We start from the raw sequence: 72089 nt of genomic DNA on the forward strand, positions 1-72089 counted from the left end.
CCCGCCACCATGTGATGTTTTTCTCCCTGTGTCCATGTGTACTCATTGTTCAACTCGCACTTGAAAATGAGAACATGTGGTGTTTGGTTTTCTTTTTTTCTGATAGATTGCTGAGAATGATGTTTGCCAGCTTCTTTCATGTCCCTGCAAAAGACATGAACTCATCCACTTTTACGGCTGCATACTATCCCATGGTGTATATGTGTCACCTTTTCTTTATTCAGTCTATTATTGATGTACATTTGGGTTGGTTCCAAGTATTTGCTACTGTGAATAGTGCTGCGATAAATATACGTGTGCATGTGTCTTTATAGTAGAATGATTTATAGTCCTTTGGTTATACGCGCAGTAAGGGGATTGCTGGGTCAAACGGTATTTCTTGTCTTCCACAAGATCCTAGTCTTCCACAAGGGTTAAATTATTAACAATCCCACCAACACTGTAAAAGCATTTCTATTTCTCCACATCCTCTGCAGCATCTGCAGTTTTCTGATATTTTAATGATCGCCATTCTAACTGGTTTGAGAGGGTATCTCACTGTGGTTTGGATTTGTATTTCTCTAATAACGAGTGATAAATTAATGAGCATTTTTTCATATGTTTCTTGGCGGCATCAAAGTCTTCTTTTGTGGAGTGTCTGTTCATATCCTTTGCCCACTGTTTGATGAGGTTGTTTGTTTATTTCTTGTAAACTTGTTTAAGTTCCCTGTAGATTCCTGATATTAGCCTTGTCTCAGATAGATAGATTGCAAGATTTTTCACCCATTCTGTAGGTTGTCTGTTCACGTTGTTGATAGTTTATTTTGCTGTGCAGAAGCTCTTTAGTTTAATTAGATCCCATCTGTCAATTTTGGCTTTTATTGCCATCGCTCTTGGTGTTTAAACATGAAGACTTTGCACATGCCTATGTCCTGAATGGTATTGCCTAGGTTTTCTTCTAGGTATTTTATGGTTTTAATCCTTACGTTTAATTCTTTAATCCATCTTGAGTTCATTTTTGCATAAGGTATAAGGAAGTGGTCCAGTTTCAGTTTTCTGAATAGCTAGCCAGTTTTTTCAACGTCATTCATTAAAGGGAAAATATTTCCCCCATTGCTTGCTTGTTTCAGGTTTGTCAAAGATCAGATGGTAGTAGATGTGTCGTATTATTTCTGAGGCCACTATGCTGTTCCATTAGTCTATATATCTATTTTGGTACAAGTACCGTGCTGTTTTGGTTACTGTAGCCTTGTAATATAGTTTGAAGTCAGGTAGTGTGATGCCTCCAGCTTTGTTCTTTTTGCTTAAGATTGTCTTGGCTGTGCAGGCTCTTTTTTGGTTCCATATGAATTTTAAGGTTTTTTCCAATTCTGTGAAGAAAGTGATTGGTAGCTTGATGGGGATAGCACTGAATCTATAAATTACTTTGGGTAGTATGGCCATTTTTACAATATTGATCTGCCTATCCATGAGCATGGAAGGTTTTTTCATTTCTTTATGCCCTCTATTATTTCCTTGAGCATTGGTTTGAAGTTCTCCTTGAATAGTTTCTTCACATCCCCTGTAAGTTGTATTCCTAGGCATTTTATTCACTTAGTAGCAACTGTGAATGGGAGTTTACCCATAATTTCACTGTCTGTTTCTCTGTTATTGTGTGTAGGAATGCTTGTGATTTTTGCACATTGATTTTGAATCCTGAGGCTTATCTGAAGTTGCTTACCAGCTCAAGGTGATTTTGTGCTGAGATGGCGGGTTTTCTAAGTATATAATAATGACCTCTGCAAACAGAGACGATTTGACTTCCTCTCTTCCGATTTGAATACCCTTTATTTATTTCTTCCTCTTGCCTGATTGCCCTGGCCAGAAGTTTCAATACAATTTTGAATAAGAGTGAAAACAGAGTGTATCCTTGCATCGTACAGGTTTCCAACGGGAATGCTTCCAATTTTTGCCCATTCGGTATGATATTGGCGGTGGCTTTGCCATAAGTAGGTCTTATTATTTTGAGATACCTTCCATCCTTACCTAGTTGACTGAGAGATTTTACATAAAGGGGTGTTGAATTTTGATGAAGTCCTTTTCTGCATCTATGAAGATAATCATGTGGTTTTTGTCATTTGTTCTGTTTATGTGATGTGTTACATTTACTGATATGCGTATGTTGAACTAGCCTTGTATCCCAGGGATAAAGCTGACATAATCGTGGTGGATAAGCTTTATGATGTGCTGCTGGATTCAGTTTGCCAGTATTTTATTGAGGATTTTCACAGCAATGTTCATGAGGGATATTGGCCTGAAATTTTCTTTTTTGGTGAGCCTCTGCCAGGTTTTTAGCATCAGAATAATGCTGGCCTCATAAAATTATTTAAGGAGGATTTCCTTTTTTTATTGTTTGTAATAATATCAGAAGGAATGGTACCAGTTCCTCTTTGTATCTCTGGTAGAATTCGGCTATGAATCTGTCTGGTACTGGATTTTCTTGGTTGGTAGGCTATCAGTTACTGCCTCAGTTTCAGAACTTGTTAATGGTCTATTCATGAATTTAACATCTTCCTGGTGTAGACATGGGAGGGTGTATACGTCAAGGCATTTATCCATTTCTTTTAGATTATCTAGTTTATTTGCCGAGAGCTGTTTATAGTATTATCTGATGGTAGTTTCTATTTCTGTGGGATCAGTGGTGATATTCCCTATATCAGTTTTTGTTGCATCTATTTTATTTTTCTCTCTTTTCTTCTTTATTATTTTGGCTAGTGGTCTATCTATTTTGTTGATATTCTCAAAAAACCAGCGCGTGGATTTATTGATTTTTGAAAGTTTTTTTTGAACTATCTCCTTTAGTTCTTCTCTGATGTTAGTTATTTCTTGTCTTCTGCTAGCTTTTGAATTGGTTTGCTGTTACTTCACTATTTCTTTTCATTTTAATGTTAGCGTGTCTATTTTAGATCTTTCCTGCTTTATCTTGTGGGCATTTAATGCTATCAATTTTTCTCTACACACTGCTTTAAATGTGCCCCAGAGATGGTGATACGTTGTGTCTTCATTATCATTGGTATCAAAGAACATCTTTATTTCTGCCTTATTTTGTTATTTACTCATCAGTGATTTAGGAACAGGTTGTTCAATTTCTATGTTGTTGTGTGGTTTTGAGTGAGTTTCTTAATCTGGGTTCTAATTTGATTGCACTATGGTCTGGAAGGCTCTTTGTTATAATTTGCATTCTTTGGCATTTGTTGAGGAGTGTTTTACTTCCAATTATGTGGTCAATTTTTGAATACATGTTATGTGACACCGAGAAGAATGTATATTCTGTTGATTGGGGGTGGATAGTTCTGCAGATGTCTATTAGGTTTACTTAGTCCACAGCTGATTTCAGGTCCTGCAAATCCTTGTTAATTTTCTGCCTCATTGATTGCTGCCTGTTCTTTTCTCTGGAAGCTTCATCCCCAAGGGGCACCTTCAGATTCCAGCCAGTGCTCTCCTGTATGAGGTGTCTCCCAGTCAGGATACACAGAGGCCATGGATCCACTTGAGAAGGCAGTCTGACCATTAGCAGAGCTCAAACGCTGTGATGGGAGGTCTGCTGCTCTCTTCACAGCCATCAGGCAGTTATGTTGAAGTCTGTGATGCTGCATCCATGGCTGCCCCTTCCCCCAGATGTTCTGTCCCAGGGAGACCGGGGTTTTATTTATAAGCCCCTGACTGGGGATTCTGTCATTTTTTCAGAAAAGTCTTGCATAGAGAGGAGAAATCTGGCAGCCTAGCCACATCAGCCTTGCTGAGCTGCAGTTGGCTCCAACCAATTCAAACTTCCCTGTGGTTTTATTTACACTACAAAGGTAAAATGGCCTACTCAAGGCTCAGCAATGGCGGATGACCCTCCCCCTAGACAAGCTCGAGTATTTCAGGTCGATCTCAGACTGCTGCTGTGCTGGCAGAGAGAATTTCAAGCCAGTGAACCTTAGTTTGTTTGCCTCTGTAGGGGGTGTCACTCCCCAAGCCAGACCACTTGGCTCCTTGGCCTCATCACCTCTCTCCAGGGGAGTGAACGGTTCTGTCTCCTTAACATGCCAGGCACAATTGAGGTATGAAAACAAACAAACAAAAAAAAAATTCTTTCAGCTAGTTCAGTGTTTGCTCTAACAGCTGCCCAGTTTTGTGCTTGAAACCCACGGCCTTCATGGGGTAGGCACCAAAGGGAATATCCTGGTCTGTAGGTTGTGAAGACCATGGGAGAAGCGCATATCTGGAATAGGGCCCTTGGTTTCTCAGGCTTCCCCGGTGAGGTGATGCCTCACCCTGCTTCATCTCACACTCCATGGACTGCACCCACTGCCCAACCATTCCCAGTGAGATGAACAGTGTACCTCAGGTGGAAATGCAGGAATCACTCACCTTCTGCATTGATCTCTCTGGGAGCTGCAATCTGGAGCTGTTTTTATTCAGCAATCTTGCCAGCAATTCCCCCTCATTTTTTTTTTTTTTTTTTAATGGTGAAGGAGCCATTAACTGGAAATGTAAAACTATGCAAATTCTAGAAGAAAGCACAGACATAAATGTATGTGATCTTGGATTTGGCCACAAGTTTTAACAAATGACAACAAAGCCGATCAGCAACGGTAAAAAAAAAATTAATAATTTAAGGTTTCTCATATTAAAAGCTTATACTCTGAGTAAAATCTTGTTCAGGAAATAGAAAGATAAGCAACAGACTGAAAATAAATATCTGCAAAATACAGATCGGGGTAAAAACTTGCACTGAAAATACGCAAATCTTGAAACTCAACAATAAAACAGACTACCCAATTGACAATGTGTAAAAAGCTGAGCTCACCAATGAAAATACAAAGATGGCAAGCAAACAAAAAGATGCTCAAACTCATATATCTTTAAGTGACTGAAAATTACAACGAGTTAGCATGGCCCATCTATATTTGTTGGAATGGCTAAACCATTTTTAAAACATGACAACTGATTTGCTGCAGGAAAAACAACAATTCATTCATTGCTTGTGGAATGCATGATGGCACAGAAAGAAAAAGAACTCTTTCAAACTCTCATGTTAACCTGAAAGCCTGTTTCTGTCCTCTACCATACACACAAGGTGCTATCTGGTCTACCTTTTGGTGACAGACTCGAGATCCAATATAATCTGTGCATCTGTAAGAAGCAGCTGGGATCCAGACAGAAGGCAGATGGTCCCCACAGTCAAAGTCATCTAAGAACTTTTTAATAAAGAGGGACTTATTCAGGGTATCTACAAAAGATAGTGGAGTTCCCTGGGATAGTAACAGGACCATAGTCTTTGTACTCCTTGGTAATGGAGAATTAGGGGAGAGATAAATTCTCAGCACTGGAGAGACAGAGATGGTTCAGAGCACTTGAAAGATGTCATCACAGGCACTATGACCTCTCTGGGACTTGATATGAAGCAGCCAGTCTAGGGCCACTGTATGTGGAGGCTGGTGTCCCCACTAGCCAAACCCAATCAGCAGGCAGAGAGTAAAAAAAATGCCTTGACACCACCTAGAGGCAGGTTAGCAGAGTTTAATCCAGAAATCATAATTTTATAAATCTTTCCAATTTAAGCCTCCTTTACAAGTATAAAACATAGTTTTATACTGACTTAGTATGAATCACTAATACATGCAAGCCATGCACAGTGGCTCATGTCTGTAATCCTGGCTATTTGTGAGGCCCAGACTAGTGGAACATTTTGGTCAAAAGATTGAGACCAGCCTGGCCAACACGGTGAAACCCTGTCTCTATTAAGCATATAAAAATTAGCTGTGTGTGTGTGGAGCGGGTGGGGGGGGGGGGCGGTAAATTCCTGTAGTCTTACCTACTTGAGAGGCAGAGGCAGGAGAATTTCTTGAACATAGGAGGTGGACATATGGTTTAAGAGATGCATGTTTTTATTTTTATTCTCTTCCAGTTTTTCTTCCTTTAGTAGTAAATAGTCACTTATCTCTTGAACACTTTCATTCACAATATATTTGTTTTGTTATTGCCAAAGACTGTGCTTTGACAGACATTAACTCAATCTGAAAGTTAACAAGGAAAATTTGCATTTGAATGATGACTTTACAGTGCTGCAAAAGTAAAAGCTGGCAGGCTCCTTTTAGCATAGCGTCACAATTTAACTGAGGTCACTGAACCGATGTCTGAATCTCTGCAATAAGATGCAAACTACAGTAACAAAAATTGTCTTCTGCCCTGCAGTTGGGGCAGAGGAAGTTTTATGGACAACATCCCATGAAGCAAGTCCTTCTAAGTAAGATTATAACCCCATTTTGCATAGGCATTGAAGAACTTAAAACAGTCACTCATCATACCAATATAGGTTTGTTTTAAATATGAAAAGATAAGGTAAAAATGGCCAGGCATGGTGGCTCCCGCCTGTAACTCCAGCACTTTGGGAGGCCAACATGAGAGGATAGCTTGAGCTCAGAATTTCCAGACTACCTTGGGCAACAAGGAAAATCCCGGTCTCTACTAAAAGTACAGCCAGACACTGGCTCAAGCCTGTAATCCCAGCACACTGGGAGACCATCATGGGCAGATCACTTGAGGTAAAAAATTTGCCAACTCCAGCCAACATGGTGAAACCCAATCTCTACTAAAACTATAAATATTAGCCAGGCATGGTAGCAGGTGTCTGTAATCCCCGCTACCCAGGAGGTTGAAACAGGAAAAATCACTTGAAAACAAAGGCAGTGGTAGCAGTGAGCCCAGTTTGCATCATTACACTCAAGCCTGGACAACAGAATGAGACTCCATCTTAAAAAATTAAAAAGTAAAAAAGTAAAAAACAAAAACAAAACAAAAACACATAATTTTCTTGGTGTGGTGGGGTATGGCTATAATCCGAGCTTCTCGGGAGGTGGAGACACAAGAATTGCTTTACCCTGGGAGGTGATGATTGTAGTGAGCCGATATAACACTAGTGCACTCCACACTGAATGACATAATGAGGCTCAGTCTCAAAAAAAAAAAAAGTAACATTTTGCGTAGAGCTTTTCTTTTCTTAGTATACTGTATGCCATATTTGAATAAGAAGGCATACAAAGTTCTCACAAAAGTTCAACTTGCAAAAATGTTTTAAGTGCCTAAAATTCCAGCTTCATCTTCAGACAGCAAGCATAAAAATAAACAGAAAATTAAACAAGCAATGGCAGGTGGTAAATGCACTGCATTTAGTTTTAATATGTGAGATAACACTATAATGTCAAAAATTCTAGCTGCTGCTGATGAAAGGAAAGAACAGGTTAATGTAGAAACAGAACAATAATAATATTGGCCACCTGCTATGAACTAGGCTCATACGTTAACTCACTGAATTCCCTCAACAACCCTATAATGTGGAAAACATCCTAGAGTTTACAGCTGAGGAATCTGCAATCAAAGGACCTGCCCAGAGGCACACAAGAAATTGGGCCACAGATAGGATTCAAGGAGGACTCTAAGACCCAAAGCACTGTCTACACTTTCATATATGATGTTGGTTGAAATTAAGAACTGTTGAGTTAACTTTAGTCATCCCCCTCTTTGCCGTAGAAATGGCAGTTTAAACATCTCGAGAGAAAGACTTTGGATAAATTATACATGACTAAAATTTTATATATTCATTAAAATGTATTTCAAAAAATATGCTAAAAAATTCTTGGAGTTCTTACATAAAACTTACAGATTGATTGAGTTCCTCCTTTTTTGGATTACTAACTGTGAGCTCCTCTTGCAAGTAAACAGCTTTTCCTGAAATAAATAGCCCTTTAAACATCATAATGTTTTCCTTGTGAATACAAAAGCTATTTAATATTTATGGCCAGTCTGTCAGACCTAATGACCATTATTTTATAATATGAAATAGCCTGTGTAGGGAATAAAATTTTCACAGGCAAGTAAGAAATAAGCCCTGTTAGTTAACAGGTGACGTGAAGCTATAACTGTCATCTATGTGGTGAAATTCCACCATCTACACCTGCTAACCAGAGAGGTTTTAAGTTCCTTGAAGAAGAAGATCTGTCTGTTACTATATTGTAAAAGACAATATTGTTATTGTATTGTAGGTATTACTTTGTCATTTTCATTTTATCTAACTTGAATCTATGTAGATATAATATCAAGGCAAAATTTGTTACATAGATGATGGTACTAATTTATAAAAGAAGTGTTAGTCTCCACAAGATAGTAGTAAAAGGGGAAGCCACACACTGGGTGTCTGGACAACATCAAATAACTACTTTGGTATACTCCCAAGAATCTATTTGAATATTCCACCAAAACTTCACTTCTCATTACAGGCAATTTCCTAAAAATATATTGAAATATAAAATATCTGAAGATTGAGACATTACTCATCTTCCAGTCTCAAGGGCAATATACACAAGAATTCAGGAGGTTATATGTAAAGTAAAAATATTATAAATAAAAAAAAATATGAGAAGGCAACAAAATAAGAAGCTATGTCACAGGAAACAGAGAAGTTAAAATTTTTCCATAAGTGAAAAAGAACGTATCTCATGGCTAAAAGTAATAGGCACCAGAGGCAATAAGTTGCTGCCAGCTTCTTGATAATTGCAGATTTATCAAAATATGTTGAAATAAAGTTTAATAAAATATCCAGAAAAAAATCTCTGGGCTTTCTGTTTATATAAAATATTAAAAATAATGGTTTCTCAAAAGGAGGGAAGACAATTCTTTTTTTAAATTTTAGATAATTAATATTACACCAAAAGTGTACTATAGACAAGAAAAATAGCATAAGCTATTTTTTAATATAAAACAGACTCAACTAGGGAAGCTAATACCTTGTATCAAAACTGAAAACTACGGCTTCTTGCCCCACCCAAACAATACCTTTATTCTTCCTTTCCTCTTCAATCACTCGACTAGTTCTAATGATGTAGTCATCCGTTAGTTGAAGTTGATATCTGAGTATCAGAACGAGTAAATATAAGTTTCACAGTTGTCTTTCCAGAAAGATGCTTATCAATGCAGGACCTTATCTATGGTACAGATACAGCTGAGGGCGCTGAATATGACATTGTGGGACTTCAAAGTCCCTCAGTGCTAAAGCCAGGGATATGACTTTCAAACATAAAATGTCCAACAAAACCCTGCCTTGGTGTTATAAAGCACAATCATACAAAATGCAGGGTTGTGTTTTCATAAGGTTACTGAAAGCATTCCTTTCCAGTTGGTCTCAACTGGCCCAAAGAACAGGGAAGACAGTTAAATTTACACAGCACACAACAGACTCAATCCCAAATGATAATTAGACAGTCACTTTCAACCCACCTGTACTATCTGCACAGCCCAAACAAATGTAAGGATTTTGGGCCCAGGGACAAAGCCCAGTCCAGGGAACCAGGTGCTAAAAGCATTATATCTGAATTAGCAATATCCAAAGGCACATTTTCACATTTTTACTTTTGTTTCTCAGCTTTTACAAGTTGACTTTTGATTCCAAAAGGATGAAGAAACATTCCTGTTGTGAACAGTCCTCAAACTCCAAGCTTGCCAAAGTCATATGAGAACTCCCAAAGCCAGAAATACACCATGCAGGCCATGGAAGCTGTCACAATGGTACCAAACAGTTCACTAGCTCCATAACTATATAAAATTAACATACTTTAATAAATGTATTACTAAAAATTACTAACTGTAAAACTAAAAATTACTAAAAACTACTAATAAATGTATTATTAAAAAAATTACAGAAACTTCATGTCAGCTATTTTAATATAGAAACTGACCAAAAAATTGGATAAAATACTTCATTTTCATCACGAAAAGTAAAGTTTCTCGTGGTTAGAAGTAATATGTACCAGAGGCAATAAGCTTCTGCCAACTTCTCGACGACTACAGATTTATGAAAATATATTGAGAATATATTGGGAATTCAGAATCTATAAATAACTGTTCTATATTTTAAAAATAGAATTTGTTTATAGAATAACCTCAAGAAACCTTTGCAAGTTCTGTGTAATGGAATATTGATGATAAATTATGAGGAAGGCAATTAAAAACAGGCCACATAAATAAATGCCCAGAGCACGTGAGTTGAGTCATCTCTTCCGGACACATTAACAGCAAATATTAACTGAGGATTTTGTATGTGTCAGATGCTTTCGAACCCACTGAAAAGTTACCACATGGGCATAAAGTCTTACAACTGACGTATTACTCACTTATACACAAGGTGAGAGTAAAGCAAAGCCAAATTAACGACAGTTGTCCATATTTTGCTTTCCCTATATCAATTTTTGCCCCACATAGTTAATTTTAGCTCCTTTCTTGTGATCATGACTTTGCAGAATCATGAAGGAATACAAGACACACGTTCACTGACAAACAATCTGACCACTAAGTATACTTTATACATTGTTAGATATCCCCATCTTTGTGGCAGTATGAGTGTGGTAGAGAAAAAGGAAACTAAAAGTTATTATAATTCAAACTACATCTTATTAATTATGCAACCTGAGCAAGTCGCAACGTGCCCTGAAATTTAAAGCAAATCTCAGTCCTTGATAAATATTCAAGAAGCCATGAGTAAGAAGAACAGAGGATGTGCTTTTCTACACCTTATCTTTTAAAAGCTACCCTAACTCAAATGCAAGAATATATTGGCTGTTGATAAACATATGTATTTTTAACACTAAAGTTTGCATAAAAGATTAATCATAGACTACTTCCTCGGCTTTTGTTATATTTCTACAAATGTAATTTAAACATATTACTTCTTCAAATGTGCCAAACAATTACTTTAGAAGTACGTTTTTTAGGTTTCAGTCATAGGTTTCCTCAAGACACTTTGTATTCTGCTCCCATCTCCTAAGTCCTCAGTCATGCTTTTATGTTTTTCTTCCTGGAGTTCCTGGGTTCTGAAATTAGCAAAAAACATAAAGTAAATAAACTATAATAGCTGAGTTAACAAATTTAGGAAAAACATCACGTGACACCTTTTTAGTTCAACAGACTAAAACTGCTCCATGACCAGCCTGGACAACATAGCAAGACCCTGTCTCTTAAAACCAAAAAACACCAACAAAAAATCCCTATGAAACAAACAAAAAAAAAACCGATTGATTGAATATTGATCAAGTACCAAAAGAGAGGGCAACAGATAGATGGGTCATTCAGGGCTTCCACATACTTAAGAATAGAATGATCTTCATAGTGAGACTTCAAATCACCCATTACACCAACTCCCCAGCCAGGGAGGTGGATTCACAGGAGATGAGATCCAGCCATCCTGAGAAGCACTGCAAAACACTAACTAGTCTAAGAGCAGTTAAAAGCTCCAGGTATTAGCTCCCTCTTCTGGTAATCTGGAACGCCATGGAGAGGTAAACTACATTGATTGTGTATATACGCTGAGAGAAGGGAAAAGGAGTAGAGAAAATGGAGGTTAAAAAAAGTGACACACACTCCTTGCCCAAATGTTTCTCTTTTTTTCGTCTCTCTCTCTCTCTCTCGTTTAATCTACCTTTTCATTACTGCCAAAAAGAGAGTAAGATACACAGTGGGCTGAAATAAAAAATCAAACCTATAGAAGTGAGAAAACAACGTTAAATAAGATGGGGACAAATTCTTTAATGAGCTAAAAGCCTAAAATATCTATGGGTGTCAATTAACAGAATATTCCCAATGGAAAGGAAAACTTCTTGTGCAAACTATACACAGGTGAGCTTTCTGTCAATCCCAGGTAATATATGAAGGATGAAACATTTCTGAGCACACAGAAAAAGTGAATAGCATTGAGAAATAGTTTCATCCAGTACAAGTCAAACCACAATACTTCCTTTTTTGAGCACAGAGCAGGTAAAAGCTTCAGGCCTGGATATTTGGAATTCGGCTACAATACATAAACACACAAAAATATCAGACCTGAAGGTCTGAAGTTAACTTTAAAATGTATGATCTGTTCAAGTGTCATACAGCTTCTCCAAATTTTCTATTTGGTGTTACTGTAGCCTAGTGATAGCATTTCATGTTAACGTTTAATATTTCAAAAGCACAGACCTAATATTTGTTTCTGTTAATGTGTAACTTCTAATGCTGGGTGAGATCACCTTTATAAAAAATAATTCTACTTGTCAGTAAACATTACAATATTTAGACATATATTTAGTAATTCTTTTTAATCTCATCATTCCGAAGATTCAAGATAAACATGCATATGCATAATTCAAAAGCTTCAACTCTCTGCTTTAGCTTTGCCTTTTTTCCTCTTAACAAATCTATATCTTTTAGTAAAACAAGGCTTTGAGCATAGATTTTCTTGTTTCAATCTGTAAAAAAGCATTAATTTTGGCCGATTGTTGTGGCTCATGCTTGTAATCCCAGCATTTTGGGAGACTGAGGCAGAGGCAGATAGGTCACGAGGTCAGGAGATGAAGATCACACCGGCCAAGGTGGCAAAACCCCATCTCTACTGAAAATACAAAAGTTACCTGGGCATGGTGGCAGGCACCTGTAATTCCAGCTACTCAGGAGGTTGAGGCAGGAAATTGCTTGAAATTGACAGGCAGAATTTGCAATGAGCCGACATCACACCACTGTACTCCAGCCTGGGTGACAGAGCAAGACTATTTCTCAAAAAAAAAAAAAAAAAAAAAAGTTTTAGCAAGAAAGTTAATGGAAGCAGAACAAATTGAAATAAATATACTTCTAACTAAATTCCAAAAAACAAAGTACAGAAATTAAGAATACAATTTCCCCTTCAAGTGATTCCTACTCAGCTGGGCATGGTGATTCACTGCTGTAATCCTAGCCCTTTGTGAGGCCAAAACAGGCTGATCACCTGAGGTCAAAAGCTTGAGACCAGCCTTTCCCAATATGGTGAAACCACAATCTCTACAAAAATTACAAAAATTAACTGGGTAAGGTGGTCGGCACCTTTAATCCCAGCTAACTGGAAAGCTGAGGTAGGAGAATCACTTGAACCTGGGAGGCAGAGGTTTCAGTGAGTTGAGGTAGTACCATTGCACTCCAGCCTGGGCAAAAGATTAAAACTGCATCTCAAAAAAAAAAAAATCCAATTCAATGTCTTCCTCAACTAGCTATTCCAGCGGCACATGTATTTACATTTACTCTCCCAATTTCTGTTAAAGTACATTTCCATATATTGTTAACATCCCCGTGTAATCTATGCTACTTAATTAACATATCTCAGTCCCTTAGGTAATTTTAGGTAATCTTTGTTTTGAGACTCGGTTCTGCTCTGTTGCTCAGGCTTGAGTGCAGTGTTGTGATTTTGGGTAAATGCAACCTCTGCCTCCCAGACTCAAGGCATCATCCTACCTCAGTCTTCTGAGTAGCTGAGACTACAAACACACATCACCGAGTTCCCCTAATTTTTTTTTAGAGATGAGGTGGTGCCATGCTGCCCAGACTGGTGTTGAACCTCTGAGCTCAAATGAGATCCCCATCTCAGCCTCTCAAAGTGCTAAAACTATAAGCACGAGCCACCAGACCTAGCCCCCTTAACTAAAATTTGGGAAGTTCTTCAGGAAAATAAATAAACAAAATGTACATTCAGAAATAAAACTCCAAAGGAATAAAATCCCCATGGATTTTAGTGGTGGTGCTGCCTGAATGTTTCTGAGTCATCTAAATGTTCATGAGTCATTGTGATTCAGAGTTAGTAAGCTCACATGAACTTATAAATGAATGAGCCAACATTACACTTATGTCTTCACAGAGTAAGAATTTACTCTCTATCATATATCAAGCAGCATACTAGGAACTTGATATAAAAATGTAGACCGATGTAGTCCTCATCTCTGAAGACCTCACAGTATAGTCAGGGAGAAACAATCACGCTAAGATAGGATAATTTTATAACTGAGGTAAATAAAGACTGCAGACAGGAATAAGACCTAAATGAGTTGCTCAGTGGGAGTCAGGGAAGGCATCTCAGGGGTGACACCAAAGCTGGGCCTTGAATGACACTATGGTTTTATCAGAGAGAGACAGGATTGATATTGCAGGTGGGGAAATACAGGCATGGTGGTTTTTATGAGAATGACAATCTTCCTCAAAGGCTTCAGATATTCACGGTTGAATAAACAGAAACTTAGTCAGTCACCTATCTTGAAGATGAAGTTATTAGTCTAAACACAATCTAATCATCTCTAAGATCTGTGCATCCAACATTCAATTTTATAACTGAAGCAAGCTGAATTTCCAGAAATGCTATGGAAAATTTTAGAGTGAGTGCCCTTAGCATTAAACAACTATGTCTCATTGAGAAGCTCCAAGCAAGAGTGGGCACTAGGGGGAAGACTTCCTACTTTTAACATCTGGCAGCAGCAGTTTTAGATGTATGTTTGAAATACTGCTGTGAATCCTGTGTGGTCTAAGACATTCACATGGAAAAGGAATACAATTTCTTAAAGGAGTAGATCCAACCCAACTTGCCAACACAAACTCCCTGCCACTCCTCATCCCCTTCATCTCCTTTCAAGTTACTTTCCTGGTGATGAGATCAAATGGCCACATGGATGACCCTTGGGGCCCTGGTGACTCCTTCACTCCAGGGATCTTTACTCTTGCTCATTTCCATGGCTCCATCCAATGGCAGCACAGTACCTTTGACTTCCACTCTCTACCTGAAACCTCATTCTGCAGTTCTGCACTCCTGGACCATCTTTATTCTTCCACTTGCCAGTCTCTCCAGATCTAGTTCTTTATCACTGAAACTACCACTCAACCCTCCCTTTCCCCCTAGGTTACCAGCCACCTGCCCTCTCCTCTGCTTACCATCACTACACAGGAGATCCAGGGAATCTTCATGAGATAGGCTGCCTTTCTCAAGGACATTGAATTATGTTCTGCAAATCTCCACTTCCCAAGCATCTCCATCTTTCCACCCTCACTGAAAGGGACAGCAAGAGAGACCCTTAAAATTCCTCCCCAGAGGTAGAACAGAAAACTTGCCTACAAACATGTGGTTTTGTCTCTCTCACTTCCAGGGTTACCCCCACCACAGCTGGGCCTTCAGTACAGGTAATCAGTCTGCTCTGCTGTAAAGAGCTGTTCATACATTACCCACATGAGCTACTCTGCACCTCCAAGCTGCTCCTGAAACCTTTCATCTATCTCCTTAATTTGCCTGAGAAGATGAAGTTTTTTAGAGTGTGTTTCTCATAATTCCAACTTGGCTGATCACCTCTGCAAATCTTGCATTTCCAGAAGACTCAAAGGATGCAAATCTGTATCCTTTTCAAGGCCCATCATTCTTTTATTTTCAGTCTTGGCCACAGTCCCTACTGCTCTTCTGGGACCTTGTTCCATCAATTGTAACATCTCATTCCTTGAGTCAATCCAGTAACAGCTGTAGGAAATAGCCACCCAGTAAAATATTTGTAAATACCACCTCTTGGTGCTTTTGATGTCTCTCAAGGGTACTCTTTTTCCAAAGAATAAAGTTTTCAGATTCCGCTTGACAAGCTTTCTCAAAATCATTTCAGAACATAGATAATTCCTTCTCACACTCTATTATAACTTTCATAAAAAACTTCAATTGTGAATTGATTACAAATATAAAAGTTCCAATCATTATAATATAAGTGCAGTAACAGATTCTCCCTCCACAGCTAGTCTCCACATTAATGTTCTGTCCAAATGTGTTATATTTATTTAATCTATCATTTTATACCATTTGCTGTATTTGTAGGACTGAATCAAAAGGAATAAACAAATCTCATCAGAAAAAAATTGATATGCAAAACAGTGAAGTACCCTATTTTTTATTAAAAATTCCAGGTATTTTTTAGTATATCTAAGATTAAATCTTTAGATGGCCAACAAAAACATGCCTTATTAACTGTAACAAGATAAAGATTACCTTTTGACACATTTCTGCCAGAAGTTGCTTTTCTATTTCTCTCTTATCTTCATTTAGCTTTATTTCTAAAGACTCAAACTTTATATGCTTAGGATAAGCATCTGCCAGTTGATCACCAATAAGCTGAAGGTTGTCAGCTATTAAAAAGTAACAGGTCAAATTAGGACACAGAAGCATGGTCAGGTGTGTAAGAGGCCAGACTTCTAGCTCAAAAGTAGAGTATACTTAGGGGAAAATATGGGTGTCTGCAATTTACTTTGAAATACAAAAAAAAAAAAAAAAAAAAAAAAGCAAGATAGATGAATAGATGGACAGACAAAAATGATGAAGTATGTATAATACAAATGTAATCGTGAAATCTAGGTGGTAGGTATGTAAATGTTGACTACAATTGTTTCAACTTTTCTATATGTTGAAAATGCTCGGGCATTTACCACCATCTACCACACTGAGCTAATTTATTTATTATTATTATTATTACTATTATTAATATTATTATTTGTATAGACAGGGTCTTCCTATGCTGCCTGCCCAAGCTGATCTCAAACTCGTGGCCTCAGGTGATCCTCCTACCTGGGCCTCCCAAGGTGCTGGAATCACAGGAATGAGCCTCTTTGTCTGGTTATAGCTTTTAAGAGTAAATCTGAAAAAAGTCCTTCCCATGCATGACATGAAACCTGGAAGCAATAAGGAGAAATATTTATCAATCTCACTACATAAAAATTAAAAGGTGGTGTCACAGTGTGAGAACTATGAGAACTGCTACCACAGTTTCTTTTATTTTCTTTCTTTCTTCCTTCTTTCCTGCCTTCCTTTCTTCCTTCACATTATTACAATGAAGCTTGGGAAATTAATACACAGCCCCAATGGCTGGCAAAAGTATATACTCAAATGATTAAGTTCTGAATGAATGGATGAATGAATAAATGTCTCTGTGGGGATTATAGAAATGCATGTAACAGACAAAATCCCAAGGGGGTAACAACACAAAAGGACCATTACTAATTCACAGATTATTTTAAAAGACCTAAGGGATAACTAAGCATTAAAAGGCAAGTTGCCAGCTTATGTTCATGCTACAAAGCCCATTATCAAGTCTAACAAATGGTGTGAAACCCACAGTAGTTACAAACTTTATAAATCTTTTGTATGAAGGCCAAAATTAAGGCAATTAATCAGGTCTGCGTAAACATTTAAGAACAAAAGTTATATTACACTTTACCAAACACATATTCTATTCATTAATGACATATTAATACATTTAATACTCTATCAATTGTATTTGAGAGGCATACCTAGTATACAAAGACACCTGGCCTAAAAGGCAGGTTTTTGAATGTTTTTTTTTTTTTAGAAATTTTGCCAACAGCGGATATGTTTACAAACAGTATCTCTTAGTGTGTCTGCAGGACTCTTGATACTGTCTGAAGTTTTCTTATTTGACTATATAAAGTTATTACAAAAGTGAAAATATGGGAATAATGACCTGCAGAACAGGTGAACTATTGTTTACAAACTAAGATGTGGTGAGCAAGGGAAAACATGTAATTTAAATGAAATGAAATGTCTTACACTTCTCCCTCAAAATTTGCTCCATTCTTTTATAAGGAAAACTACATAGAAAAACCTTGCTATACTTTACAAATACGTAGACTCCTACATTTTTGGTTTTCTTTATCAAATCCTGAGACCTATTAAAAACATATTTTCCCTTTATAATGCTATTCAGCTATAATTAACAAACCAAAGTAGATTACAGAAACTAAGTAATCTTACCGGTGATTTCTAGAAACCTGAAGTACGGTGATTTTTATTGAGTGCAATCCATCCTGCATAGTAAATACCTTAAGAAAATTAAAAGTTCCTACTTAGACACATGCTTATAGCAGTGTTTAAATGACACATTATAATATATTTATGAATATGAGATTAAGAAACATCCTTCAAAAAAATAAGATTACAAAGCAAAATTGAAGCTCTTTCTTACACTGTTAGATACATTACAAAAACATAGTGAGGTCAAAATAATAAAATATCTTTCTTGATCATGTAATTAACCTCTAAGTATTTTACGTCAAATGTCATTCAATTACATTTTTTTGAAAGTAGTGTTTAAAATTTAAATAAACTGAATTTTCACTGTCTTTACAATCATGATTAAAATGCACTTAAAATACTCTCAAACAGACATTTTGGGCAGCTATTTATATCTGTTTCTACTACAGTATATATCAATAATTATGTCTACTCTGAGAACACTGATATGTTTTCAAATGGATTTCCTTCAAAGAAAACATTTAGCATTGGCATCTTCTATTAGGAGAAACCATTAAGTTGTTTGAGCAGGATGAATTCCTGTTATAAGAATTATACAACTGGTAATTACACAATAAGTAGAATATGGAGTGATTATGAAATTAGAGAAAGATATATCAAAGATGAATTCCAGACAAGGCACAATGACTCACAGTTGTAATTACAGCACTTGGGCATGCTAAGCGGGCAGATGACATGAGCTCAGAATTCAAAACAACACTGCCCACCATAAGAAACCCAGTATCTATAAAAAAAAAAAAAAAAAAAATAGCAGAATGTGGTGGTGTGTGCCTGTACTCCCAGCCGCTTGAAAGGCTGCAGTAGTATAATTGCCTGAACCCAGCAGACAGTTATTGCAGTAAGCTGAGATTATACCGCTGCCCTTCAGACTTGGTGACAGAGTGAGACACTACTACTAAAAAATAAATAGGTAAATAAATACACTTATAAAACCGATAAGTAAAGTTTGGTTGCTTATGAGGAAACTCAACATGCTTAAAATTTTCATTCAAATACTGTACTAAGCCCAGGCATTGTGGCTCACATTTGTAATCCCTGCACTTTTGGAGGCTGAGGCAAATGGATCACTTGAGATCAGGAGTTCAAGACAAACCTGGCCAACATGGTGAAACCCCACCTCTACTAGAAATACAAAAATTAGCTGGGTACTTGGGTGAGCACCTGTAATTACAGCTACTTGAGCGGCTGAGGTGGGAGAATTGCTTGAACCCAGGAGGCAAAGTTTGCACCCCGAGATCATGCCACTACACTCCAGCCTGAGCAACAGAGTGATACTCCATCTCAAAGAAAATAATTACAATACCAAGCTTCTTGTGTCCTTAAAATTTGGAATATGAAATCTTTAGATAACTATGACAACATAAAGAAAATAAAGACATACACACACCACCAAGAGTGAAATTTAATGTAAACGATAGACTGGGAATAATGACATGTCAAGGTAGGTTTATCAATTGCAGAAAATGTACCACCTTGATGAAAGATGTTGACAGTGGGAAAGACTGTGCATGTGTAGGAGCACTGGGTGTATAGGAACTCTTTGTACTTCTCCATCTACCTGGCTGTGAACTAAAAACTGCTCTAAAAAACAAAGTCTACAAACACCACCCCGCCAACAACACACACACATATTCACAGGGAAACTTTGCTGCATCTACCTTTAAAGTAATAAACTGGGATGACTGTTCAACAATAATGGTGGAGAAATATAGTTCAAATAATTAGAAATGTACTAAGAAATAAAATGAGAGTGTCTTTATTATTAGGAAACTTTACAGATTTTTAAGAATTACATCACTTAAGTTACTTGATTCACCTCTCCACAGTCTGGTTCCTCATCTGTAACACGCTAAACATCTGTCATGTGTTTATCGCAGTGCCAAGCTCAGAGCAAACATTCAGCAGATTGGCAAAGTCTTATTAAATAACATGGAAAATAGATAAATCAGTTTTAGCTCTTAAAGCTGTAGAGATTGTAGATCACAATTTTACAAAAGACTAAATGGGATACCAAGAAATTAATTCCAAATTTAGTACCCACTTGTTATATAGCAAATGTATTATGTGCAGGTACGATGTAAATTCAAAGAGGAATGAGAAACAGAACTAGTTTAAAAGCAGTTAGCTATAATGCAGCATGTTAGAGTCTGCCAAGAAAAAACTGTTAATAAAAAGTTCAAAACAGAAAAGGAAATTCATTACATTTTCTTTTGCTAAACCAATTTCTGGAAAGAAAACAGAAAGTGAAGACTCATAGCCACATCTTTGTTAGTGATCGGCCACTGAAGAGTTAGAGGCTGCTAGTAAGAGGGAGTTCCCTTGCACTGAAATGAACGGAGATTGCAATGTTCCATTCAATTCAGGGTGCATCTACTCATAGATTAGCTGGTTTTGAATTTGTGTCTTGCCATGGAGGAAGGAAGAAAGAAAGGAAAAAAATAAAAACAGAATGGAGGAAGAAATAAAGGGAGGGAGGGAGAAAGGGAGGAAAGGAGAAAGGAAGAAAGGAAGGAAGAAAGAAAAGAAGGAAGGAAAGAAAGAAGGAAGGAAAGAAGGAAGGAAGGAGGGAAGTCAGACAAGTTAAAAAAAAAAAACTTCAGTGGGATTTTCTCAGTAGAGATATACACAGATGTGTTATATTCATTGGAAAACTTCCTTTTATTTCCATAATGTTGCTAGATCCATGGCCAGAAGTTAGGAACCTTCCCCTGCAGAAGTCTTATGCCCTGAGACAAGAAGGCCAGTGTGTTGTAGAAAAATGTTTATTTCCTCAGCTTCCAAGTGAAACTGATGATTAGCCAGACCCATTTGCAGACTCTTCACTTCACTCCCTAGAAGCCCATTTCAGTAGCTTACGCTTGGGCTATGAAGTATAAGAAAAAATTCTGCCATTTCTTCGCACCTCTGTGGACTGTTGGAAAATATAACCAAAATATTCAGCAAGGGACTGCTCGTGTGTTACAAAAATTTCCAAAGATAAATCTGTTACCACTAAAGATGAGGATTTCAAGAAACTTTTAAGGAAACAGAGAAATGCTCACACCATATAATTTAAATTTAAAAAGGACATATATACAAGATATATCTAAATATTTTGAATGTAAAATATGCTTTTGAAATACATATTGCAATGAAAACACGTTGAGTTAATGTTATTCCTAGCTGTTAATCCAAACATAAAGCATACCTACAGATATTTGCTGCTCAAATTAAATAGTCAGGCATATCAATATAGTTTAAAGATGAAGCTGTTCATTCCCAGACTATTAAAACAGCACATTAGTGTTTTCTATATGGTGTTAATGTTCCTCATCCTAATTTATTACAAACCCACTTGTCAGTTTAGCAACCTGTAAGCCAGATTTATAAAACAGGCCTAATCTTACTAAAACATGTTCATTATATAAATGCTTTCTGCTCCTATCTTATTGTGGGTTCAATTAATTATTTGAACAGTCTCCTTAAAGTCGATTCAAATGCAACATTTTCTCAATGGATTCAAAGAGACTGTAATATTTCAGGGTAGAGTTTTGAAACCCAAACATTGGATGAATTTAAATGTGAACTACTTGTTACAGGTTACACTTTTAAAAGTTATGGAACAGATAAACCTAAATCCGATACTTGAGTGTGCCCAGTACACCCCGATCCTTCAACGTTTGGTGTAGCTTTTCTCGCAGCTCATCTTGACTCAACACGTCAGACATGAGGAGCAAGTTGGACTAGAAGACAAAATGATTACAGGTTATCTGGGGGATAGAGGAAAGGTGAAGGAAGGAAAAAAGATCACTGGTCTCTGGGGACACCCTGAGTGGCCTAGCAGGGAAAGAGGTATTATGGAACATCAACAAGACTTCATTTCTACCTGTCCCCGACGAGGGGCAGTTGTGTATTCCTGAGTCAGTAGGCGCCAGCTTCCTCCCATCATCAGCTTCCTCCCAGGCCGCCTCCTTCGCCCCGCCATGGCCAGAGTTGAGTGCACAGGACAGGATGCAGGTCCAAGATGAGGGGGAATCTCCGTCCTCAAAAACCTGCCTGTGTCCCAGGTGAGGAACAAGCGTGCTGAACACTCTCACTCTCACAATCCCAAGTAGGTTTTCTATCAAACATGCAAGCCTCCTCTCTTCGCCGTTCTGAGGCATGGACGAGGACCGTGACCTAGGCACAACTCAAAGGTGGCTGGAGGGCTGGGACTCAAACACTAGGGATGAAAAGTAATGAGGCAGGACCGCGAGATTACAGCCCTCATATCCCATCCTGCCCCTCCTGGAGACCTACAAAGTACAGTCTTCCTGTTCTGAAGATACATGGCATGCACTTGGTTGCCTAGCACCCAACAGAAGCTCCGCCCACATCTCGCCAGAGCATATCCAGGGTATCCAAATAACTGCCCCCCGCAAACTGGGCTGAAGCCGCAGGAGTGCAGGTTTCCTCAGCGGGACTGAGAATGCCTTTCCCTCCTTGACCTCTGGCTGCAGGTAGGGGGATGGAGTGAGTCGAAACAGGCATTTTGAGACCCTGTGGGACATTGCTGGCCCTACATGACAGCACAGGCTGGTGCTGTACCTCCACTCCTCCCTAGGGTAGCCAGATCAGATCTGCCACGCCCCAACAGGCTCATCCATGCACTGAGCACACTTCCACCTGCGAGTGTCTGCTCTCTTGGGGGCTTTGCTTTCACAGTTAACAGGGTCATTCAGCTGACTCAGGGTTTCATAATAGAGCCACTTTTGCCTTTTGGAGCCAGCAGATTCTTTGTTTTGGGAGGCTGTCCTGTGCATTGTAGATTTAGCTGTATCCTCGGTCTCTATGTTGTCCATAGCACCTTCTCCCCCAAGCGAGACAACCATAAATGTCTCCAGACATTGCCAGATGTCCTCTTGGAAGCAAGATGGCTCAGGGTTGAGATCCACAGAGTGAAATGTTTTTTTAATAGCCACCGTTGTGTGTTGTGAGGAAAGGTGAGACTGACCTCATAATGCTTACATGTAACTAAAAAGAAAATGAGCCAAACCTCTCAGAAGCAATAATGAAAAAGTTACGGCCAGAGAATTGAACAAGAGCTAAGGTAATATTATAAACTGAGTAAAGAGTTTAAAGGAGAGGTGGTTGAAGATGGAAGTGATCCAGATCATCTCTGAGAAAAAGTGTAAACTCCTCAGGGCTTTGATGCATAGGATTTAGGTGGGGGGGCTAAAAGAAGAGCACTGCAGGGAGGGGAAAAGTGAGCAAAGGAATAAAAACAAACAAACAAACAAACAAAAATCCAGGACCTTCTTGGGAGCAGTGAGGAATCTACCCGAGTCCAGAGTTGTAGGTTGGGAAAATAAGCCTGATAAAGTATCCAAGTCCTGTGAGGACAAAATTTGATCAGTGTCAGCTTTGTACACAGCATTGAGGAAGTGCACAATGAGTTTTGATCACTGGCTGTGAAAAACGAACACTTCAAGAGGCAATATGAGTGACAGGACTTCTTAGGATGTGGAGAACGTGTAGGTTTTTGTGGGAAATAATCGAGGAGGGGGAGAACTTAGTTGGATTTTTAAAAATAGGTAGCGGTTGCAGGCAGAATCAGGGAGAACATTCTAGGCATGAGGACAGAAATAATAGTAGTTCTGAAGTGGATACAGTCAACGTGGATTTGGGGGGATAAAAAGTAAATGACAAAACTCTAGCAGAGGTGATAGATGGCTGAATAGGAACAGCTCCGGTCTACAGCTCCCAGCATGAGTGATGCAGAAGACGGGTGATTTCTGCATTTCCAACTGAGGTACCAGTTTCATCTCACTGGGGAGTGCCAGACAGTAGGTGCAGGACAGTGGGTGCAGAGCACCACGCACGACCCGAGGCATCGCAAGGCATCGCCTCACCCGGGAAGCACAAGGGGTCAGGGAATTCCCTTTCCTAGTCAAAGAAAGGGGTGACAGCCGGCACCTGGAAAATCGGGTCACTCCCACTCTAATACTGCCCTTTTCCAATGTGCTTAAAAAATGGCACACCAGAAGATTATATCCCACACCTGGCTCAGAGGGTCCTACGCCCATGGAGTCTTGCTCATTGCTAGCACAGCAGTCCGAGATCAAACTGCAAGGCGGCAGCGACGCTGGGGGAGGGGCGCCCGCCATTGCGGAGTTAGTTGTTTGATTAGGTAAACAAAGCTGCTGGGAAGCTCGAACTGGGTGGAGCCCACCACAACAGCTCAAGGAGGACTGCCTGCCTCTGAAGGCTCCACCTCTGGGGGCAGGGCACAGACAAACAAAAAGACAGCAGTAACGTCTGCAGATTTAAATGTCCCTCCCTGAAAGCTTTGAAGAGAGTGGTGGTTCTCCCAGCATGCAGCTTGAGATCTGAGAACAGGCAGACTGCCTCCTCAAGTGGGTCCCTGACCCCCGAGTAGCCTAACTCGGAGGCACCCCCACGTAGGGGTGGACTGACGCCTCACACGGCCGTGTACTCCTCTGAGACAAAATTGCCAGAGGAACGATCAGGCAGCAGCATTTGCAGTTCACCAATATCCTCTGTTATGCAACCAAGGCTGCTGAAACCCAGGCAAACAGGGTCTGGAGTGGACCTCTAGCAAACTCCAACCGACTTGCAGCTAAGGGTCCTGTCTGTTAGAAGGAAAACTAACAAACAGAAAGGACATCCACACCAAAAACCCATCTGTACATCACCATCATCAAAGGCCAATGGTAGATAAAACCACAAAGATGGGAATAAAACAGAGCAGAAAAACTGGAAACCCTAAAAATCAGAGTGCCTCTCCTCCTCCAAAGGAACACAGCTACTCACCAGCAATGGAACAAAGCTGGACAGAGAATAACATTGGTGAGTTGCGAGAAGAAGGCTTCAGATATTCAAACTCCTCCGAGCTACAGGAGGAAATTCGAACCAATGGAAAAGAAGTTAAAAGCTTTGAAAAAAAATTAGACGAATGGATAACTAGAATAACCAATGCAGAGAAGTGCTTAAAGGACCTGATGAAGCTAAAACCAAGGCACGAGAGCTACGTGACGAATCCAGAAGACTCAGTAGCCGATGCGATCAACTGGAAGAAAGGGTATCAGTGATGGAAGACGAAATGAATGAAATGAAGCGAGAAGAGAAGTTTAGAGAAAAAAGAATAACAAGAAATGAACAAAACCTCCAAGAAATATGGGACTTTGTGAAAAGACCAATATTCTGGCCAGGGCAATTAGTTCTGGCCAGGGCAGTTAGGCAGGAGAAGGAAATAAAGGGTATTCAATTAGGAAAAGACGAAGTCAAATGGTCCCTGTTTGCAGACGACATGATTGTATATTTAGAAAACCCCATCGTCTCAGCCCAAAATCTCCTCAAGCTGATAAGCAACTTCACCAAAGTCTCAGGACACAAAATCAATATGCAAAAATTACAAGCATTCTTATACACCAATAACAGACAGCCAAATCGTGAGTGAACTCCCATTCACAATTGCTTCAAAGAGAATAAAATACCTAGGAATCCAACTTACAAGGGATGTGAAGGGCCTCTTCAAGGAGAACTACAAACCACTGCTCAATAAAATAAAAGAGGATACAAATGGAAGAACATTCCGTGCTCATGAGTAGGAAGAATCAATATCGTGAAAATGGCCACACAGCCCAAGGTAATTTATAGATTCAATGCCATCCCCATCTAACTACCAATGACTCTTCACAGAATTGGAAAAAAACTACTTTAAAGTTCATGCGGAAGCTAAAAAGAGCCCGCATCACCAAGTCAATCCTAAGCCAGAAGGACAAACCTGGAGGCATCACACTATCTGACTTCAAACTATACTACAAGCCTACAGTAATCAAAACAGCATGGTACTGGTACAAAAACAGAGATATAGACCAATGGAACAGAACGGATCCCTCAGAAGTAATGCCATGTATCAACAACTATCTGATCTTTGACAAACCAGACAAAAGCAATGGGGAAAGGATTCCTTATTTAATAAATGGTGCTGGGAAAAGTGGCTAGCCATATGTAGAAAGCTGAAACTGGATCCCTTCCTTACACTTTAGACAAAAATTAATTCAAGATGGATTAAAGACTTAAATGTTAGACCTAAAACCGTAAAAACCCCAGAAGAAAACCTAGGCAAAACCATTCAGGACATAGGCATGGGCAAGGACTTCATGTCTAAAACACCAAAAGCAATGGCAACAAAAGCCAAAATTGACAAATGGGATCTAATTAAACTAAAGAGCTTCTGCACAGCAAAAGAAACTACCATCAGAGTGAACAGGCAACCTACAGAATGGGAGAAAATTTTTGAAACCCACTCATCTGACAGAGGGCTAATATCCAGAATCTACAATGAACTCAAATAAATTTACAAGGAAAAAAACAAACAGTCCCATCCAAAAGTGGGTGAAGGATATCAACAGACACTTCTCAAAAGAAGACATTTATGCAGCCAAAAAACACATGAAAAAACGCTCATCATCACTGGCCATCAGAGAAATGCAAATCAAAACCACCATGAGATACCATCTCACACCAGTTAGAATGGCGATCATTCAAATGTTAGGAAACAACAGGTGCTGGAGAGGATGTGGAGAAATAGGAACACTTTTACACTGTTGGTGGGACTGTAAACTAGTTCAACCATTTTGGAAGTCAGTGTGGCGATTCCTCAGGGATCTTGAACTAGAAATACCATTTGACCCAGCCATCCCATTACTGGGTATACACCCAAAAGATTATAAATCATGCTGCTATAAAGGCACATGTACACATATGTTTATCGTGGCACTATTCACAATAGCAAAGACTTGGAACCAACCTAAATGTCCAACAATGATAGACTAGATTAAGAAAATGTGGCACATATACACCATGGAATACTATGCAGCCATAAAAAATGATGAGTTCATGTCCTTTGTAGGGACATGGATGAAACTGGAAACCATCATTATCAGCAAACTATCGCAAGGACAGAAAACCAAACACCGCGTGTTCTCACTCATAGGTGGGAATTGAACAATGAGAACACGTGAACACAGGAATGGGAACATCACACTCCGGGGACTGTTGCGGGGTGCGGGGAGTGGGGAGGGATAGCATTAGGAGATATACCTAATGCTAAATGACGAGTTAATTGGTGCAGCACACAAACAGGGCACACGTATACATATGTAACAAACCTCCACATTGTGCACATGTACCCTAAAACTTAAAGTATAATAATAATTAATTAAAAAAAACTCTAGCAGAGGTGGAACAATAGCCATCGTAATAAATTATTTTAAATTTAGTGGCTTAATACAAGTGTATCATCTTACACTTCTGTAATATAGGAGTCCAATACAGGTCTTGTTTGGCTAAGATCGAAGTGTGCGCAGAACTGTGCTCCTCTTGGAGGCTCTAGAGGATAATTTGCTTCCTTGTACTTTCTAGCTTCTAGGGGCCTCCTGCATTCCTTAGCTATAGCCCCTTCTTCCATTTTCTAAGCCATCTACATCACATTGCTTTTCCATTCTTCTGTCACTTCCCCCTGACTTTCCTCTTTTGCTTCCATCGTCTACATTTAAGGCCATTGTAATGGCATTGATCAAGCTGGATGATCCTGGGCAATCTTCCTATCTTAAGGTCAGCTGCTGAACAACCGTAATTTCTTTTTGCCATGAGCCCTCACATACTCACAAGTTTTAGAGATTTGGATGAGGGCATCTTAGATGACGTCATATTCTGTTTTGTCCCCTCAGCTAGACATTTGGAAACTATCCTAGATTCTCCTCTTGTCCTCAGTTTCCCAATTTAATCTATTGTCTGAGTCTATGTAGCTACCTCCTCAGGGCCTCTAGGACAAGTTTTCCTTGGAGATTCTTCAAAGGTCCCTATTTAAAGCAATGGAATAATCAAGCAGACCATTCATGCCAATTCAGGTATGTCAGTCATGCCAGTTGCTTTATTTGCATTATATATTGGAATAGTAAATAATACTTGTTTTGTTGGTGAAGGGAAGGTGGAGGATGTCACAGAAATTTTGTATAAAAAAGTTGAAATTAGGCTGGGCATGGTGGCTCATGACTAATCTCAGCACTTTGGGGACTCTAATCTCAGCACTTTACAATCTCCTGACTCTAATCTCAGCAGTGCTGAGGTCTGCTGATCACTTGAGGCCAGGAGTTCAAGACCAGCTTGGGCAATATGGCAAAACCCTATCTCTACTAAAATTACAAAATTTACCCTGGCATAATGGTGCATACCCTTAATGCCAGCTGCTCGGGAGGCTGAGGCAGGAAAATCTTCTGAACCTGGGAGGTGGAGTTTGCAGTGAGCCAAGATCATGCCACTGGCTTGGAATCTTTGATCTAGACCTGTGCTGTCTATTACATAGCCACCACCCACATGAGGCTATTCTTGTTTAATTAAAAATCAATTCTATAATTACAGTAGCCATATTTCTAATACTCACTGGCTTTCATATTGGACAGCAGAGAGGTAAAACATTTGCATCCGTGGAGAAAGTTCCACAGATTGGACAGTGCAGAATAGTAATGTGTGTCTCACCTTTGCCCAATACCCTCAAGTGTTTGCTAAGTGATTGCAGCTCTTACCTTCCCTTCCTGGGGCAATGGGGCCATTTTCTCCCAGGGTTTCCAATTCTTCCACTTCACCTGTCAGGTTTTCTTTGCCAAAATTGAATGAAAAATTACAGCCTTCTTGCATCTTCAGCTGTTTACAAAAGGAAAACAAAATTAGCAACTCACAATAAGCATGGAATGTATATAAAGTAAACTCTGTCTTGTCTTCTGCCCACCTGTGTAGTTGGTAACAGCACCCTCATGCAGTTTTTCTTTGCGTTCTCTTCTGTCCGTGCTCCTGCTGAGTTAGCACCATGCTGCTCTAACATTTGTGGCTTTTCATATGGGGATTGGATGCATGTTATCTCCCTTACACACACACTGACACACCCACACGCAGACCACACACACCAAATCACACACACACATTTCCCGCCCCCGCCTTTTTTTGGTGCTGCTGCTGCTTCAATGTTTGTACTAAAGAAAGTAACAACCGCTTCTTTTGGCTCTAAAATTTAGCCCAGCAATAATTCATGATACCATTGTTTACTTTGTTGAATTTTCTACTGCCCATCCTTTCTCACATCACATTCTCTGGAGAATCATTGCCAGTTTTCATGGCTTTTGTATCATTCCTGCTTGTCTTTGTTACCCAATTTTCCTATCTCATCTGTTTTTCACCTCTTTTCTAAAGCAGGAGTAAAGGTTGTCTTTGGAAGACCAGATAGTGAATATTGTTGGCTCTGTGGGATACCCTGGTTGCAGATACTTAACTCTGCCACTGAAGGGTGAGAGCAGCTTAGACGGTAGTGAGAAAGTGGACAAGGCTATAATCCCCCACATCTCAGTGTGCATTTGGCCTTTCCATGTTATTCTATATAATATTAATTAAGCACGTCCTGTGCGTCAGACATTGTGCTGGGTACTTTACCATGAAGTGATACAAAATTACCATATAAAGGAGACGACCAACAGTAGATTAAGTTTCCCTCTGGTCACATTGCAAGTATGTAGCAGAGTTAGATGGAACCTAGCTTCGTTTGATTTCAAATCCCTTGTGTTAAAAACACACACAGTGGGGTTACCATTGCATATATCCATCTATGCTCCCACCCATCAGTCATTCATCTGTATTTTAATTATCTGTGCCAGAAGCCATGTCATTGCTCATGTTTTTTCCCCAGTTTCTCATAGGTTCATTTCTTTTGTGAATCTGTTGAAGTTTTTTGTTGTTTTTTGTTGTTGTTGTTGTTTTGTTTTGTTTTGTTCTGTTTTGTTTTCGAGTCAGGATATTTCAGCTTACTGCTGTGTCAGGTAATTCTCTCCTGTCAGCCTCCAAAGTAGCTGAAACTACAGGCACACACCACCACGCCCAGAAAGTTTTAGTGTTTCCGTAGAGATGTATTTTTTGTAGAGAAGTATTTCTTCTTCCATGCTGTTTGCCTTGGCTGGTCTCAAACTCCCGGGCTGAAGCAGGCTGCCTGCCTCAGCCCTCTAAAGTGCTGGCATTGCAGGCATAAGCCATTACACCTGCCCCAATCTGTTAAACTTCGTTGTAAGATCTCTCAGTAACTCAAAATGTCTTCCTTTATGGAATATTTCTTTCATGTCTTATAGCATACAAAACTTCCTTTCTTATAAATTGTTGTGTCAAGAGGCATATCGTAGTCTCTTTTATTTGCAAGGACGTATATTTATAGCACACATACTTCAGGTAGAAAGAAGAAAAATAGAGCACAAAGTGCTGCATTGCTTCTCTTTTCTAAGTGACATGAGGGAGACTTGGTTTTAGCTTCCCCCAATGGATATCTTATGTACATTTCTAAGGCAAGCTAATTAATTCCTTGGTCTTCTCACCACTGTCTATGGTTCTTAACTTACTGTCTACCTCTGTTAAATCTTCTAAGTGTCAGTGCTGGCGCTAACTGCTCCAGACCAAGTGAAGCCTAGATTACTCCACCAGACACTCAGGGTCCTTTGAGCTGAATGTGCCATACTTGCAGATCATGAGAATGTTATCTGTGATTTTATGTTAGAGGTCTTCTAGTTTCTAACAGAAATACATAGTATTCTACAAGAAATATCACAGTTTTATCATTTGTTTATTCCGGAAGTCATGCATCTTCACTAGTACACGGGAAATGGTGACAAGCTTACTGGCATCTTCCAAGTTTAAGTTAGAAAGCAAAACAAAACAAGAATTTTACACTTCCCTTAGTCATCTTTGAATTTCAATATTGACTGCTAAAAATATGTACTATTTTTTACTTCATCAGGAGCCACATATTTAAGACCATGTCTAGGAGCTTCTACTTTGTAATTGTTGGCCACCATGATAAACCAGTTTTTGAAATGGAGTTTTTGCCAGCTGGGAAGGCAGAATCCAAAGTGCATGTAGAAGCTTAAATTTCATAAGAATTTTTATTATATTGTAACAATACAGTGTAGTGTGATTTTAGAAGTGGAGGATCAGGACAGAAGAGGTTAATGAAATCCAACACAATTAAATGAGGCTTCCTCTGGAGTCCCAGAGACTGATAGAAGCCAGCCAAGGAATATCCTGGGAGTTGTTCTTTTATACTTTAATTCAGCACAGACTAGCATGACTTCTGACTTGCCTATGATATTCAGTTCACTATGTCATCTACCATGAATTGCTGCTACTTGAGCACTTAAAAGCCTAGTTCACCTGTAGCAAGTTGCAGCCTTGAAATGTCATCTATGAGTTTTCAGGCAGTTTTCATGAATCACATTTTTCATCAAGACCTACTGGGTTTCATCCATTAAAATTCAGACAGTTTCCGTGAATCATGTTTTTGATGAGGACCTACAGGATTTAAAAAGACCCCAGTGACCCCTAGTGGCACTTCCTGGCTGGTCATACATGCATGCTTTCCTCCCCAGTGACCACTTAGCCATGCACAGGAAGCTCAAAAGCAACACCAGAGATGATGACACCTGACTTTCTTGTCAAGAATATTTCCAGAAACCAGGCTTGGCTTGAGAACATGTTGTCATTCAGAGTAAATAGCCCTATAGATTTTTGTCATGAAAAGAGCCCCGTCCTTTCCAATTTATGTTCCTAATACATTCCTGGCACATTTGCACTATTTCTCTCAAGTACCCAAGTCAGCTTTACTGACTTTTGAGGAATTCATATTGTAAGTTGCTTGCAATGTATAATGTTTAATGTGTGATACTTTTCAACTATTCAGGACTTCTCACCAAAATATGATAGACAGGATTATGTGCCAGGTGTTGTTGTGACATTATTTTCTCATATTATGGGAAAAATACTAATTAAAAATTGTTTTGAGTACTTGTAGCAGTATTGCTTTCTGGGATGCAGCTACATGAATATAGTTTCTGTGCACTCCACTGGCCTGGTGGTGGACAAAAGAGAACACATAAAAATAATTTGTTGCATGCATTGATTATAATTCTTTCTCCTGCTACCATTCCCTTGTTAAGGCATTTTCACAATTTGCTCCTAATCTTTCAGGATTGATCATCATTGTAAAAGAAACTACTGCTTGATTGAGACACAAAAGCATCCATTTATCTAAAGATTCACTTAGGTTTGTCGTGACAACATGAGTGAAGTAAAGCATGCTTTAGATGTCGGAGACATTTTGGGACAATGGGTCACCCTCCTCCAGCCCAGGATTGGGAACAGCTTCCTCAACAAGGAGGCTGTCTCTGTTTCCTGTGGCTGTTGTAATAAAGTACCAAAAATTTAGTGGCTTTGGACAGCAGAAATTTATTGCCTCATTTCTGAGAGCCACTGTCTAAAATCAAGGTGTCAGTGGTGCCATGCTTCTTATGCAGGTCTTAAGGTAAGAATCTTTTTGGTTAACCTCCCAGCTTCTGGAAGTTCCCTGGCTTGCAGCAGTGTAACTCCAGCGTCCCTGTGTCATTTCTCTCCCTGCATGTATCTCCAAAAGATCCTTTTTTCTAAATACATGAGTGGTTTTATTAGGGGCCCACCCTATTATAAAATGACCTCATGTGAAATAACCATGTCTACATGTAACCTCTCCTTCCAAATGAAGACACATTCTGTGGTACTGTTCACTTGGGACATCAACAAAGGAATTTTGGAGAGAATACGCTTCAACCCATAACTGAGGTGTCATTTTAAATCTGTATTTTAAAAGAAAGAATTACATATAATGAGAAAACAGATCTCTTGTATGTCTCTTGACAATAGCAAACAAAGCAAAGTCAAGCTTTTCTTTTTCTGCACAAGAAAACCGTCTATAGAATTTACAGAATGAAATGTTGGCATTCTTCATTCCATGTGGGTAAGTTAATCTGTTGTTGCGCACACAGTCACTTATGACTATCGTCATCTGCACCAGCTCATAGCTCATGCTGCTCTGGACCTCACAGAAGAGAACATGTGGCTTTTGAACAACATGTTCTTGAAAAGTGGGGGCAACTCCAGCAAGTGGTTTGTGTCAGCATTCATTACTGCAGGACATAACTTTACCTTTTTAGTAAAGATAATTAACTAAAGTTCAGGTTCACGAACTAGAAGAAGATGGAATACAGATGTCAGGCTCTGAGATTGTATGCTTCACAATTTGTATGAATGTAAAAGTTTCCATTCATGGGACTACTTTTGTTTTGTTAGGGGAGAAAATATTTTGTTGAACAGCTAATTTTAAAACTAAGTCTCACACCCACCAAAAAGTTTATCTGAAAAATATCAAGGGTGATGCTACTTTATCTTGTAGTTATTTTTTCACTTAGAATGCTTATGTTCTCTTTCTGGTAAAAGTAAGCTAATTTTAAACCCAATTAATGCATTCAAATCTTCCATCCCAAATACATGGCCGGTGACTAATTTGAGGAATATTGTGTCAATGAACTTGTTGCTTTTTTTTATTTCTAAGAAAAATGTTGCCTTAATTATGTCACATATGAGACTTATTATGCTTCATGGCATAAGGCAAGAAGATGGAATAAATCACTTCTTTACTGATGTTTATGGTTTACATATAAAAGTAAGGCATGTTCTATAATTTTAAAAATCTGACGATAGAAAAAAAGATTTGATCTTTGTCAGGAAAGTGGCCTTTTGAAGTAACTCCCTTAGGCTGCACAGCTTACCTTTCAGACCACGTTTTCTCATCAGAACTATCTCTGTCAACTCCCTTAGCAAGTAAGTCTTCACAGCCAGTTGAATAGGTATTTAAGAAAACAACTTACAATAGTTATTTGTAGAATATTGTGAAGGCAAATTGTTTTATGTTTTCCCTCTAAGTGTTCATACACTTATGTTTTTCCCTCTAAGTGTCCCTCTAAGTTGATTTTATTAGGGAACCCTAAAGAGGGCAAGGAAGCAGCCTATATAAGAGAAAAGTAAATAAAAATGTAATCTGAAATGTTTCCATCTACTTTCAAATAAGTTGCTGTGCTACTAATAGAGATCATGACCTGGCAGGAACTAAGTTTTCTGTGATCAAATAGTCATTCAAGAAGAATGTTGCCACTTGTTTATTTGGTTTGTTTTTTTATTTGTGATTTTATTGTTGTTGTTATGAAGTCTCGCTCTGTTGTCCAGAATGGAGTGCAATGGCATGATCCTGGCTCACTGCAACATTTTCCTCCGGGGTTCAAGTGACTCTCCTGCCTCAGTCCCTGGAGTAGCTGGGACTACAGGCCCCAACACCATGTGTGATGTGTTTTTGTATTTTTAGTAGAGACGGGGTTTCACCATGTTAGCCAGACTGGTCTCGAACTCCTGACCTCGGGTGATTTACCCACCTCTGCTTTCCAAAGCCCTCAGATTACAGGCATGAGCCACGGTGACTATCCCATGTAGTTGATTTTAATGTAACAATCCAAAAATAAATGTCAGAGTCAAGATGTGGTAGATAGATTTAAAACTAACATATTCTGCAGTTGGAAATGAAATGCGATAGCACATACATTCACATTAATTCTTTTATACATTTAGAGATGTTGTAAAAATGTATAGGCAGTGTACACAGCAGTACTCAAGAAGCCAAGGAAACACGTGTGTAGTGCTAAGTGTTGCATATATGCTTCTGACAGTGGCTAGGTATAGTGGTCCAGCTGATTATTTCCTTTCCTTCAGAGAGTATACCGTTGATACTTACACTTGCAAAAAGTTGTAAGGCAGTTTTTAGGAGAGTTGTCAAAGAAAAGCCAGGATTACATTAACATTTGTACTCATCCTTTTAGATGCATCAAAGTTCTCTGTTAGAGCAGTAAAAAAATTGAACAGACCATTGATGCATACACATATCAATGTAGTACTTTGGTCATGGCAGTTGCTTTATTTGTATTATATATTGGAATTCTTAGTAATGCTTGTTTTGTGGGTAAGGCAAGGTGGAGGAAGTCACAGAACTTTTGTAAACAGTTTGGAATTGTCCTGGGCATGGTGGCTCATGCCTCTAATCTCAGCATTTTGGGAGGCTGAGATGATATACCACAGGAGGCTGGGAATCATCTCTTTGTTCCCATACTAAGATCTTACTGTAAAATAGGTAATGTCCACTGAAAAGCAGGTTATAAAACCTTTTCTAATGCTAAGCACTTGAACAATTTTGTTCCATTCTGAATTAACTTTAAGCAAGTAATTCTAAGCTTTTGTCTTGTGTCCTTGTGTGAAATAGCTACCATCATTTTTACCACACTTATTTGATTTTTACAATAAAGATATTTGTTCAAGATTGTGGTAGTTTAATATTCATTTTTAAAGTGCCGCCAACCACAGCTGTTTTTGTTCCATTTCCCCTATCGGTAGTGTCCAAACTAGTATGATGTCTTAACCTGTTATACAGCCCTCATATTAAAACAAACTAAATCCCAGAGCTATGGGTGCAGAAAAAGGTAAGACCCATCTAGAAATCTGGGAGTAATTTCAGTATTTTTTACTATGGTTGTTCCTTCCCTTAATGAGCATATAATCCTGAGTATTGTGATGAAATCCAACCAAGAGCAGCGGGGTGAGTGACAGCAGGAAGACATGGCCCAGCTGCACAACAGTGGCACTCCAAAAATAACCTTTCCTCCAGGCTAATGAAGATGAGGTAGGAACTAGTAATCCACATCCTGTGTGTATATTAGTAAAGTTTAGTGCCAAATTTCATGTATGGCCAATTATTTGAAGGAGCTGGAAGGAAAGTGGAGCGTTAAGTGGGACTTCCGATGTTGCCTGCAGAGAACAGTATTTCAGGCGTGAAGCGGTGAAGGAGAGCACTGGGGCACATGGGTAGGACTGTCAGCTGATAGATAGGAGCTGATCATGAGGAAAAATAAGCTGGCAAAGCTTGGATCTAGTAGGCAATTTCCCCTGAAGGCTCTTTAACATAAAAGGAAAGAAATTAAATCAGTCTTAAAATCAGGCTCCCCTTAGCACATGTGCATTAGCACTAAGTTTGTTATCTGCTTTAGTGCTCCAAAAGTGATCCAGAAGAAATGTGCATATGGAGTTTCATTCTCTTGTTATAGCCGAAATTTCCTAGGATACTTCCTTTGGCATGGATGTAGATACTGCCAATCTCTGTCTTCTTCATGCTGTACTTGTGATCTTTAACTTTTCAGTCACTTCAACACTTCCTGCTTGTCAGTCCAGAGTTCCAGAAAGCGCTGACTGTCCAGACACCACCTTTCACTCGGTAACACACTGGGGCATTTCTCTACTTATAAATTTACTACTCAGCATGACATGTTTATTGCAATAAAATTTACATGGTGGTGTCTTAATATAGAAGTGAAAACTTAGGTTTGTACAGAAACCTAAATAGTTTTGTTCTAAGATAAGAAACAGTAGGAATGTTTTATCTTCAACTAGGAAACTTTCCCCAAGGATGAAAGTTAACAGAAATATTTATTTAATTGTAATGGAATTGTAATTTTGTATCTTCTACTCTGCACATTGTAATTGTTACATAAGTTATCAAATGCACATTTTTCTATTCTTCAACTTCTGCAGTTAGCCTTTTTTTTATAAACTGAACTCTCTCTATGGAAAAGTTTTCCATTCTTTGCTTGCATCTAGCTGGATATATGAAAGACTGTATGGAGCAACATCTGTACCACTGGGAACCACACTTCCTTCAAACTGTGGGGCATCATCTATGGTTCTTCTGTCCAGGGTGGCTCTGCAGCTGCTTCTGACTGATCCTGCTGCCACGCTCACCACCTGCTTTGTTCTCCTGCCATTTTCTATTGTGATTTTTATCAAATGTTTCCAGATGGCAATATTGGGTGGGGCCAGGAAGAGAAATGTTTTGATGTAAGTTTTCAAAACTCTGCTCCCTATATGAGAGCCACCTCCCCTCATCCAGCATGTCTTTTCATACCTCCATCACTCCCCAGTGGCGGGTCTCATCCACATTCAGTCCAAGCTTCGGTTAGCTTCCTTAGAATCAGATAGTTACCGACTGCACAGAATGTGAACATCCACAAGAGACCACAATTTGCTTTATCAAGTCTGATCATTGTAGCAAGGATTTTTTTTGAAACAAACACAAAAATCCTTGAGAGCAAATCACTAAACAATGTTCAGTAATAGAGGAGACACTAAGTAAACACATGGCATAATAAAGATGTCTTGATTTACCCTCTGACAAAGTACAACCCTTCTTAGTATTTCCTCTGAGAGTGATAAGGTTAGCTTGTGTCTTGTGTGAAAAAGGAATGGTTTAACTTCAACTAGTAGACTTTCCACAAGGGTGAAGAAAGTAACACAAATAGTAACTATCCCAGTAGTGGAACTGTAATTTTGTATCCTCTACACACACATTATATTTGTTAAATCAGTTATCAAATGCAGATTTGTCTTTTCTCCAAGTTCAGTAGTTAGCCTTTTTCTTAAAGCTGAACTCTGGCTATGGAAAGGCTTTTTATTCGTGGAGAGCTTAAATTTAGCAGGATGTGTGACAGACTGTAAGAAGCAACTCTTGTGCCACTGTTGGCCCTCCCTCCTCCTGGGGCTGTGAAACATGATATATGGTGGTAGAAGTTCATTAATGGCGTGTAAATCATGGAGAAATTGCTAGTGAGAATAATTCTAATGATATGTGGAATGAAAATAAAAAAGGTGAAGTCATTTTGAAAAGAATGAAGAAGTAAATTAAATAAGAATGCATTGAAAATATGATAGATTCTAATCTTTCATATCTAACATTATTGTTTTAGGAGATCATTTTGTTTCACCAAGAATACAATGCTAATTGCATAAAACTCATATACATATAAAAAGTAGTATCTGATTTTTCCAGGAAAAAAAATCCAAGTGTAAATTCTATAGTAGTCAAGTTTCTTATTTTAATTATAATTTAAGTCTTGGTCATCTCTTTTATTAGCTCTCTAATTTACATATGTAAATCAAAGAAACATTTTCAGAAAACCATTACAGTTTATAAATGTAAGATGCCATTATTGAGAAAATATATTCCTCCATGAGTGGATTTGTCCCATCTCCCATCAACTAATCACACAGCCATATCCATTCATTGAATTTTATTAGTAAGTAATACACTGCTACAAACACTAATTCTCTTCTCCATGTCCATGTTGATTTTGTGTATACGTGTGAGTTGGTTAGAATGCATCTGCCTTATCTCTAACATTCAACAGCAAGATGAGCTAGAAGTCACATTTATATGAATGATTGACTCAGACAATTAACAGATCATTTTAAGGAACTTGGTAAAATCACAAATAATTTACTATCTAAAACTAAGTTCTATGGCCACACATTCCTGTAATGAAAGTGTTATTTGTATTATTAATATATACCTTTGGGAGAAAATAAATTTTACCCTTTACTCTTCCTGCTCTGACCACCCCTGTGCTTTCTTTTTCTCAGCCTAGCCTGACTACATCTGAGATGTTGGGATAATTTTAGTAGAGTAGGAGCATATATTATACAAACATAAATACCATATTTATTTTAAATGTAAAAGTATCAAACCTAAGAATTCACAAAAATTTTGTTTTGCACAATTTAACTTGAGATTTTAGTTGCTCATACATGACACATGGTTGGTTTATGATATAACCTAAGTTTAATTTTAATTGCCAAGGTTCAGTATATATTTATACATCTTAAGGCATTTAGGCACTGTGTTTTAGGTTTTAGGAATTCTTGCGTTTGAGAAAACTGAGTCAACACATTTGCATCATTTTGTGTACCATTCCCTGTAAGGCCCCCGAAAATACTCAAGAATCAAACATATTAATATTTCTATGAAGAGAAATGGATATTCCCTTTAAGCCTGAATGTTACATGAATGCAGACTGAAACAGCTTCCCTCAATTAAGGCTTTATTACATCAGAAATTGAGTTACATACCAATCTCATTTTTAAAAAGTCTTGCTTAATTGAGCTTTTTGAATTTCAGATAAAGTATTTTGAATCTGTCTTAATTATGATTTTGAAAACACAGTACAGAATAACAGCCCAGGTTGGATACAAAACATCATAATGAACAACAAAAAAAATACAATACAGGGTGATCTTCTGCCTATTATAGGGCATATGTGACTTAGATTTGGAGAGTAGAAAGCATCTTGCAGTTGAAAAGGGTTGCTTTGTTAAGTTGATTTTTTTAAGTAGACAGTGGGTACAGACTTAGTATTGACATAACTTGGCTTTTTAGCAATTATGTGAGATATTCAGTGTGACTTGATAAACCATCAGAGGATAAAAAAAGGCATATATTAGTAACATCTCACTGGCTATAGCATAGAAAATTTCACAATATACCACAGTAAGGAAGTATTCAAAATTATCTGTAGAAAAAGACTGTGGGTGCTCTACATTAGAAAAGCTGGCAATGTAGAACATATGTGTGGACAGATGTATGAGCTCTTAATGAGTTAGAATAGGCAGGGGTTACCAACTGGATATTTGAGAAAGTGGAGTAGGAAAGAGATGTTAACACCTCTGTCCTGGGTGTGATTTGATAAGCTGAGAGAATAGTAATGCAATTTACTGATAGAAAAAAGTGAACCTGTTTGAGCAGATTGCCTTTTAGAAACATACGGGACACCAAATAAAAAATTGCAATGGATACAAATGTCCAGAATTTGGAATCATCTAAAAGCATACATGTGTTACTACAGAAGTAACAATGAAAAACAGTCATAGAAAGTAATGTACTAGAATGGAAACTTTTTTTAAAAAGTTGATGTTATCATGGCAGACAACATTAAGTTATCCAAAAGCAGTCCGTAGCCTCTAAGTAGTTAGTTTAATCAGTATGTAAGAGAAGAGTTTTTCTTTTTTATTTATTATTACTATTATTTGTGGGTGTGTGTGCATGTGTGTGTAAGAGGAATTCTCACTCTCACCCAGGCAGGAGTGCAGGAGCGGAATCTCGGCTCACTGAAACCTCTGCCTCCTGGGTTCAAGCAATTCTCTGCATCAGCCTCCTGAGTAGCTGGGATTACAAGTGCCTGACACCATGACTGGCTAATTTTTGTATTTTTAGAAGAGATGGGGTTTCACAATTGTGGCCAGACTGGTTTTGAGAAAAATGATAATTTTAAAGAACTATGTTTATGCTAAACACAGATCTTGAGCATTCTTCTAGAATTCTTAGTTGTGTCATCTGCAGTAAAATAAGCCTAAGAATTGCACCAAAATTAGTTTCCCAACTCTGCCAGGAGATTCAAAGTGTTATTGTTATAGGATTCTAGAGACAATCATACTATATATCTGGAAACTCTATACACACACACCTACACACAAACACACCGTTTTCACTCAATAGACATTATAATAAGCACAATGAAAGCCTGATAATAAAATAAAGTTACTATGAAGCTGTAGAACAAAATAATTAAAGGCATAAGATAATTTTAAATTTAAACAACTGAAATATTAGATTTTAGCAATTAAAATTTTCTAATTGTTCTTTGGTCCACCATCATAGATTTCAAGCAGATAATTAATGTTGTATGAATGACATTGAGTTCCTATCAATGGAAATTAATTTATACCATTTAAAAAATTGTTTGTAGTCATATATTGTTTACTATGTAACTTCTTGTATTTGCTCTAAAGTAAGGCTAAATCACATCTTAGCCTCATCTCATCCAAGGAGGTGATTACAGTAAAGGTATACATGTTGGGTTAATGTGGAAAATAGTTGATGTGGATTAATGTGGGTTTCATGTATAAATTTATTATTCTCCTTATTAAGATAAGCTTGGAATCTTTTTTTCTGATGAACATTTAGTCTATTCAATAGGCAGTGTTCAACTGAGATCAACACTGTTCAAGGCAGCAGATAACAATATAGGCAAATACAATATTAATCCAAATTTCACATGAAAACTTTTGATGCTATTAATAATGTGGCAAATGACATGATTTTTACTTTATTATAATTTTTAAGAGAATAAGATAATGAAATGTGTACTGTTTAAGTGTTACAAGAAGCCTCTCCATGTTATTCTTTACCTGAAATTAGATTATAAAAATTACCTTTTTCAAAAGAAATTTATATTATAAATGTTCCTATGGCAAAAAGAAAAAAAACCTGGCCTCTGACTTGGAATCTAATATCATTTTATTAAGTAAGATACATGGTAGAGAGAAACAAACTATTTTATTTATCTGTCATGGTAATGACAAAAAAGACAGAAGTCTTTTTTTGTGATTTTTAATATTGACTCCTAAGAACAGTAAAAAGTTGGCAATGTAAATATGTTGCAATTTAGCCAGCTCTGAAAGAAAATGACTGATCATTAGCAAATCAGGAAAATTTTATTGTTGCCATTGAAAATTGCTTTACCCATCGTGTGTGTTCATTTACTATCAGAATTGAAATCAATTTTGTACTGCCAATTAATATTGCTGTTTTATTATCATGAGATTCTTGCTTTACATTCTAAAATGTTGTCTCTGAAAAATGAGTGAACACCAAGTAAGTTTTGTTTTTTCTTTAAAAAGGTAGTCATAAAATGCTACTCATATTTAGTAAAAGTAATGAGGCGAGTGGGACATGGTGGTGCATTTCTCTAATCCCAACTAGGTAGAATGCTGAGGCAGGAGTATTCCTTGAACCCTGGATGTGAGGCCTCATTGAGTTATGAGCTATCATCTTGTCACTGTAGTCCAGCCTGGGCCATGGAGCATAATCCTAAGTATAGAACAAAAAATAGAACCATGAAAAGTAATATAGCATTACAGTTTTTAATTCGCTAGTAGTAATGCATGGATAGTATATTTAGCCAAAACATTTTAAATTGGCAATACACCAAGAGGTCAGATGTTTGGGTCAGATTGCTAGCTAGCTCCTCAACTGGCTAAATCTGTAATAATTGGCAAAGTATTTGACCTAACTGTAATTGATTTTTTATTTGTGGATTTACTAATGCTACCCTCTAAGGAAACTAACTCTGATATTAATTAGATTACCTCAAAAACTTGTTCTGAATGGCACATATTAGACAGTAAAACATTAGCTACTACTACATATTATCAATTATTTTCATCTGCTTATTTTTAAAGCTCATAGTGCACACGATAAAATTCCAGAAGACCGAGAATGGCTGTTAGATACAATAGAATGCTCTAAGAGTCACTATCAAAAATGAGCATATCAGTGCATAAAATGTGTGGTAGTTTAGCAGTTATTTCATTGTTTACCGTAGTGTTTTTTCTTACAATTTTGTAGAAGCCTGTGTCAGAATTAAGAACTTTTTTAGAAGAGAATAATCATGGATGATTGAAATTAACATTTTAAGCTGATACTGAAAATTATTCTAAATTCTATTACATTTCTATTTGTATTTTCTTTCAAAGGCTAATGGAAGTCTTAAAAAGAAAATGGATACTTCCCTGCCAGGGGAGATACCGTGATCATGAAGGTGGCTTTCCCAGGGAAAGGCCGATATGTTGCACTCTAGATGTGCTGACCCGTGAGATTTCCCCAAATGTGGGACACTCAAATGCATAATTGGTGGAAGTGAAGGACTGTGTTTGTGCTTTCACATGGGAAAAAAAAGAGAGAGAAAATAAAATTGAGTCATTTAGTGGATATAGAAAATTGAAAGGAAACCACATACTGGAAACAATTCAATATGCCTACAAAAATTGGTGTCCTCCAGTACAAAACAATACAACATCAAATGGTTATTTCTTAGAAACATCAAATAGTGCTAGGATGACACTCGCAAATGCTTGAGAACTTTGTCTAGATGAGGTGGCTGGGGGAAGCCCCCAAAAGGCCGCAGATAAATCTGGGAAAAACAGAGGTAATTTTTAAATGCATAAGCCAATGTTTATGTATTAATATTGCCCTTAAAAATATTTACTTTGTGAAATGATTAGCATTGGTTTGTTTGTTCTTAAAAAGTAGTTTCCTTTTGGAAGCAACTTGTGTGAAATGGCCTGAAAATTATGTAGCTAAAATAATTCAGATTTTTTCCCTAAATTATAAATCATTTGAGGAAGTGTAAACATGTTATAGATGTCAGCTTTCTTGTATTTCTTAAAAGTTTATTCTAATGAAGAAAATAAAATATAAGGTATAAAGTTACTTTTATAATCAAATTTTCAATCTTTTTAAATATTTAGAATTTGGAGCCAGTTGACCACGATGCTTTAGATGGGCATAAGACCTCTCCAACAGAAGATACTCCATTATATCCTCATTCAACAGGCTCTATGTATCAACAGGTTAAATAATAATAATAATAATTTTTCAAAACTCATTTTGATGATTTACTTATATGGTCTTCAATTATTATTTTATTACATATTTTGTAACGTATCAGCTGTGACTGCAAACTAAAAAAAAAATTCTAGGACAGCTTTGGCAAGACGATCAGAAGAAGAATAGTTTAAGTGGGGTCATCTTTTATTTTACCCTTGTGATATTTTCTTTGTAATTAGGTACTACCTTGTCTTAGTTCATAAAAATGTGCAATATTTCAATAGAAGCATAAAGCAATTTATTTAGTCTTTCTCAAAATCCAGTGGCAGTAAAACTTAACAATTTTACCAGCTTTAATACAAAATTTACTACAAAAAGTACTGAACAAAAATGTAAATAAAATCAATGTATGAGCAATGCTAAGTTAAAACAAATATTTGTGTTACAATATTTTGGGAAGATTAGCCACAATGTGAGTAATGCAGTTTTCTCTTTTCTTCCCTCTTTTCTCTTTTCTTCCCTTCCCTTTCCATTTCTTTTCCTTCCTTCCTTCCTTCCTTCCTTCCTTCCTTCCTTCCTTCCTTCCTTCCTTCCTTCTTCCTTCCTTCCTTCCTTCCTTCCTTCCTTCCTTTCTTCCTTTCTTTCCTTTCTTTCTCTCTTTCTTCTTTTCTTTCATTTGTTCTTTTAATGGAGTTTCACTCCTGTTGCCTGGGCTGGAGTGCAATGGTTGTGATCTTGGCTCACTACAACTTCCACCCCCTGAGGTCAACCGATTCTCCTGCCTCATCCTCCAAAGTATCCGGGATTACAGGCATGCATCTGGCTAATTTTGTATTTCTGGTAGAGACAGTGCTTCTCTGTGTTAGTCAGATAGTTCTAGATCTCCTGGACTCACAATCCACCCACCTTGGTCTCTCAAAGTGCTGAGATTACAGGTGGTGAGTCATTGCACCCAGCCAGGTTAATCATTTAAAGCTTGTCTTGTGCTGTAACATTTAGCATGACTTCTCATCAAGTTCATGTAGCCAAGGGATGGAATTACCTAAATCACAGTAGTTGCCCAGAATAGCAGCTGTATTGCTCAGAAACCTTATTTTTTATCACCAGAAAAAATAGAAAACGGGAAAATGTAAAAAACAAGCATATTTTAATTCTAAAACGTTCTTCACATTTAATCTTTGATAGTTTAATTTCTTGTTGAGATAAAGAATCTGGACATATTTTTAATAGAAATTATAAAATATTAAAATCAATATGCACAATTTTCATATGTCACAATGTGTGGAGCATAGTAGATTATGTTTTTGTGTTGGGGCACTTTTGTGGTAGAATGTATTAAGTGATGCTTCTAAAATTTGGTTTCATCTAACCCCAGTGAAGTGCATATTATCAGAATCCACAGTACCTTGAAGTACCATTGCGCCAAGATTTCTGACAGCTTTGCTAGCCAGTGACAATTTTCCTTGAAAGCAGTAAGTCTTCTAGTTTATTTCTATATTATTTTAAAGCTTTTGTTGTTAGATGTAGGGTTTACTGAAGATATAAGTGCCTTCTGATTTTAAATAATACATGTAATTTTTTATTTGATGTAATATCTCAATGCCCATTGTTGGAAACAATAGGATATGAAGTGTGTTGCATAGCTTGAGGAACAGCAATTTGTTTGTTCAAATTGGTTAGAATATACTATGTTTTTATCTTTTTATAGTACATAAGCAGTAGCATCGACCACTATGAATGCAAAATGCAGTCTACGTTAGTCAAGACCTATAAATATACCATCAGGGCTACTGATATTGGTACATTGTAATCCAACTATGTTATGGCCCTTCCTATTTGGCCTATTGTTATTTGCAGTCTACATTTCTCTTCTGGCCTAGACTTAGATTTTGGAATTTCTATTCCTTAGAGAGTGTAAGAGAAATATGTGTAGATTAATCCTAGCTCTGCATTACTGCTGCATCTCTACAAGTTTGCCACCTCAAGTGAATGCATCATGTTGTCCTGGTTCTAATCACCTCCCAATCATCCTGGAGAGGATTCTTCAAATGGAAATCAACATGTCCTTCTTTAATGGACCCCTTAAATTATTACTATTAAGCAGATGTCAGGATGTGACTCAGCCCATGGAAAGTCCATATGTCACATACTGGTATCTGCTTGAAAGTCCAGTTTTCTATTGATCACATGACCAGAACATTAATGACTATTTACTACCCATGAATTCAAATATTTGCCTTTATAAAATAATGATTTAATGTTTTTATTGCTTCATTTAAAAAAACAGCATGCAGTTTAATCATTGAGCTAATTTGCTCATTCCATCTTAGGTTTGTCCGTTCATTTCTGGTCTCTATGAAAGTCTGCCAAGAAGACATTGTTCATCCACCTTGAAACTGCCATTCGTCAACCAGGCATGTTGTTGTTAATCAGGAGCTCTTCAAAGGGCATTGCCCATGTAAGAGTGAGATCCGGTAATTCCTGAGGTGTTTCCAAACTTGATGCTAGAAAATACCAGACTACTTGCTGTTGAACAGGATGAGCATCTCCTTGTACTTCCCTGGTAACATTTTACTCTATAAAGCCATCTTTTATGATATTTTGGAAGCCTTCTGAGCACTTCCTCATTAGATTATTTCCTTAATTTCCCCAACACATTATAGGTGTTGCAAGTTTTGTAATTATTTTATGGTCTTCAGTCAAAGAAGCAGTCTCAACACCAAGGCAAGACAAGCTAGTAATTATCTTTCCAATGGCAGCTGTTGTTTCATGGCATCCAGGAGTGCCCTGGATCACAATTTCCAGCTAATGATGAAGAGGGGCATGTGTGGGCTTTCTGCCATGGCCTCAGTCTGCCCGAGAACATGTTGAAAGTACTTCTAAATCAGAATTTGGATCACAAAAGCCCAATGTGTAGACAGAAGGAGCATTTTACCATTCAGAAATGGCCAGATTTAGTGAAATTTCTTATTTAAATAGACCACAATTTATTGTTTTTCAAATTGATGAATTATAATTTTACATATTTACAAAGTAGAACTATTATTTTTATACATGCACACAATGAGTAATGACCAAATTTTTAAATGCCCTATTGGTAATTTCTGTATTAGTAATTTCAGACATACATGACATAATTGTTTAAACAGCTTTCCACATCCAAACTTCTAGTTATTTTGAAATCCATAATAAATTATTCATACCTATATTCTCCCTCCTATACAATCAAACTTTAGGACTCATTCCTTCTAACTGTATTTTTTACCCATTAACTAACTTACTTATTTGTTCGCTCAATATCTTTCACAGCCTATAATAATCCGTCATTCTATTCTCTACGTCCATGAGATCAACTTTGTTATTTCTCACGTATGAATAAAAACATGCAATCCTTGTCCTTTATATTTCCTGGCTAATTTCACTTAACATAATGTCCCTTATATGAAGCCCTTTTCTGAGTAATGTTTAGTTAATGTATTGAGGTTTTTATAAAACTGAAATAATGACTTGCTTAAAATTTACCTTAACTGTTACCAAAATTCCTTCAGTACATAGGACTGTAGTTTGGAAACAGCTAAATGAACAAAGATGTCTTGAAGCTGTCTTAGGACATGAATATTGTACTCTTTTCTATCTCCTGTGTTATTTAACTTTGGTTTGTCTTCAAATTAATAAAAATATTCTAGTAAATTATGTTGGGTACCAACATTAAAGACCAAAAGAAATCAGCAATGCACAAATTTAACTTTATAAATACAAAGAAAGAAGTTACAACAAATACCAAAAGTTATTTAATAAAAGGATATACCGTTTATACTCCTAATTTTCAAAGTAGTTAATTTCTTTTTAATTTTTGTGATTATTGCTTATTTCAAACATGGGGTATTATAACTGAGTTCACAGAAAAGTTATTATAAAAGAGTAATAAAATAATAATATACACTGGATGTAATATGGTAAAGTTTGGTCAAGTAGGCAGGAGTAAAGACAAGTGAGTCCTCTGCCATGAGTAACTTTGGGGAAATAAGTACATTTTGGGGAATAAGTTACTTAGTCTTTCTAGGCTTCAGTATCTTCTTTTGAGAATAATGCATTTTCTGAATTACATAAGATTATTTACATGATTAAATCAGAATTATTAACACTCAATAAATATACCTATTAACCATAGTTGTGGAAGAAAGAGGAGCATAGACAGAAGCTCCAAAAGTCAAAACATGGTTGTAGCCATAAAGCAAAATACAGTTTGTTTACAAGTATCTAAGACATTTCTGTATGCTTTTAATCGTGTCTTAGGGTTGTGACAAAGAAAGAAAGAATACCCACTTCCTGCCCTGGAGAAGCTGATTGCACAGAAAAAGAAACAAGGCAGATATACATGCCTCAGTACATTGCCGAGACAACATAAAGCACAAGCAACCAAGTACAAAGGTAAGATACCTAATTTGCAATTTTATATTCTGTCTGTTTCATTTGCTTCTTACTGGTGTGATTAACCATCTCTATATGTGTTAAATTCAACACCCTAGGGGTCATATGGGCTATAGTACCAGAACTTACATTACAATTTTTCTTCCAATAGTGGCTGTTAACCAAGTATTGGTGAACATCCCATATGAAGACTCTACTAAAAGTAAAGCTACCGTGACCGCGATGTTTGGATGACATAATTTACTGAATCTAGGAAAGAGAAAGAAAGTGTGTGTTTTGTAATCCTATAAATGATAAGTGCTGAGAAACTAGTAGCTGAAAGACAAACTATTTCTGCCCACTGAAAGGAAAAAAAATGAAGAAATTCTAGGAGAATCATTTACTACAGTTAAAATATTCTAATTTTTAAATTTAGTTTCTATCAATATCTATACAGAAAAGTAAAAAAAAAAAAATAATAATAATAAAGAGCTTGAGTATAAACATTACCAAAATTTAAGCATCCCATATTCTCTTATTTGGAGGTTTATCCTAAATAGGTGACCTACAAATATGATATAACTTTTTTACCACTTTATTTTCAAATGAATACTTTCCATAGGCAGTTTGATGATAGTTCTTAACTAATTTTTTTTACAAGTTCACATAACGTAATTTGAAAAAGAAATTTGTTTCTTTAGCAGAAAAAGCTCTCATTTGAGAAAAATACATAGAGAATTTTAAAAAAAGCACAGCTTATGAAACAGATAACATAAATATGTCAGTCACAGTAACTCAGAGATTTCAGCCATATTATGAAGAAGAACTTCCTGCATAATTCTTTTAAAGTACACTAATTTCTGAGAGAAAAACAGTAGCTGCTATCAGAATCTTCAAAGTAATAATAATGAATAATTAGAATTTACCTAACTGTTCTGCTTCTCATGTTTGAAAAATCATAGTCTATATTTTTACCTATGCATTCAATTGCAGGAATACTGTTTCTGGTGGAAACTATATACATATAAAAATTATATATATAATATATAAACTATATAAATTATATATAATTCATATATAATATATTATATAAAATTATTCTTATATATATTATATAAAATTTATATATAAATTATAAATGTTATATATTTATAAATTATAAATATATAATATTTATATACAATATATTATATATAATATTCTTATATTATATATTATTATATTATGTATATTCTTACATTATATATTATATATAATATATAATGTATTATATAAATAATATATATTATATTATATAAATATATATTATTTATAATTAAAATAAATATTAAATATAATGTAATATATAATATATAATATAATATAAAATAAATATATAATATGTTATTAAAATAATTAATTTTAATATATTATTAAAATAATAATAAATAATAAATAATATTAAAATATATAATTTATATTATATAATATATATTATATGTTTTATATTTTATATATAATATATAATATAATATATAAGAATAATTATATGTAATATATATTATATAATATATAAGAATAATTATATATAATATATTATATAATATATATACATATGTGGCTGTTGGATCACAGAATTCATGTGACAAGTAGTACCAGTATTTTTGAGTACCACAAGTTTTTCTGGTGGGTGAGATCTAACAGGGAGCAGATATTCCCACTCAAAAAGTGCTCACAACCTGAGATAAGAAGAAAAAATAATGCTTGTAGTATGAAAATAATTCTGTCCACTTGTCTTTCCATCAAGTGACAAATTAATATTAACAACAACTCATTTATCAATGCAGCCATTTTTGAAGGAGTATTTTAAATTTTGATATTAACAACAAATTGAGTGACTATACAGATTTTTAACTACAGACCCCTTAGGTCCATATTTTAATGACATTATATCTGTCTGTTTTTTTAAAAAATGTGTTTGTTTAAAAAAATCTTTTGATTATATACATTTACTGTGTCAATGCAACTGTAAATAAATTAACAAAAAAGGTGTTTTTATAAAGGAAACTCTTCTTTCTACATAGATCCCACAAGACAAATAAAGATCTGACCTTTTAAGTGGTGAGTTTAACTAGAAACTTCTTCAATGCACTAGAAAATATACTCATACAGATAAAAACATAAACAAATATAATTTCACACTTTCCAATTAAAGATCTGTAGAGAATGTGTTGCTAATTGTATTCTTAGCCCTCAGTTTTCTCTTGAAATGAACTAAATTTTGTTATAATTTGTTAATTTACTTACATGACTTCCCACCCTGAGTTTCAGTTCCGTGTAAGATTTGAACATTACTACTTACTTTGTTGGACAGAGGTGGACATTTAGAAGTCATACAATGCACTCAAAATTTCTCTTCTCACATTATGATTTTTAAAGCCATACCTCTCTTAGAATTTAAATAGAATAACGTTAAGCAACTTCAAGGCTTGGTTTATTAAAATATTTCTCATGAATACATTTTAAATATAAACATTTTGTACCATTAAATTTGGCTTCTTTTTACACTAAGGAAACATATGATTCAATAAAACTCAGTTTAGTTACCAACACCAAATATAGGGGAACACTTAAGAAATACATATATTAGGCCGGGCGCGGTGGCTCCAGCCTGTAATCCCAGCACTTTGGGAGGTCGAGGCGGGAAGATCACAAGGTCAGGAGATCAAGACCATACTGGCTAACACGGTGAAACCCCGTCTCTACTAAAAATACAAAAAATTAGCCAGGCGTGGTGGTGGGCGCCTGTAGTCCCAGCTGCTCGGGAGGCTGAGGCAGGAGAATGGCATGAACTGGAAGGCGGAGCTTGCAGTGAGCCGAGATCGCGCCACTGCACTCTAGCCTGGGTGACAGAGCAAGACTCTGTCTCAAAAAAAAAAAAAAAAAAAAAAAAAAAAAAACAAGAAATGCATATGCTTTTAATTTAATATTGTCTGACATAAATGATTTTACATATGTACCTGATAGCTACAAAATTTTAAACTAGTTGATCAAAAACAGACAAAAAAAACATGAGTTAACTTTTTCTAAATGAAAATAGACTTTCAAAGTAAACTATTATTAATGAACAAAAACAGCTTTATAATTTAAAAACTCACTAGTATTGCCTTGTCTATGGAATATATTGCATTCAAATTCAGGAGTTTGAGACCAGCCGAGCCAACATGGCAAAACTCAGTCGGTACTAAAAATGTCAACAACAACAACAAAAAACTTCCGTTTGGGCTGGCAGGTGCCTGAGGTCCCAGCTACTCGGGAGGCTGACTCAGGAGAATTGCTTGAACCTGAGAGGCAGAAGTTGCAGCTAACTGAGATCCTGCCACTCCAGGTTGAGCAACAGAGCAAGATTTAATCACACCCCACTCACGTGCCAAAAAAGAATAAATAAATAAGAAAAGATCAAATTAACTGTGAATACATCAGGTATTGTTTATGCCAGTTCACCTGACCAAAGACAAAAATCCAGGTACTGATGGAACTTACATTTTCACTTTAGTGGAAAGTAGTGACAACGTCTATTGATTTTATTTTTATGTAAGAAGGATAAGGATTTGGGGTTCATTTATAAGCATGTGAATAGTATAAGCTCAAAGGAGATTTGAGCAAAGAAAGAGGATGGTAGAAGAAGACATGCAAAAGAGAATAAGAAGAAAATAATATATGGTTGTTTGTTACATTATAAAGACCATGGTTTTAGCTTAGGAAAAAGGGAAGCTGGTATTGAATGCTCATAGGTAGAGTTACTTTTTAAGGTAAGGGCAACGTTCTATATTTAAATAATAGTGATGGTTGCATAACATTGAGAATATCCTGAAAATCACTGAATGTGTACTTTAAAATGGTTAATTTTATAGTATCTGAGATATAATTCACCTAGTTGTAATAGTGGTAATAGTGTAATACTTGTAATAGTGGAAGGTAGGAGATCAGTAAAGAGGCTGAGCTAATCAGATGAGAAATGTGGATAACCTGTATCTGGATGACAGCATGAAAAATAGGGAAAAGTGGTTAGATTCTGGACCTGTTTTAAAAGGAAAACATGAAGAATTTGAGGACTAATAGAAATGAGGAGATGAAAAGAAAAGCATCAAGGATGACCTTTCAGTTTTAGGCCTTTGCAACAGGATGTAATTACTATCAGGTGAAATGGGAAACACTTGGGGGAGGGAAGTTGTTTGGAAGGAACATCAGAATTCAGTGTATAGCCTTGAGATCAAATTGCCTGTTAAACATGAATATGTGCAATAGAGTCATATATGATTTGGGTTTGGTAAGAGACTGGCTGGAGACAACCATGTGGGACTCATAGTACCATTCAGAAATCCATCATACAGGCAGAGATAACTGGGAGATTGGGAGCAAATTCATCAGGAATTGTTCAAGGAAGAGGGTGTCTAAGAAGTAACTTATATTTGGTCAGGCCTGGTGGCTTGCACCTCCAATGCTAGCACTTTGGAAGCCTGAGGCAGGCAGATGGATTGGTCCTAGAAACTCAAGTCCAGCCTAGGATACATGGGAGAGACCCTGTTTCTACCAAAATTAGCTAGTCTGGGTGGCCTGTAGTCAAAGTCGCCCAGGAGGCTGATGTGCAAAGATCACTTGAGCATGGGAGTTTGAAGCTGCAGTGAGTTCTTGATTGCACCACTGCACTCCAGCTTGGACAACAGAGGCAGACCCTGTCTCAGTAAACAAACAAAAAAAAAACCAAAGACAAGAAATTAAAATTAATATATATATATATATAAATATTTGGCCAAAAAAAGGTGATTATTTTAAGTATAGTATATTTGGTAGACTGTTGGGGATGAGTGCCTGACTGGTAAGGTAAGTGGAATTTTCAAATGAGAGCATATTACCAATGGAAAAAATACTCACCTGAAATTCAATGTAACATTTTAAATTTAGCAATTAGGGTGTCACCGATGGCCTTTGAGAAAGGACTGTGACTTCCTTGTTGTGGGATAAAACCTGAGACAGTATATGAACTGATGGAAAGAAAATCACTAATAGAAATTCTCTGTTGATATTAAAAGCAGAGAAAAATGTCAGTACCAAAAGAGACAGTTTCTGTTGTGGATCATAAAATATGGAGTTTTTATATATGTGTGATAAGGAAATCAGGGCAGTGAAGAAGAGAACAAAAGAAATTACACGAAAGAGGAAAAGATCAATCACATTGATGGGTTGGGTCCAGGAGGATGTATTTTAAAACGTGATAAAGGTTTTGTCTTTGAATAAATACGTGCATATAGATAAAGGTGTGATTTAGATCAGAATAACAAACAACAGAAGTTGAGGAATTTAATACTGTACAGTATAAAACTTAACAAATTGGAGGAAAGGATGTTTATGATAAGTTATGAGAATAAAAGCAATGCAAAGAAAGTTCAGGAAATGAACATATTATCAAATAAAAACAAAATAGGTAACTTCTTGATTCTTCCCTCCCACTTTTTTAAACTGCTACTTCTATTTTTCCCATTGATATATTTTAACAAATGACCAACATCTTCTTGGGAAATATTATGTTCTCTCTCTGATAATTTGCATTATATTCTTACACATTTCATGCCTTTTTATTATATTAACAGAATTTTTATTCAGAAAAGCTGTCTAAATTCCTTTCCAATATTTACTGGATTTAAAAGTACTGTTGCCTTTTATCTTCCTTTTTAGCCATTTTTGTTGAATATTGATTGCTTCCCACCCATAATGACTAATTGACCTTCACAATATATCATTAATTTCTCTGACAGTTTGTCTAGAAAGAACCTAATATGAGCTATTTCATACCCCCCAACAAAATAGAATTTACATCTTCTATAACCATGCAAAGTCTGGATTTCCATTCTATTTATATTGAAACTTTACTTGATTAATAACTTCATAGCATCACGCCAAGAAACAGTATTTTAAATGCAAAATGACCAACATCTAACAATAAGTGGAACTTAAAGGGCTCACTGTTTTGTATTCCTTTCCAAATCAGAAATATCTGCTAGATAGTTTTCTTAGTGTCATCATGGTTGGACTTGGCTTAGACCTTGTGCCATTTTGTTTTAGTCAATGTCAGCAGCAGACATTGACTGTAGAGCACCAAAAGAAAACTTATGAGAAATATATCCCTTTCTTCTTACTACTTGAAGACAGGAGTATCATCTTGGTGTTAAGAGGTAGTTAAGGCATCATAGAAGTTTTATTGTCTATTTCCTTGAAACATTGTTTGCTGAAGAAATAATATGTCAAGTTATTTGACATATTGACTAAATTATGTCAAATGCTTTAATTGACTGCATATGTCAAGTGGTGGTTCAATATTTCCTAAACCAGATATATATGTTTTATTGTGATTAGTGATCCATACTTACCTTTTTACATTTTCCATGAATAGTGAATTATACAGAATCTTGTTTTCTTCTGTTTGGATTTGATACAGAACTATACTGGATTCACTGACAAGAAGAGTTTGAATTAGCAGCATGCTGAGAATGGACACAGCGTTTGAAGAGACTGATAAAGAAATTACAGGAGGAGTTTTATCTTTGGAAGAAAAAATGGTCCTTGGGCACAGACCCCATGTGAGCTTTACTTTCAGAATTCTCTGCTCAACTGTTCTCTGTTGTGGTGAGGCCACCTATGCTTTGTATATGTTTGAAATTAATTGAAAAGCTATTGACAGATTCTGATGTCATTTGCCGTGAACTTTATTACTGTGTAAGTACTTTTGGATCAAATTACCCTAATGTTTTTCAACAAAGACTTTAGAAGAAATAAAGCTACATTACTTTTTTTGGCACGTTCTTCCTTTAGGATCTATGGTGAGGTAAGTGACGACACAAATGTCTCTCATTCTGTTTCCAACAAGTAAATAGAATACAAATAGTTCCCTAACAAGATTAAGGATGGGATAATCATTGTTCCTCTAACTGAAATACATCCCTGTTTAGTTTTATTTAGTTTTCACAATTCTGAAAATTTTCCTATTCAATTTTTATCAGTCATAAGATAATGATAGCTTTTAAAAAAAAAAATGAAAATGGAATTTAGTTAGTGGTTTTTTTCTGCTCCTTTTAATATTATTCTCATTCAGCCTAATGGGCATTCTAAATAGCAATGAGGGATATGAATATAACCTTAAATTAAGGAATGAGGGTAGAGTGAGACAGAAGAAAGTATGGCTCAAAAATAATCTCATAAGTTTTATTTGTCAACTCATGTGATTTAACATGTTAGTGGTAGATTTTCTACTCATCCTTAAATTTGGAGCTGTGACTTGGAATATCAAAATGTAGCTAAACAATTCATTTCCATATGACTTGTCTGTTACTATACTGATTTTCACGAGTACTGTAAATTTTGTAAGAACTAATTTCATTCAGATCTGCATTTAGACTTCCAAGATAGTAAAATATATAAAAAATATACATTTTATAGAATTAGGAGTCACTGGGGATAAGTGTTACCTTTCTTTAAAAGGTAAGTGCAGAAGTTTATAAACACATGCAAAAATGTGCAATCTCACGATTTAATCTTCTATGCAAATAAAAATTAGTAATAGCGAGGGCAGTTGGTGGCACTAGCAGGGCAATAAATACTCCTGCAAAGCCAAAGAATTAATACCAGTTATAATGCATGAAGTGATTTTGGGCCATACTCTGGAGATAATTTAAGTTTAATTGACTGAATCTCCTGAAAGAAAAGGACTTAGGCAGAAACAACAAAAAATGAACAATACATTAGCCAGAAAACTCAACAAATAAATAAAACACCTGAAAATATTAGAACCAATAAATCTCCGTGTAGTAGAAACACATCTAGTTTTGTTGCTGTAGTTGTTGTTGTTTAGAGACAGTGTCTGTCACCCAGGCTGGAGAGCAGTGGTGTGATCTCACCTCCCTGCAACCCCCAGCTCCCAGGTTCAAGGGATTCTCCTGCCTGAGCCTCCCGAATAGCTGGGACTACAGGCGCACACCACCAAGTCCAGATAATTTTTGTGTTTTTAGTGTAGATGGGGATTCACTATATTGGCCTGGCTGGTCTCAAGCTCCTGACCTCGTGACCCACCCACCTTGGCCTCCCAAAATTTTGGGAATACAGGCATGTGCCATCGTGCATGGCAAAATTTGTCTTTGTTACAAGGTTAATTTAAGAAATTTTATACATTTCTTAAATTTCTTACAATAGGCTGAGGATGGTGGCTCACACCTCTAATCCCAGCACTTTTAAAGGCCAAGGCATACAGATCACCTGAAGATGGCAGTTCGAGGCAAGCTTAGAGGACATGGTGAAACCACCCCTACTACAAATACAAAAGTAGCTGGGTGTGGTGGCACACGCCTGTAATCCCAGCTACTTAGGAGGTTGAGGCAGTAGAATCACTTGAACCTGGAAGGTAGAGGTTGCAATTCTGTGATGATGAGAAATGTTGAGATATTTATGTATAGTGTGTGTGTGTGTGTGTGTGTGTATATATACACAGCCACACACACACACATACACACACACCTGTTAGCTGTGTATATACATTCTTTGGGAAACAGAAGATACTTATTTTTAATTGGGTTATTATTTTCTTGTTCTTTTGAATCTGTTTTTAGTTCCTTGTACATTTTGATTAACCCCTTGTCTGATATACAGTTGGCAAATATTTGCTCTCATTACATTAGTCTGGTGATTTATTTTATTTTATTTTTATTTTTTGCTGTAAGGAATTTTTCTAGTATGATGTAACCTTATTTTTCTGTTTGTGCATTTTTTTTGCTTGTGTTTTTGAAGTCTTATCCAAAAATATTCTTGCCCAGACCAAGGTCATTAAATATATTTTGTGATTTATTCTACTAGTTTGACAGATTGCTGTTGTCATTACATCTTTAATTTTAAATGTTTTTAAGTATGTATTCTTATAGGTGAGGTCTCACAATATTACCTAGTGTAGAGTGCAGTGGCATAAGTGTTTCACGCTATAGCTTTGAACAGCTAGGCTCAGGTGATCCTCCCTTCTGGGACCCCTGAGTAGCTAAAATTATAGGGGCACATCACTGTACCGGGCTTTTTAATCCATTTGAGTTAATTTTTGTATTCAGTGAGAGATAGGGTTGTAATTAGGTCCTTCTGCATGTAGCTCTCTTGTTTTCCCAGCACCACTTATTGAAGAGACTGACATTTCCTCATTTGGTTTTCTTGCCACCTCTGCAGAATATCAGTTGGCTATACAGGTGTAGATTTATTTTTGCTCACTGTGTTCTGTTGTATTGGTTTATAGCATTGTGGCATGCCCAGTTCTGTGGATTCAATCCCTAACCCCATTGACATCTTCAGGATGGCTTTGGCTATTCATGGTTTTATTTTTGTGGTTTCATATTTATTTAGGATTTTTTTCAATTTCTGTGAAAAATGCCATTGGTGTTTTGATAGAGACTGCACTCAACTTGTGCACTTCTTTGGATCATATAAACATTTTAACCATATTACTTTTTCCAATCAATGAACATAAATATCTTTCCACTCATTTATGTCATTTTAACATTTTATTAGTGTTTCATAGATTTCAGAATGCAGATTTTTTAAATCTCCTTGGTTAAATTTATTCCCTTTTATCCCCCATACCTATTGTGAATGAGATTGTGTTCTTAATCTTTGTTGTTGTTGTTGTTTTTTTTGGTATTTTGCTGTTAGTGTATGGAAATGCTATCCAATTTTATATGTTGATTTTGTAAACTGAAACTTTACTGACCTTCTGTATTAGTTCTAACTACTTTTTAGTTGTGTGTTTAAGGATTTCCATAGTTTGTCATTAGCATGTATGGACAATTTTATTTCTTCCTCTCTAATTTGGGTAGCTTTTCTTACTTTCTCTTGTCTAATTTTTCCGGCTAAGGACTTTTATTATTACATTAATAGAAGTAGTGAAAATGAACATCTTGGTCTTCCTTCAGATCTTCACAGAAAAGCTTTCAACTTTTAATTCCCTTTGAGTGTGATATTAGCTAAGGGCTTGTATATGTGGTGTTATCTGGTTATTCGGGTCTGTGTCTTTTGTTGTGTTGAGTTACGGTTGTTCCACGCATAATTTGTTAAGAGATTTTATTGTGAAACTGTTGAATTTTGTCAAAACTTTTTTCACTTATTGAAATGACTGCATAGATTTTGTTCTTTATTTTGTTGATATAATGTATGACATTTAATGATTCTAGTGTATTAAACCATTCCTGCATCCCTATAATCTCACTTGATCACGGTGAATGATTTTCTAAATGGGCATTATAAGTCATTTTCCCAGTATTTTATTGAGGATTTTTACATTATGTTTATCAGATATTTTGGCCCATAGTTCTCTCTTTTTTCTTGTATCCTTGTCTGGTTTTGTATCAGAATAATGCCATCCCAATGGAATGAGTTGGAACAGTTCCCATATCTTCCTTTTTGTGTTATGTTTTGACTAGGTTAAAAAAAATTGGCAGCAGTTTATTTTTTGTGGTAGGTAGAATGCAAGAGTGAATACATCAGGTCCTGGGCTTTTCTTTAATAGGTGATCTTTTATTGCTGATTTGATTTCTTACCATTAATTTGTTTCTGGGTATCAGTTATGGTATCTCTTTTATGGCTCTGATTTCCTTTATCAGGGGCTTTGTTTTCTTTTGTTGTTTTTTGTTTTTGTTTTTTGTTTTTACTTTTGAGTTTAGATTTATGTTTTTCTAATTCCTTCATTGAAACATCAAGTTGTATATCTGATATCTTCTCATAGTTGAAGGCATTTATTGTCATAACTTCCCTCTTAAAACTGCTTTGGTTGAATCTCATAGGTTTTGGTGTGTTGTGTTTCTATTTTTGTCTCAAGAAATATGGTGTTTTCTCTTTAATGTCCTCACTGACTCATTGGTTATTCAGGAGCATGTTGTTTAATTTTGATGTACTTATGAATTAGTGATTTCAGAAGAGATACTTTATGTGAGTTTGATCTTTCCAAATTCATTAAGATGTGATTTTTTACCTAATGTATGACATATCCTGAAAGATATCTCATGTATGCAGTGGAGAAGAATGTTTATTCTATAGCTCTTGGATGGATAGTTCAGTAACTGTTTTTAGCATTTTCACTACATGGCATTTTCATCCAATGTTTACTTGTTAAATTCTGTCTGCATTATCTATTCATTGCTGAAAGTAAGGTGCTGAATTTTTCTAATATTATCTTGCATTTTTTTCTTCCTTTGGATCTATTAACATTTGTATTATATATATGCATATATTATTTGTATGGATGTATTCCCGTTATAATATGTTATTTTTTTTCTGCTGCTTAATTCTGTATCCTCTCTTTGTTTCTGATGTTTGGTGGTTTGATTATATTAAGTCACAGGGATATGTTTATTGAAATTGAATGTGATTGTAAGCCTTCAAGATTCCTATAGCAGAATATTTATATTTTATTTAAGTTTGAAAAGGCTTCTGTTATTATTTATCCAAATAAGCTTTCTACTCTTTTCTTACACTTTTTTTTTTTGAGATGGAGGTTTGCTCTTGTCTCGCAGGTTGGAGTGCAATGGTGTGATTGTGGCTCACTGCAGCATCCACTTCCTGGTTTCCAGTGATTCTCCTGAGTTCCAGTGATTCTCCTGACTCAGGTTTCTGAGTAGCTGGGATCGCAGATGTCCACCAATACACCCGGCTAATTTTTGTATTATAATAGATAAACCATTTCACCATATTGTCCGGGCTACTCTCAAGCTCCTGACAACATATGATCCACCCGCCTTGGCCCCGCAAAGTGCTGAAGATACAGGCATGGGCCATCACACCCGGCTCTACCACACTCTTGAATGCCAGTGTCTGACACATTGGCTCTTTGGATGTTATCCCATTAATCTCATGAATCTTATTTATGTTTTCTCCTCTAACTGTATATTTTGAATTGACCTCCCTTTGAGTTTTGCTGCTTGACCACTTCTATTGTCACTGCTGTCAATTGCATTTTTTATTTTGTTGTGTTTTATTCTTCAAGATTTCTGTTTGTTTTTTCCTCCCGTATTTTAATCTCTTCTGTAAGCTTCTCTGATAAATTTCAGAATTCTTTGTGTTTTGCTGAAGTCCACTGCATTGTCTTCAAACAAGTATTTTGAATTCCTTGTCAGGCCTTGTGTCCATGCCCATCTCTTTTGGGTCAGTCACCACCAGCACTTTATTTTGACCACTTGATGCCGTCATGTTTCTCTCATTGATCCTAATGCTTGTGACTATGCATCAATGTCTGTGCAGTGATGTAGGTGCCTAATGCAGTGTTTGTAGTTTGCCTTTGTTTGGAAGCTTTCTTCCACAGTAAGGCTGTCCGGAGATTCAGGGCAAGGAGGAGGAAATTAAGGTATTTTAGCCTATGATAGCTTCAGCCCTGGTAGCACGAGGGGAAACATTAATGAGCAGACTTTCATGGCTGGAGTAATTTGACTGACAAAGTCGACTCAGTGCCAGGTTGCACCTGTATCACACAGTTGAGCACTGGATGCACTCAAGGCCTGTAACTTCCATGGTCTGCCCTCTGATCTTTATTCAGTGTCTGAGGTTACTGTAGTCAATCAGTGGGAATATTGACGGGAACTCAGCTCCATTCTGCGGAGATCATAGTTTCTAATCTGTTGCCGGGGTTGGTCTACATGATTACCCCTGGGTATCAACCTCCCAAAGTGCTGGGGCAAGGGGACAGGCAAATAAATGTCCCAAGGCAAAATGTACTATGCCTACCTCCTTCGCCCAAGTGAGCATCCCACCTCCACCTCCTGAATAGTTGAGACTACAGGAATGTGCCACCATGCCTGGATAACATTTTTGGTGTTTTCTTGTTGTTATTGTTGGGCTCAAGTGATCTACTCACCTCAGCCTGCTAAAGTGCTAGGGTTACAGGTATGAGTCACTACACCCAGCTAAAATTTACTTTCTAAAATTTAACTTTTAGATCATTTCTTTTTATTCAGTCTTATTTCTCATAAATGCAGTTAAGAATGTTATTGCTTTAGAGTTTCTCTTTGGGTATCCCTGAAGGAATAAATGGACTCTCGATATTCATTTTCTAAATGGTGTTAGAAAATGAATAGTTACTTTAGATGAGTAAAGACTATTTGGCCTCTTTTTGTTTTCTGGCTTCATTTCATTGTGTATGAAGACTGTATTATTTTAACCCTTCTGTATATGTGAAATGAATTTTTACTCTTTCAACTGAATGTAGTAGAAGATTGTTTAAACTGATTATACAGCTACTACATAATTTTGTTTTTCTTCCTTGTGCATATTAGTCTAATTATTGGGATAACAATGTCAAAATTAAATTAATTTTCGTATTAAAAACTTCTGATAAAATTACCTAAGTACACACAAACAAAAACATGCCCACACAAATCACTTAATTTCTAAAACTTTTAATTTTTCTGCTTCTCTAGTACCTTGTATTCCATCACACAGCAAAATCTGGCAGCTCCACTTCCAGAATTTACTTGAACTCCACAGCTTATTTCCGATTTCCTGTTATCACCAGAGTCTAAAACACAGTTTATATTGCATTCACCTCCTATTTTACACCGTAATTTCCTACTTTACACTCTAACTTTATATAAAAAAGAAACTACCTTTTCAAGATCTAATTCACGCAATTTTATTTGTTCTTAATTGAGACTTCTTTCTAGGTGCTGTCACACCTTGTAACGTCAGATACAAATGTCTCTATCCAATTTCATGAGTTCCAGTTATTTTATTTTAAGGGAATGTGTATATACATTTATAAATTTGTGTATGTGTGTATTCACTTATTCTTTATTTTATATGTTTTGCATGCATATATTCACTAAATCCCTGATAATGGAAAGATAACAAATCTTTTTTTTTCTTTCTTTTTTGTATGTAAATTATTTTCCGAAGGAGGTGGGTTGGGAGAAATATATCTTAACTTGGCAAGTTTAAAAGAGAAAGTGGCCATTACTAATGAAAATTATTCTCTAGCATTTTCATGTTTATCTTTAATAGCATTGCTGATGACATATTCCCTCTTATCAGTTGTGTAGGTGCCATTCACTGCAATATACTGGCCATCCGCACTGGCAACGACTTTGCTGCCATTAAGCTACAGGTGATAAAATTGATCTATCTCATGATATGGCATTCGTTGGTGATTATCTCACCTGTAGTGACTCTGGCATTCTTCCCTGCATCTCTGAAACAGGGGAGCTTACACTTTCTATTAATCATATATTTTGTATTATTGTTGACACCATGGCTGGAGTTTTCGAAAAGTGGAACTCATCTTCCTAGCAACACAAAAAATAATTCCAGCATGGTGGGTAAGTATGGATGCTTATCTTAATCATGCTAGTATATGCTGCCATCAATTCTCCTGCTTGTCAGCAGTGAAACTGCAGCTGTCAAATGAGGAATTGATAAGAGACACGAGGTGGGACATACAATCCTACACTACAGATTTCAGTTTTTAGAAAATGTGATAATAATATTGATATTTAGTTTCTTTGGAGGGAACGTTTTACCGAAGTGTTGTGACTCAATAATTGCCGTGTAGTTCATCAAAACCTACATATTAGCCTTTGGCTTTAAGCTCCGCTTCTGTCAGTATTTGCAACCAAGGTGGTCGGGCAAAGTATTGCCAGGAGATACTGAAAATCATCCAGAAGCACTGTGATATTGTGTAAGCATCTGGAGAAAATTCAGTTAAAAGAATAAAAGTAAGCAGCTGAGGAATTACTATCACTCATGGAGAAGGGTAGGATATTTTCAATAAGTGAGTATGCAATATCCATATATACTTTCACAGAACAAAGAGTAAAGAGGCTGAGTGTGACTTTATAAAGATACTCATAAAAAATATAAACAACAAAACCTTGGAAGTAGTTTCTAATAAAATTGATTTTTCTAATGTGACTATGCATTAATAATTTTTGTTTTCTTAAATATAATTGTACAGCTTATTAAACAAAACAAAATGAAAAATCCATCTGGCTACAAAAACTAAGCAGAAAAAATAACCATAATACATTTTTCACCTAGTACATTTTGGAACCTATACCTTTAATTTAATAAGTGCTTGTAATATAGCATATACACTATCAGTGAACATTTGCTTTTCACCCTTTTCCCTCTGTGGTACAGAAACATTTTAGTTTGATGTAATGTGATCCAATTGTTTTTTGTTGTGCTTTTCTAGTCTGTGCTTTTGGGGTCATAGAATTGAGTGTTCAAAAATACAGTTAAATTAAAAATAAGAATTACCACATAATCCAGCTACTCTACTTCCAGATACGTACTCAAAGGATATAAAATTAGCATGGCAATGAGATATCTGCACTTCTATATTCATCTCAGCATTATTCATAACAGCCAAGATACGGTAACAACCTAAGTGCACATCAAGAGATAAAGTGTGGCACATATACACAATGAGATATACTATACAGCCTTAAAAAAGGAGGAAGATCTTTTATTTATTTGTGACAAAATGAATGGAATTGGAAGATATTATGCTCAGTGTAATAAGAGAGGCACAGAAAGACAAGTATAGAATGATCACTATTATATGTAAAATCTAAAAAAGTTGAACTCATTCAAACTGTGAATATGCCAGATGTGGTGGCTCATGCCTGTCACTCCAGCACTAAGGGAGGATGAGGTGGTTGGATCACTTGAGGTCAGAAGTTTGAAGCCACCGTGAGCCATAATTGTGTCACTGTACTCCAGCCTGGGCAATGCAGCAAGGCCGTGACTCTTTCTACAAACACACAAAAAGTAGTCAGAGATTGGAGTGTGGGGTGGTGATGGGCGTGGATAGAGAAAGGGGAGGTGTTCATCAAAGGGTAACAAATTTCAGTGAGACAGGAAGAAGTTCTGGTGATCCTTTGCACAGAATGGTGATCACAGTTAATAAATGTCAACTTAAAAATTGTTTAATAAAAAAAAGGACAGGCATGGTGACTCATGTCTGAAATCCCTGCACTTTGGGTGGCCATGGAGGGAGGATCAGTAGAGGTCAGGAGTTCAAGACCAGCCTGGCCAACATGATGAAACACTGTCTCTACTGAAAATATAAGAATTAGCCAGGTTTGGTGGCATGCACATCTCACCCCAGCTACTCGAGTGGCTGAGGCAAGAGAAAAACTTGAACTCGGGAGGTGGCAGTTGAAATGAGCTGAGTTTGCACCAGTGCACTCAAGTCTGGGCAACAGGAGCAAAACTCTATCTCAAAAATAAGGATTGTTTAAAATGTAGAATTTATATATTCTTACCACAAAGAAAGAAATGGTATGTATGTGAGGTAATGGATATGGTAACTAGCCCAATATAATTCTTTTGCAATATATACATGAATTATAAAATCACTTTGTGTCCCATAAATATTTATATTTGTTAATTTAAAATACAAATTTTAAAAGAATGAATTGCAGTTAAAACAAACTTGACTTAATATATGTAGACAGTAATATATGCTAATGTTTCCTTCTATTTTGAATATTTGGCTTCTGTTATTTCTTGAGGAAACAAACACCATGGGAAGGGATGAAGAACACTAGATCTTAACATTGTATAATTTACATTATTTTGTTGGTGGTGGTTTTTCTCCATTTTTTTCTACCAAGGCAATGGTGACAACTTTCTTATTCACACTTTCTTTTGTGTTTCTTTTTCCTGAGAAATCACCACCAAAAATAAAACTTGTGTAGATTTGTGTATATTTTTTACTGCTCCTTGTTATGACCCTCTTCGCCTTTGCTTTGGATTTCCCAGCTTCTTAAAACACTGATTTGCTTATTATTTGTTGTCTCCTTGTACCATTACTTCTTTGCTCTACCTGCAGGATCATTTCTTTTTATTTTAGTTTAGTTTAATTTTTTTGAGAGAGAGTCTCTGGCACAATCTTGACTCAGTGCAACCTTGGCCTCTTGGATTCAGGTGATTGATTCTCCTGCCTCAGCCTCCTGAGTATCTGATATTACAGGTATGCACTACCACGCTTGGCTAGTTTTAGAACTTATAATTGTGATGGGGTTTCACCGTGTTGCCAAGGCTGGTCTCAAACTGACCTCAAATGATTCCCCACCTCAGCCTCCCAAAGTGCTGCAATTACAGGTGTAAGATGCCACACCCCATTTGATCATTTTCTTTACTAGATCTACATGCTGCTTGTCTTAGTTCTAGATATGCCACTGTCAACTCATTTATTTATTTTCTATGATAGGAAGACTCATGGAAAGAGTTGCCTGTGACAAGGTTTAATTTTATTTTTCTTAACTCTCCTTTCTTCAGGCATTTACCCTGTTTTTGGAATCATATCTTATACTTGTCACTAAATCCCATATATCACTTGTCTATTGCGTATTACTCAAACAGTCGTGTGTATCTGTAAAACTGATTCACACCCTCATTCTTGAAATACTATTTTGCTTTGGATTACATGACTCAACTTTCGTCTGATTTCTCTATTTAATTGTCAGTGTGTTTTGTTTCATTTTATCTCGTAGATGTCTGTTTGTTAGACCACTAATATAACTACACAGAATACCTCTTTCTCCTTCCCTTTCTCCTTTCCCTTTTCCCTTCCCTTTTTCTTTTCTTTCCTTTCTTTTTTTTAAGAAAGTGTTCTGTAACGCAGTCTGCAGTGCAGTAGTGAGACCTTGACTGACTACAGCCTCAAATTGCTGGGCTTAAGCAATTTTCCTGCATTGGTCTCCTCAGTAGCTGAGACTACAGATGCACACTACCACACCTGGCTTTTTGTTGATGTTGTTTTGAGACAAAAGCCTCTTAAGTTTTAAACCTGTAGTACTAAGGAATTCAACCAGTGATATGATCGGAATTCAACCAGTGATATGATCTCTGAATTTCTAACATTGTGCTTTCCTTTTTCTGATGAGTGACCCAAGATTAAGAGAGCTAAATTTAAAACTTCCCCTGAACTTCTTTACACTTTCTACATGCCTCTCTCTTCCATCATTTTTTGTCCAAAACTACATCACCTGTATAACATAAAAACTGGGGATATTCCACGTCCAATTATTTTCCCTCGTCTCTTTCATATTTTATCTATAACAACTTTTTTATTATCTACCACCTACAAATGTTTTTTTTTTCTTGTTGCTGTTTATGCATTAAAGGTGAGGTCATCATTTATTGTTCCCTAAATGATAGTATCAACATCTTAATTTACTTCCTTCTTCTGTGTTACCTTGTTCAATTCATTTTTCATTGAGGGTCTAGAATTATTCTACTTTTCAATGAATAAAACACATCTCTTGTCTTTTCCTTTCTATTCTTGATCCTTTCTGCTTTACTATTAACTGTTACTTTATGAAGTGAGGAGCCATTTCAGTGTTATTTACTATTATATCCACCATTTTAAGCTAAAATTCTGAGATATAATAACCTCTCTCTAAGTGTTTAATATTATAATAAATAATACAACTTTGTAATTTCAGTATTGTTTTTGAATACTTAGTCTACATAGTATTTATGAAACAATATTTTAGTTGATTTGCAGATAAGCTTATGTTATTTTTTCACTCACTCCTTCCATTTGTATCCATCCTAGCTGTAAGACATTTAGAGGTGTGAACTTGACATATTCTTCTCTATACTTGAGAGCCTGTTGAAGTTATATGAATAAAGAAATGTACATTGACCATTTAATTCATATAAATAAATATAAATGTTTAATAGTTAAAATTTACTTAAACGTTTTTATTACTTAAATGTATTATTACAGTTATTATTTACATTTTTTATTATTCAAAACTCAATACAGGAAACAAACATGGAAAAATCTCAAGTAATTTATTATTTATCATTCCTTTTATTGTAGAGGTCACAAGCTTTCTCCTTACTGGTTAGGGCCATATTTCCAGAACAGTCGTAACATTTCACTTCTCATTTCCTAGTGAAATCTGAGGAGTGTCTTTTGAACTCTATGGTGATATGCCTACAACTACCTAGTGTAACTCTGTCTTCTTAGGAGGGTATGACTCTACAAGATGAGTATGATAATGTCCTAAAATACCATCCTTACATTTAATTATATAAAACACCACTAATGTAATAATAATACATGAGCTGCACATTACGTAGTCTATTTAGAGAGTTAATTTTTACGCTCAAATACTTTAGTTAGAGACTGTGAGATTAAACTGACCCAAGATGGAACTTAATTTTTTGTAACAACTACCATGCTATGGTGAAATGAAAACTGAACTCTTAATAATTTGGAAAACAATAAAGTCATATCACTTATAAGTTGCTAACAAAAACATGTATTTCTTAACTATTACTTATTACATGAAAGACAGAATGGCTTTCATGATAATGATGGAAGCAGTGTCAAATAAAATCTTACAAAACAGTCTGGACACGATGGCTCATGACTGTAATCCCAGCACTTTGGGAGGCTGAGGCAGGTGGATGACTTGAGGTCAAGAGTTTGAGACAAGCCTGGCCATCATGGTGAAACGCCCTCTCTACTAAAAATAAGAACATTAGCTAGGCATGGGGGTGCATGCCTGTAATCCCAGCTACTCAGGAAGCTGAGACAAGAGAATCCCTTGAACCTGGAAGGCAGAGGCTGCAGGGAGCCAAGATCGCACCACTGCACTCTGGCCTGGGTGAGAGAGTGAGACTCCATCTCAAAAAATACCTCTCCGAACATTAAAAAGCAAGGTAGATTTAATCAACTTTCTATTTTACGCTGTAATTAAAGTTAATTGGGTTAAAAGTGAAGAGATATAAGGAAGAGACAACAACCTCAGACTTGATTTTTGGAGCTCTGGAATCTAATAACGTCACTCAAGGGTGCGTTTAATGAAGAAAGACCTGACCTCTAAGTTTGGGCAAGACAGTATGTGGCATTTTAACTTCCCATCATCACCCACTCCATGGCTTCATGGAAACCGTGAATAAGATTAAATTCTAGATGCAGATTTTGATGCATGTGTGGAAATACAGAACTTATTTCAAATAATTGCGGTTGTGTGATTTAAAATGTCTGAGGTTCCCTTGGAGATTTTCAGTTCAGAGTCTTTTCTTTAGCCCACCTCAGAGCTTTCTTGGGTGCAGAAGTTGACTCCCAGGAGGCATTTGCGGAAAGGAAATATACTAGTCAGAGCCACCTATAGCAAGGAATAAGAGTCAGGTCAAGTAGTACACAAACAAAATGCCTGGAAAGAAGTGGCTGGTGAAGAAAAGTGATGTGGAAAATCAGCTTTGAAAAATTCTCACAGTTCGTTGCTGTTTATATTGGATTGGGTTTTAAATAGAGACAGAACTTGCCCTGTGGCCCACAGTGGAGTCCTGTGGCAGGATCATGGCCTACTGCAGCGGCAACCTCCTTGGGTTCAAATGATCTTGCCACCTCAGCCTCCTGAGCATCTCACCTCTCTGGACTCCACCAATCCTCCCCGCTCAGCATTTCACAGTACAGGCATGGGCCTCCAAAACTAGCTTATTTTTGTATTTTTTTATACAGAAGAGTCTTTCCATGTTGTCAAGGCTGGTCTCGTACTTCTGGGCTCAAGTGATTTGTTCTCCAAGCCTTCCAAATTGGTGGGATTACAGATATGAACCACCACACCCAGACTCCTACTGGTATATTTAGAAGGATATAAATATGTCCACTTTTGGATGCATGCATGGCGAAGACCCCAAAACTTTTCACTTTTCCCTGACTTTTGACTAAACACTAGAGTTCCTGAAAAGTCTATATGCAAATTCTGAATAGTTTTTCTTTTCTTTCTTTTCCTTTTTTTCTTTTCTTTCCTATGATTTTTTTTAATGTGTCAAAGATAGTAGATGACCAAAAGGATGACAGAACACAGGTTAAGTGGCCACACATGACAAAGAATACAGACTACAAAACTAGCTGTAAGGAGTTGTTAAACAAGTACACAACCCACAAGCTAAGCAATTGTGGAGGTCAAGAATTTGTTATCTGAGTATGCTGAATAATATGCAAAGTGTTCAGCATTCAACAATAAAATAAAAGGCATTCAAAGATAAATGCAAAAAAAGCACATTCAGAGAAAACATAATTAAAAGAAGCTATTTCAGAAAGCCCAGGCATGGTACTAACTAGGGAAATATTTCAATTCTCTTCAAAAAGAAGAGAATTGAGACCTTCAAAGGTCTGTTCTCAAAGACCTAAGGGAACCCAGTAGAACAGTGATTCAAAATTGAAAATACCAATAAAGACATACACATTATTTAAAAAATGAAATCAATAATCTGTAACTAGAAAGATTGAATAGCTTGTGTGAGCATGCAAAAAGCGTAATGAGGCAACTTGAAGATGGATTGTTTGATATTATTCAGTGTATGAAACAAAAACAGGAACAAGAATAATGAACAAAACTAAGGTTGCCATGGGATTCTATCAAGAATATCAACATATTCATAATGGGAGTTTCACTGAAAAAAGAGAAATACAGGGGAAAAAAAGAATATTTGAATGAACAGTGGCTGAAACTTCACAAATGTGTTGATAGATGGAAATCTACTGATCCAAATATCTCCAAAGGAAAAAAAAAATACTTCAGGAAGAATAAAATCAAAGATATCCACACTGAAACACATGCACTGAAACTGACAGAAGACAAATAAATAGAGAACTTTAAAAGAAGCAAGACAGAAGTAACTGATCACATGCAAGTTATCATCCATGACATTAACAGCCAATTTCTCATTAAAAATTATGGAGGAAATAAGTCACTGTGTTGAGATCTTCAAAGTGCTGAAATAAAAAAAAATTAAGTCAATCATAAACTCAATATCTGTCCAAACCAAAATTTAAATTTATGAGCAAGTAAGTCATTTCCAAGCAAACAGAATTAAAGAGAGTACGTTACTACTAGATCAGCCTTACAAAACATGATGAAAACATGTAAGGAATGAAAGTAAAATAGCACCTCATGTGCAAATAAAGAAATAAAGAACATCAATGAAGTAATTACACCAAGAAATAGGAAAGCCAATATTATTGTATATGGGGTTTCTGTGACTTTATTTTTCTACTAGATTTAAATGACAAGAGGAAAGATACAGTATCTCACAACTGTAATCCCAACCAAGGATCGGGATTTCCTTGAGCTGAGGAGTATGAGACCAGTCAAGGCAACAAAGTGTGAACCTGTCTCTACAGAAAATGAACAAAATTATCCAGCTGTGGTGGCATACACTTCTGTCCTAGGTACATGAGGGGCTGAGGTGGACGGATCCCTTGAGCCCAGGAGCTCGAGGCTGTAGTGAACCATATTTAGCCTATGTGACTGAAACCCTGTCTCAAATGAAGTAAAATAAAATTCAATAATAAAATAAAGAAATGACAAAGAATAAAACAATAATTACATATCTGGGTTGTTAGTACATATTGTATAAAAAACAATTTTTGACAAAAAAACATAGAAAGGTAGGGAGAGCAATATGGGAAAATGATTTTTGTATAATGTCAATACTAAGTTATTGTAATTCACACTATATTATTATGAATTTAAGATATTAATTATAATACCATTAATAGCCAATAAGAAAATAACTGTTCAAATATACTGAAGAGAAATGAAGGAGTCTAAATTGTACCCTAGAAAAACAAATGCAAAGATGAGCAGTTTTGGAGGAATGATATATAACAACAACAATAACAAAACTTGTAGAACAAAAGAACAAAAATAGGAAAATAAATTCTTGTCAGCAATTAATTTCAGTCCAAATAAACTCCAGTTAAATGTCAAAGACTAGCAGAATAACTTTTTAAACGTTTTAAAAGTGGGGAAAAAATAATGCAAACGGTAACCAAAATAGAGTTAGAATTATTAGACAAATATCAAAATTGTTTAATTGATCAAGAAGATGTAACACTTTCATATATACCTAATAAAAGATCCTCAGGATATATGAAGCAAAAAATGAATAGATTTGAGGAGCTACACAGTTCTGCAATAATAATAATAGTTGGAGATTTCAACACCCCACTTTCAACAATGTGTAAAATGACCAAATCCAAGTTCAATAAGAAAACAAAGGTCTTCAAAAGCAGTATAAACCAAATAAATCTCTCAGACATATACAAAACACTCCACAAGCTGACTACACATTCTTCTAAAGTGTATATGTGTTATTCTCTGTGCTATCTTCAGAATAGACTCTGTGGTAGGCCACAAAGCAAGTTCTAATTATATCTAACATTATTGAAATCACATATAATGCTTTCTTCAACCACAATGGAATAAAACTAGAGGCCCGTTTTCTTTTTTTTTCTTTATTTCTTTTTTCTTTATTTATTTAAAGAAAAATAGATAAATAAGTTGGAGTCTCACTCTGTCACCCAGACTGGAATTCAGTGGTGTGATCTCAACTCACCACAACCTTTCATGGTCAAGCAATTCTCCTGCCTCATACTCCTGAGTAGCTGGGACTACAGGCACACACCACCGTGCTAGGCTAATTTTTGTAGTTTCAGTGGAGACAGTTTCACTGTATTGATGAGGCTAGTCTCAAACTACTGACCTCAGGTGATACACCCACTCCGGTCTCTCAAAGTGCTCGGATTATACGCATGACCACCACGCCTGACTGAGATTCATTTTCTAAAGACTGAAAAATGTATATTGTTTGGAAAATAATAAATACACTCTTCAACAACCTATGGTTAACTGAAGAATCTGCAAGGAATTAATTTTCACAAACAAAAGAAAAACTAAAACATACTAAAGCTTCTGAAATGCGCTAAATCAATGTTGAGAAATATATATGTGTAAAGATAGAGATAAAAAAGAAGAAATGTAAAATTTGTAACATAAATGTACACACAAGGAAGCAGAAAAAGTGTAAATTAGAGGAGAGTACTTTTGTAAAAAATATGGCAAAGTAAAGGAAGCTGCCCATCAATTGCCCCCAACCCTAACCCCCCAAGAACACCCACAGAAAAACCAAAACTGAGTATACAGTGCTGAGATTATCACCATCAATAACACAGAGCTCAAAAGTGAGAATGAGCCTGCTCCTAGGGTGACAGAGAAGTGAAGAAACCAGGCAGAGGGTAAAAAAGTTGGCCTTTTATATTCATGACACTTGTCCCCTAGTCTGCTGACAACCAAGTGTGAACAAAACAAACAAACAAAAAAACTCCTCTGACTCTTGGTTACTACACTTACTAAAATAAAGTTTAAAGTGGATGGCCAGCTTCCCCATCATTTTGGATTCCCTGGCAGGAGAATTATTCCTGTCTTTACCCAAGGAAGTCTTGTGAGTGCCTGAAAAGAGAAAAAAAAACCTGAGGAAAACCAGGGATGAAGTAGAAAGAAGGACTACCATCTCCAGCCTGGATAGCTCAGTCACAGGAGATGCCAAACCTGAGTGCCTGCACAGCATTACCATAAGGTAGGAGGTATATTGCATAATTTCCTTGATCACAAACCTATAGAGAGCCTTCCCACACAGGATATCCCCTTCAAAATGTCTCAGATAGGAGACTGGCAGTGTTTCAAAGTTTGTTTGTTAGAGCTGAAATAAACCTGGGCTTAAGGCACCATCTACTGCCAAAACAGAGGCACTGACCTAGCCAAAATCAAGCAAACAATACCCCACAATACTTATGTCTTAAAGAAAACTCAAAGCAATTATATACAACAAAATGTAAAATAAGACAGAGAAAACAATAAACTAAATAACTAGTCCTTCAATAAAAAGATACAGATGTATAACCACGAGCAATAATACCAAACAGGAAATTATAACCTCCCTTAATGGACAAAG

The 72089-nt window shown here is 36.5% G+C and overlaps 6 pseudogenes across 1 annotated transcript; 4 read left to right on the plus strand and 2 right to left on the minus strand.

Moving 5' to 3' along the window:
- OFD1P2Y (OFD1 pseudogene 2 Y-linked) lies at positions 7643-21396 on the minus strand (annotated as a pseudogene).
- On the plus strand, positions 30386-35019 carry TRAPPC2P8 (trafficking protein particle complex 2 pseudogene 8; annotated as a pseudogene).
- USP9YP15 (USP9Y pseudogene 15) lies at positions 41621-42989 on the plus strand (annotated as a pseudogene).
- RNU1-95P (RNA, U1 small nuclear 95, pseudogene) lies at positions 42042-42201 on the plus strand (annotated as a pseudogene).
- On the minus strand, positions 46289-49093 carry USP9YP16 (USP9Y pseudogene 16; annotated as a pseudogene).
- XKRYP7 (XK related, Y-linked pseudogene 7) lies at positions 60643-62223 on the plus strand (annotated as a pseudogene). Its single transcript, NR_171027.1, has one exon. The product of NR_171027.1 is annotated as an XK related, Y-linked pseudogene 7 (transcript).
- The last annotated feature ends 9866 nt before the right edge of the window (positions 62224-72089 follow it).

Source organism: Homo sapiens, chromosome Y, assembly GCF_000001405.40.
Source record: "Homo sapiens chromosome Y, GRCh38.p14 Primary Assembly".
Taxonomy (NCBI): Eukaryota; Metazoa; Chordata; class Mammalia; order Primates; family Hominidae; genus Homo; species Homo sapiens.